The following is a 72,089-nucleotide window of genomic DNA, read 5'->3' as shown; positions in this document are numbered from 1 at the left end:
AATAAGTTATGGAATAAATTGAATAAACAGAATACAAGAGACCGACTTGAAAGACTTTTGAGGTCAATGAAGTTTTTAAAAAGATAGTGCATATACATGGAAAAATATATAGTAAAAATTAATTTTTCTTCTACCCCTGGACTCAGGCTTCCAAAATCCTTCACAAAGGCATCCACTGTTACTTGTTTCTTATGTATCACTCTAGAGATTATGTCTGTCTTTCTGTCTGTCTATCTATCTATCTACCTACCTACCTACCTTCAATTATAAGTACTATCTTGAGAATCATTGTATTTCAGTATATTAAGAATTGTCACATTTTAAAATATAGCTGTATGGTGTCTGTATGGACATATCAGAATACATTTCACCAGGTTTCAGCTGACGGATATGTAAGTAGTAGTGAAGATATTTTGGTGAGCCACTCAACTAGTTAAGAAGTCAGATTGCACTGTGAGTCTGGTGATCAAATTTTTAATGCTTAACTAAGTCAATAGCTTCCCATGGGGAGGAGGCCAGGCTCCCTACCTCTGCATATATATTTAATTTCACCACAACCCTATGAGGTTATTAAAATGCTCACATTACAAAGAAGAAACCTGAGGTTTTCAGAGGTTAGATAATTTGCCCAAGGTCACACATCTTAGAAGCCGGGAGCAGGCCTGCTTGACTCCAAAGGCTATGGAATTTTCGGTACCTCTACTAGGGATGAAGTAAAGAGGATTTATACAGATGGCCTGGTGGACCGTCTTGGATGATCTTTAAGATTTTTTAAGAATATGGAAATGCTCTGTGCCACCCTCCCACCATCCAATTCTCTGCCCTTTTCTGTCTGGCTTTGTGCCCTAGGAGACTGACCCCTGTACCGACTGGGCGGTTTTGCCCTCTTGTTGCTGGTCAGCTTTGCCCAAAGGAAGATATTGACATGACACTGAAGGATGGGGGAGAGAGAGATCAATGTGTTTCTTTCCCACTCCCCCCGTGCTCTGGCACCTTGGTTTTGGGGGTGTCCTGTTATTACGATAGTTATGGCTGGGTGTCCCCTCCTCCTTGTGTCTACCTATCAATGGACTCTGGTGACATAATTTCTGCCTTTTACCCAAATATCTTCCCTCTCTTTTTAGTCTTTGGATGCTTCAACATTATTTGGTTCCTATAACCATGCCTGTGCTTGTAAGTAGTATGTATTAAAAGTCTCTTTGGATGAACCATTGGAATTAGGGTTTCTTTCCTGTTATGACCCTATTATAAATACCATTTTAAGATGTTATTTCTTCTAGGAGATGCTTAAAGACCTGATACTACAAGACTCAATGAAATTTATCTTTAATGGAAAAATTTCAGGTTAGTAGGATGAGCTATTTGGAGCTAATGTATACCTTTTTACTTTCAAATTCTGTCTACTTGGCAGGAGCCTGTTTGGCCAAGTGCTGAGATCTGCTCTGCTGTTGGTATATGAGATTGTACATGGATTTTTTTTTTTGGGGGGGGGTTAATGTTCTGTTTCTCATAATTTTATGTATGTGTCACCAGACATTCAACACTTTCACAGCCTACACACACACAGACACTTTTTTTCCCTTCAGAATTCCTGAAGAGATCTATAAGTTATCTATAACTGCATAACAAATTATCTCAAAATTTAGCAGCTTAAAGTATCATTTATTGATTTTAAATAATCCCACGATTTCTGTGAAAGTGACTTGGGTAGTTCTGGCTCCAGGTCTTTCAGGAAGTTACAGTCAAGCTGTTGGCCAGCACTGAAGGTGTCTGAGGCTCTCCTGGAGGAGATACAGTTCCAGGCTTACTCACATCATTGTTGGCAGGCTTCTGTTCCTTGCTGGCTGCTGGATAGACATCTTTGTTCCTTACCAGATAGGCCTCTCCATAGGCTTCTTGAGTGTCCTCATGACTTGCTACCTGGTTTCTCCCAGAGCAAGAGATCTAAGAGATCCATAGTCTTTTAAAACCTAATATTGAAAGTGACATACCATCGCTTTTGCTGTATTTTATTGGTTGCACAGACTAGCCCTGGAACAAGGTGGTAGGGGATGACATAGGGTGTAAATAGCAGGTGATGGAGAATACTGGGGGTAAATTTCAGAGGCTGGCTACCTCAAGAGAGAAGTAGGTACTGTGGTTTTTATTGTACCTAGCTACCTACCAGAGCTCAAGAGGGTGTTTGTGTAATATCAAAAGAAAGACAAAATGAGGTAAGCTGATCATTGATCACAATATGCATAAAAACATGCATTTTTATTACAAAGGTGAGATGAAACTTAGGATATTGAAAGAAATTTAGAACTCATAGCTCCTTAGTTTTTGTTTGTTTGTTTGTTTTTCTGTAAATTTAACTTCCTAATTTTAAAATCGAAAAATATTACCAATACATTTTTAAGATGTTAAAATATCATTGGTCCCTGGAACATTGCTTTGAAACTACTCTGTATATAGGAAGTTTGCATAATATTGTTCTGTCAATTGCTATCTTATGGTCCATCAGTTCTTAATCTTCTGTGGCAACGAGTCATGGACTGCTTTGACAAGTGTTGCCAGTAATGGCCTCCAGTGGTAGTGGTGGCATGCTGCCTGTACTGCAGATTTATTTAATGGCATGATTTGGGGGCACTGTTTCTTTCCTGTGTAGTCCTGAGTCTAGCCCTCATTCTGTAAACCATCCCACACATTTTTTTTTTTTTGCAGTACTTTGTGTATTTATATTGGCAAATCTTTGGGAATATTTATGTAATGGCTTCTAAAGGTACTATGCCAGGGAAAGTGGAACACAATTTAGATTGAAGCAAATTTATTGATATGGTCACACTTACTGGTTGGTTTAGATTTGGTTTCTTTTTAATTGTGACAAAATATACATAACATAAAAATTTACCATCTTAACCATTTCTAGGTGTGCAGCTCAGTGGTATGAAGTTACATGCACATTGTTATGCAACCGTCACTACCATCCATCTCCCAAACTCTTTTCATCTTGCAAAACTCAAACTCTGTATCCATTAAATAGTAAATCTCTCCTTGCCTCCATAGCCTTTTTTAAATTGTTGTAAAAAAAACATAGAATTTACCATCTTAAACATTTTAAGTGTTTTGTTCAGCTGTGTTAAGTATATTCATACTGTTGTGAAACAGATCTCCAGAACTTGCTTATCTTGCAAATCTGGAACTCTCTACCCATTAAACAATCCACCTCAGTTTCCTCCCAGCCCCTGCTAACTACCATTCTACTTCTGGTTTTTGTGAATTTGACTAGATAACTCATGTAACATTTTCTTTGTGATTTCCATTGCAATTATGTAAAACATTTCAAAGTTAGAGCATTTTATTTTAAAGTGATAACAGTTTAACTTCAATTGCACACAAAAACTCTACTCCTTTACAACTCCACCCCCATTCTTTGTGTTATTGCTTTCGTAAATTATATTTTTATATATGTATACCTGTTAGCATAGATTTATAGTTTTCTTTAATGTTTTTGCCATTTAAATTCTGTGTACCAAAATTACAATACTATATTTACAACAGGTTACTATATTTACAACACGAAATGTATAAAAATATTTCTCCAGTAAAGGTAAATACATGGAAATATTGAAGTTATGTTGTTATCAGTTTAAAATAGAATTCTATAACTTTAATTGCAATGGTAACTTGAAGGATTCTTTAATAAGTCTTGTCTAGTGGTAATAAGTTCCTTCAGCTTTTGTTTATCTGGAAAAGTCTTAATTTCTCCTTAATTGTTGAAAGACAATGTTGCTGAATACAGTATTCTTGGCTGACAGATTTTTTTCCTTTTAGCACTTTCCGTATATCATGCTACTTTGTACTTGTCTGCAAAGTATCTGCTGAGAAATTCACTGATAATCTTATGGAACCTCATTTGTATGTCACAAATTGCTTTTCTGTTGCTGCTTTCAAGATTCTCTCTCTATCTTTGACTTTAGACAGTTTGATTGTTATGTGTCCCAGTGTGGTTCTCTTTGGGTTTGTCCTAGTTGGAGTTTTTTAAGTTTCTTGAATCCATATGTCCATTTCTTTCCTTAGATTTTGTAAGTTTTATCTATTATTTCTTCAAATAAGCTTTGAACTCTTTTATTTCTCTCTGTCTCTTTCTGGGATTCTCTAATATGTATATTAGTCCTCTTGATAGTGTCCCATAAATACCTTATGCTTTCTTTACTTTTCTTCATTCTTTTTACTCCACTGACTCAATGATTTCAAATGACTTGTCTTCAAGTTCACTATTCTTTCTACTGACTTATCAAGTCTGATGTTGAACTCTTGTAATAATTGTTTTTAGTACTGTTATTGTACCTTTAAGCTCCAGAGTTTCTGTTTGGTTCTTTTTAATAGTTTTTATCTTTTTGTTAATATTCCTATTTTGTTCATGCATTGTTTTCCTGATTTCTTTTAGTTGTCTACTTTTGTTCTCTTTTTGGCTCATTGAGCATCTTTGTGGTAGTTATTTTAAATTCTTTGTCAGACAGCTCATAGATCTGTGTTTCTGAAGTTTTATTTTGGTCCCTTGATTGGTCCCTGTTTCTGTGTTTCTTTGTTTGCCTTGTAATCTTTTACTAAAATTTGGGAATTTAAAAAAACAACCACTTCTCTCAGTCCTTGCATATTGGCTTTATGCACTGGAAGATCTTTGCCAATCAACTCAGTTGCAGGTTCTAGGACATTTCAAACCCTCTCTGGTCTATTGCTCCCCCTGGTGTCTACCTACAGTTCTGCAGCTCTAACAAGCTATTTGCCTCTGTTTTCAGTGGCTTCCAAACTCTGGTGCCAGTCCTTCAGTGGTCCAAGTTAGGCAAGATAGAAACTAGTCCCTTGGGTAACCCCACAGACAAGTTAAAATATTGGACACATGGTCTATTCTTTTGTTTCTGTCCTAAGGAAGAGCCCAGGTATGAGGGATTTTCTCTTGGTTGCTCAGCACTATACTGCACTTGGGAAGAGAAGGGATGGGTGTGCCGAATGCTGCAAATTTTCCTACCTCTTTTGTTGGAATCCCTTCTTTGTTTTAAAATGACCTGGGTACTGTAGCTTCTTGATTGGTCTCTAGAGTTCTCACAGAGGTATTTTAGTTTGTATATTTTTAACCTGGTGTCTCTATGGGGAAGGAAGGAGGACCTGTAGCTTCTTAGTTCACCATCTTATATCACTTCTCTCTTTTAATCAATCCTTTTTCTACTCAGATCAGTCAAATTTGAGTACCTGACTGGTACAATATATTTTCCATGGTGTCATGATGTTTGAAATTATCAAGGTTTAATGAAAGAATGTGGCATTTCAGACCCAGTAAGCGAGAGCTATTTTTCTGAACAGGTGGCTGTTCCTGTGCACCTCAGATCATTCCCTTTACTACCACAAATGTTTGGATTGTGTGGGACCACTCTGGTTTTCTTGTGATGACTGCATAGTGTAGGCTCATAATCACGGAGCTGCTGAAGATAGCCAGATTCCGTCCCCTTCTCTTGTACTCAAGATCTCTTCAGATCTGCAGAATAGCATCTAAACTGCAGATTCTGCTGCTGTTACAACAGACTGTCACCAGCCAAGCTTATCATCCATTATTTATTTTCTTCCCTTAAGTTTTAGAGGCTGTCAATAAATTCAGGGCTGAAACGTGGGGCTGGGAGGGAGGTATTTAGACATAGGGAGAAGTACGGCAGAGAAAAAGAATTGGGATGAACAGATAGCTTCATTTATACTTATTTCTCTTACATGTACCAGATAAAATATCTGATCTTGAAATTCAGGGTTCTCTGAACCTTTTTAATGAATCGAAATTCAAGCTCATTGGTAGGATTAAGAAGGCTGCTTAAGGCTCAATTTAAGAGAAAAACACGTGAAAGCAAATATTATACCACATAGATGGAGTTTATTAACAATTTCCCTTTCTTTACCTCTTTCATTTTTCTCTCCTTCCAGTTTTTCTTTACTTTTATTTTCCAGTATATAAGTTTGCATTATAGTTGATAGATCTGTTCTGTGTCCATTGAGTACCTTTCTGTGCTGAGAAGGCAAGGCACTACATTGTTTTGAGTTGGCTATTATTTAATTCACAAAGTAGTAGCGTTATCAGGGCCACCTTATAGTAGATGGGGGAAAATCCAGAGAAGAGTTCAGAATAAAAGCAGATAGACCTGAAAATGGGGCTGGGAAGGCAGTGCAAAGGTATTGTAGGAGTTGAGGGCTATCAGACAGCTAGGGGACAAGTACAAAAGGGCAAGCCAAGTGTTCATTTCCAAATCTTAGTGTATTAGCTTGAAGACTTTAGGTAGCACCATGCTCAGGATTTACTTAAAAAAATTTTTTTTTTAATTATAGTGGCCTGTATTACCAATCCTCTTTCAGTTTTTTTTTTTTTAAAGCCAGAGAAAAAGTAAGTGTTGTTTTACTTTTTTGTTTTTGTTTTTGTTTTGTTGTTGTTTTGTTTATTTGTTTGTTTATCATGGTAACTTTGGGCTCTATAGTTCCTCCTGAGCACTGAGAAAGAAATCCAGCTAGCCTCGCATTTCTGGAGCCAATAGACTATTGCTTGGTGAAGCAGAGCCTCCTGCTGGCAAAAGTGGCTTCTGTTGTACAGGCCCTCCCAATCTGTGAAGCGGGAAGCCAAGGTTCAGTCCTTTCTCTGTACCTTCAGGGTCGAAAAATAAATTTCCCTGCCTCAACTTGGCCCTGGGCCAATCTGTGACTGGCTCGACCTGCTTCTTCTTCCTTGGCTACTTCCAATGCTTAAGCTAGACCAAAACTTGTTAAACTGGTTAAACTCAACACAACCACTCAAAACCATAATTTTAATGATGTAACTTACATGAAATAAAGTGGTTAATGCTCCGAGGCCCAGGAATAAGTCACTGAGTCTTTAAACAGGTGGCAGCAGAGCATTGAGGAGTAGGAGATGGACATCAGAGGTCACTCAACCAAAGTGTAGTGATTACAGTGAGGATTCTGAAATCAGCCTTTTGTGTTCAACGCCTGGCCCTGCCATTTATCACTAAGGCAGTGACAACTTTCTATGCTCCAGAATCACCATCTTAAAAATAGAGTATGCCTTTATTCCATCTGAAGATGATACAAGATAGACATTTAGGAATCTTCTTAACTGCCTGCCTTCAGAACTCAGAAACCAGGATTATAGTAACCTTTGGTTTTCTTTTGTTTCCATAAAGATGCCTCCTATTAAAATGCCTGATTGCTTGCACCATAGGCTTAACTTGGGGAGCCCACCAGCATCACTACCTCCTGAAATGAGACACAACTGTCTAACTGAATTGAACTTTTCTCAAGATGAGACTGGTTTAATGATAGAACAATCTATCGGCCCAGCTTCTGGAATGTGAAATGCATCTATGGAAGTTTCAGAGCGGGGAACTGTGGGAGTTCAGAACTGGCCACCCTAAGGTGTGCCTCAGTGGTATGCAGATTACTTTGAGCTAAAGGCAACTTTAGCCACAGGCTCAAGAGAAACTTATGCCCCTCACTTTAACTACCTAGAAAAATTTGAATTAGGGGACTTGCCAGAAGATTCTTTTGACCTACCTATAGGGCAAGGCAAACTTCTATTGACTAAAGTTCTGTTCTTATCATCCTACCATGAGCCTTTGATGCCCCCAAAGTGCAATACCTCATCCCTAGCTCAGAATGTCTTATATACCTCAATCCCCCTTTCTATCTCTGAGCCTCTCGTGCATGTGGGGGTCTCTGACTCTCATGTTTGTGAGGTTCCCATACATATGAATATATTAAATTTGGTTATTTTCTCTTACTAAAAAATTGGAGACAATAGTACTTACTTCATAAAATTGTTGGGAGGATTAAAAGCCAATATCCATGTCAAGTGTTTTCATTGTTTCTGGGGCATAATAAATGTGCAACACATGTGAGTTATTTTTCTGGTAGTTATTGTCACCATCAAGATTAAGATAATGGAAAACAAGAGTCAGTATAACATTGTTGCTAAATAATGTGAGCTCTGTGACCTTGGGAAAGCTATTTAACCTCTCCAAACCCCAGTATCCTCTCATAGGACTGTTGTGAGATTCACAAGGAAAAATGTTGTCTGTAATTTGCTCAATATCTGATCAATGTTAGTGGTTATTATTTAGTCAAACTGAGATATAGAGAGACTTAGTGCCAAGCTAGGAAAACACTTCAGTACTCTCTAAAAACAAGGGGTGGGGGGCGGGGAGACATAGAGAAGTTTATGGTTGAAAGCACCTGTTAAAGTGTGAATTCAAAGGTCTAATCTCTTTTTTAAACCATAGAGGTCAACCTAACATAGGTTTAGGCAAGGGCCACCATCATTCCCATCTAGGCTGGGCTCTTCCCTGTGACTGTGAGCTTTGGAGTCAAATGTGCCTCTATTGCTCGTAAGCTTTGTGACTTTGGGCATTTTAGCCTCAGTTTTCTTCTCTGTAAAATGGAAATAACAATAACATCCATCTCTCAAGCTTGTTATGAGAGTTAGATGAGATTATTTATATAGTACTTAGCCCAGTGCCTAATATTTGGTTAAGTGCTCAATAAATGGTAGCTATACCTAAAAGACAAATATTTGTTTAGAGGGGGAAGTTCTTTTTTTACAGCTTTATTGAGATATAATTCATATACCATACAATTCATTCTTTTAAAGTGTACAAATTAATGGCTTTTAGTATATTCACAGAGTTGTGTATCACTACCCTGTACCCATTAGTTTTTACCCCCACCCTCATTCCTCAGCCCTAGAAAATCACTGATCTATTTTCTATTTCTATAGATCTATCTTTATGGACATTTCATATAGAAGGCATCATATAATATGGGGTTCCTATGAAGTTTTAATGGGACAAAAATGCTGTATACTTATTTATGTGCTACATGTATATCAGTGCTTTATATATAGAGAGATTTTCTTTACACCCCCTCCCAAGAACCGTTTTTAGTGCCCCCAATGAGAATGCACCATCCAAGGTGACATGACATTTGATTTTTCCACAGAATTTTCCTAACCAGCTGCAGATACCAAAACTGTGAGTCATTTGTTGACAATACACGATTATCCAAATGAAGCGTTTGTATAATTGATTATAATTATTACCACCACCTCCAGAAACTGGGTACAAGCGAATGAACTCTTAATGAGCTTAAATAGAAGTGAATGCAATTTTTCTGACAAGGCTCAAATATGACTTCATAAATGCAAACACCTAATCCTAAAATCTGGACTCTTACCTGCATCTACCTTTAAATGAACCTATTGGGTAGCTTCAGGTTTCCTGCCTGTTCCCTGCTCAGGCCTATATTCTTTTTTTGCTTAGTCTATAGGTAGTACTGTCTCCAGTCACACCCTTCCAACCATTGTTCATATAACTTCCAGATTGGGCTTTCTAAAAACAAATATCTGACCTTTTATTTCCCTAAGTAAAAAATTCTTTGATGGTTTCCTCGTTGCCTACAGAATAAAGCCCAAATGACTCATCATGGCATACAACCCCTCCAGTTACTTCAATTTGCCTCTTGCTGTAGCTTATACTCACTCATCTTACTCATTAACCACCTTATCCCCAATATCCAGACATAGGGAAATGTTTGTAAAACTTTTTGAATATTCCAGGATGCTACATGTCTACATATTTCTGTTCCCTTCCTTTTTCTTCTCTTCTCTTCTCTCTCCTCCCCCTCTCACCCCACCTGGAAAAACTTCATCTTATATGTCAGCTCAAACGTCATCTCCTATATAAATCCTTTGCCGAAAACTTGGCCCCATTGCTCCCTTCATTTCCTAGATAGAATTTCTTAATCCCTACAGTGTAGTAATAGGATAATAATAAATATTCATAATGATTATTTATTGAATGAATGAAAAAATGGGTGTATACGCTTTCCTTAACTAGTAGAAGAGGTCGGTGGTGGTGGTTATTTTTTGAATACTACATCATTGTCTAGGAGAGCTTGTTCATTCCCATGAGCTTCAATTAACAACTCAACACAACTAACTTCTAAAGAAGCTCCAGTTCTGTGTCTCTTATTGCTTACCAGATATTCTAGTGGGAAAAATAAACCAGAGGCAAGGATAGTAATCAGAAGTCTATCACAATAATCTAAGTGAGAAGCAGTGAGAATGGAAATTAGAGAACAAATTTAAGAGAATTCTGAGATCTGAGTTGTATTCAGGCCAGATGGGGAGACTTTCGCCAGTGCTCTGAAATGACACAATATGTGCAGATGCCTACTTCCCCTGTGGTGAAGGCTTACGCCAGTCAGTGCTCACAGGACTGAGGAAGGTCAAATATTTTCAGAGTACCACTCATTTTCCTTTCTTTTCTCTTCTCAAAATCTGGCATACATTTTGGTAGGAAATCAGCAGAGGTGGGAAACAGGAAGGAAAATTCCACTTTCTCTTCTCTCTACCCAACCTCTAAATCTAATCTTTGGTCTTGGGCTTCCCAGATATAATATATAAAATCAAGACTGCCAACTACCCTTAGTGATTTCACGACAGACCAAAAAATTTCCTTTATGCCCTCTACTCACAATTTAAGGCTTTTGGCAGACTAGCGCCCTGGATGTCTGAACCCACCTTAATTTTATCACCAGAACTGGATTCTTCTGGATTCACGTTGAGAAGCATGGCTCCAGAACAAAATCCTATGTGTGATCTGTCAGTTCTGACCACAGGCAATTACAAGACTTTGCCTGGCAGGCCTCATGTGGGAAGCTGCCCTCCCCACACCAGGCTTGGTGCACAACCAGGGCATTGTAGTTATATGAAGGGAGTTGTAGTCAAGGACTCAGGTCCTCTGGGGCCAGCCATGCTCATATGCATACCTGCATTTTTAGCTCAGGCACTTCCACGTGGAGTCTTCTTTATCAGTGGGCGTTGGCTGATACACTTTCTAAGCATCTCCACCAAGATCTTATTATTAGAGACCTTTGGCTGAGGCAGTTTTCTCCACTTTGACTGAGTACCTTTTCATACCTAGACTTTCCCCCTCTTCCTTCCTGTGGCCACACAGGTCCGTAAAAAAAGCAGGAACTTTTTGTTCAGGGTTCCTTGGTAGTCAGATGACAACCCCCATTTGTGCTTCTGTTTGATCCTTGCCTGGATCCCTTCCATGAGGAAAAATGAAACACTAGAGAGCCAGTACCTTTCTTTTTTGCCTCTTGCCTGCACTGTTAAGTAAGTGAATAAAGTGGTTTGATTGTTACTTTCATTTTGGCTTGTTATCCTAATTGGCCACTTCACTACCTGGCAGCTTGGCACACATCTGTTTGGTTTCCCTGTCTTTTAAATAAATGTGCGAATATTCCATCGCAACTCCCTTCTATTAAGGGATCTGGGGTCTTGAAACAACGCTTTTTATTAAACATGCCATTGATTCTACTTTTTCTTTACAGTTCAGCAAGATTCAAATATTTTGAGAAAAGGAGAATGGATAATCCAGATGCACATTAGATTACACTAGACAGGAGACTGAAACCTCTAAAGCAAAACAAATAGTTTTGCTTGGCCTACAGAACGATATGACAAATTTTGGCCAGATGGAACATGATTATGAATTAGCTACAGGTAGATTAAATTTGAGACACTAAACAATGATCCACCGCATAGCTTTAAATTATACAGACGAGGCTTTTTGCCCAGGGTGGTTTAATTATTTTCTTGGAAGACATTATACGTCTTCATTCAGGAAGCCTAATGAATTTTATAATTACCCTTTCCTCTGATGTCCACAAGTGATGATTCCCCATCTGAGCTGGTGAAGAAGAACCTACGGCAGGAAACATTACTGATGTGTGAAAAACTGAGGTCAGCACTCCTTCGTTGACCGTAACCATTTTTGCACATACCTAACAGCTGATTAAGTGCTTGCAGAGGAGGAGGCGGAGGAGAGCAAATTTCTTTTATCCCTCCAAGGTCTATATCGCTGTTACTTGGATGCACTTAGTTTAGTGCATCATCACCTCTTGTCTGGATTGTTAGGAACTATTGCGTAGTATGCATCCAATTCACCCTCCACCCTGACATTTGAGTTCCCATTGTCAAATGCAAGCCTCTGTTGACTGGGCAATGCCTTTAGGATCAAGTCAAACTCCTAAGCAAACAAACTCTGAAACAAATAGGACTCAAGTATCCCTTCCAGTTTCATCCTCCAGGAGCATCACATTGTATGTTAAGGCACAATATACTTGCTCTCCTTTGAACAAGATCCGTTCTATGACTTTTTACCAGCAATTCCCCTTGTCAGAGCAAAATGCCCATCCTCTTTCCTCTTCTAGAAAAAAATCATACTTATCTTTTGTTACTAGTTCTTATTTCAGTTGTAGTGTTCAATATGTTAAAGGCAGAACAGCAAAATGGGAAAGAGTAAGGGTCCTGGAGACTTGGGCTCTATCATCTATCACTGTAACCTTGAGTGACTTGTTTAACTTCCCTAAGTTTCTGTTGCCTTATGTGTAAGTTGGGAACTTTTCCCTCCAAGCTTTATTGAAGTGTGATTGGCAAATAAAAAGTGTTTATTTTAAAATATATTTATGTTGTACAGTGGGATGATTTAATATATGTATGCATTGTAAAATGATTACCACAATCAAGTTAATTAACACATCCATCACCTCATAATTACCTTTTTTTCTTTTGTGGTGAGAACATTTTAGATCTACTCTCAGTAAATTTCAAGTATAAAACACAGTATTATTAACCAGAATCACCATGTTGCACATTAGAGCCCCAGAACTTATACATCTTAGAACTGCAAGTTTATACCCTTTAACCAACATTTCCCGATTTCCCTCAGCTCCTGGCAACCACCATTCTAGTTTGTGATTCCATGAGTTGGAGATTTAATAGTAATTACTGCATGAGGTTGTTGGGGAGATTAAATACAGTCATTTCTTTAAAGTGTTTGGCACTGTGCCTGGCCTATCAGAAGTACTTAATATGTAAATGTTTGTTATTTCTATTTTTGCTAACATTTTTTCCAACTCAGTTGTATTTTAACTTTGTTATGATTCAGCTTAACTAGCTTTTATGCCTAGCATTATATTAGTTTGGGTGAGGAGAATGACCAAGGAAACATTACCAACTCTAGTTCATTTATTCCTTAATATTTACTGCATCTTAAGGAATATAGTTGAATAAGTTATATTTTACTGCCATGTGATAGTAATAATTATAAGTGTAATTCTACCAGCAGCTATTAAGTCAGGATCAAGCTTTGGTATTTTGGAGATTCTATAGAGTCCAGTTAGGTACTTTTAGTGCTTTGCTTTAATAACAAGCAACATTAACATAAAATAATTTAAAGATTCTACCTTTGCAAATCTTTCTACCTATGTTCGCTATGTCTGTATGGAGAAAAATGTTTTTATTATACACACAAGTGTGATTTTAAATACCACTTTAAACTTATTCTAATTTCATAATTGACTTATTTCCATTTTAATTACACATCAAATCAAATTTATTTTCAGTCTATATTAAAATGTCACAGAAATCATTCTGATTTTAATCTAGCTTTTGAGATATGACAAACTCTTATATATAAATACAGGTTTTGGGTAAAAGGAATAATAGGATTTACAGTAAAAATTAATTACAAATTACTTGTTTTATCTTTGAATGTTTACATGTGTATAAGTATGTCTTATTCATCTAAAAATACAAATTTAAGCATGTTCACAATAGAAGCCTTCCCCTATTATTCCACAGTTTGTCAAGTGCTTTACAGTTGACTTGTCTTCTGTAAGTCCATAACATCTATTATATCACTTTTCACTGTAAATTACAGTATTAGTTCACATGGCCATTCTGTACTCACCCATAACTGACAGTTGAATGAATAATTTAAAATGAATAGATGAATGAATTCCAAGAAGACAAATTGTTTCTCTGAGTGATTTGTCCGTGAATCAGACAAATATTTTCAGGTTTATATATGGCATATTAAAAAACAAAGCCCTGAATGCTAGTACATATACAAAATGGTTTTACATTTTACATGGGTACACTGTATATCTAAATAGAATATTCGTGAATAGTCTTCATTTGCATATAACTTGAGAATAACTTGTGGCATGGAATCATGACATGAGAAAAGATGCCTACTGCAAAGTCTATCATTGCAAACCTTTTTTCCGTTTTTAAGTTTTATTTGGCTGTTTCTAAGATTTATTTTTTAGCCGTTTTTAAATCTAGATCTGTGAAATGACTGAATCTTACACTTCAGCATCTACAGGAAAGTAAAGAAGTAGCTCATACTGTATGTCAGATTCACAAAAAACCATACTCACAAGGACAGTGGTCTGTGAAGAGAAGAGGCACTTTATCTAGCAGGAAATGGAACGTGAACCCAGAAATTTTCTTCCTACAATTAAATATTTGGTAAATGTTCTTATAAAAATGTACTCTACATATGGCTCTAAGAAAATAAAATTGTCTTTATGTCCACATATTTTAGATTTAGAAATAAATAAAATGTAAACTGGAGGAAAACTCAGCAGGAGAACACAGTTATTGGAGAACACAAAGAACATAATTACTAGAGAGGCAAGCCTGGTATCAGAGTTACCAGGCAACCAATCCCAAGAGAAAGTAACCTGAAAATAGATTGGGAGATAGAGTCATCCGATCATCCAAACGCCTGGGCAAATAGGTGTCTGAGAAGTGGAAATGAACATGTGATCATTTCATGGAGGCTTAAGAAAATTTAACAAGTCAGCAGAGAGATAATGAAGATATAGGAACTATTTGCTCACTTAGACACTGTTAACCATTCCTGCTTTCTCTCTACCAACCTATCTCCCTCCAACTAAAATCACATTAATCACTAATTGGCAGCATCTACACAGTAATAAACTTAAAAAAAAAAAAGTTTTCTTCCTATTCTAATCTTGCTTACACATGAGAAAATTTTTGCATGTTTGTGTAAAAGTGGTTTTTTTGTGTGTGCATGTGCATGCACACAAATTGGCTTTCCTGTATATTGGGCTGGGAACATGAGTGAAGGAAGATAGAACCACTTTAAAAGGTTCAAAGACATAAATATTCTGTGCAATTCCAGAATCCGTGAGAAGCTCGGTATTGTAGAGGTTCAGTGTGTGGAGTGGTGGTTTGGGGATGGGGGATAAAGCTGAAAAGCAAGTTGGGGCCCACTTACATTTCATCCTGTGGGCAGAAAGTAGAGAGTCAGTACAGATATTAGAAGAAGAAAACTCTTTTTAAAGAAAAGTTCCCCCAGCAACAGTGATCAGGGAAGCCAGAATGGGTGAGGGGATTAAAAAAGCAGCAGTGGAGATGCAAAGGAGCCTGATACAAGCAAGGGGCCTGAGGAGAATGGACAAGATTTGGTGCGACATTGGCTGTGGGCAGTAAGGAAGAAGGAAGGCAAGGTTTCTTAGCTAAGATCAAGAACCTAGGCAGGAGTAAAAATCTTTCAGTCTGGTACACAGAACAGCAAGTTGGAGCTGTTACAAATGTGTTCCTGGAATTCAGGAGAGAGGTCTGGATTAGGCTACTTTGTAAACCATGACAAGAGAGAGAGAAATTGAAGCCACAGTGTGCATTAGATAATCTAGAAAGGAGAGTAAAAAACAGGAAGATAGAAAGATGAGGCACAGAATTAAGGATGTGAGAATTTGTGGACAAAAGTAAGGAAGAGAAGCCAATGTAAACAATAAAAAAGGAATGATCTGAGAGGCAGCAGAAATATTAGAGGAGGGTAAGGCTATGAAGACAGGAAAAGACAGTTTGGAGAAGTTGTCGGTGTTCATATTCAACACTTAAAGAATGTATTTCTTAAGCACACATGATCATATAAAACCTAAAGCCAATCTAAACAAATATCAAAGAATAGGTATTAAATCGAACATGTTTTCTCAGAACAATGCAATTAAATTAGGAGTTAATAATAAAAAGATAGATTTAAACATTCCATATATTTGGATGTTAAAAAACATACTTATAAGTAATTCATATCTCAAAGAAGAAAGTGAATTAAAACTTAATGAATACTCAGAATAAATGATAATGAAAACACTACATCAAATCTTGAAGTATACAATGAAAATGTTTCTTTAAGGAAAATTTATAGCATCCCAGGCTTATTTAAGAAATGAATGGAGGCTGAAAGTTAATGAGCTAAGTGTTCATCTTATTAAATTAGAAAAGCAATAGCAGAATAAAGCCAATGAAAGTGGAAAGAAAGAAAGAAAAAAAATAAGTGAAATAAAGATACAATAGAGCAAATTAATAAAGCTAAAAATTTTTCTTTAAAAATATAATCAAATTAGACAAACCTTTGGTGACATTGTGGAAAAAGAAAGAAGAAACAGAATGACTAAAAATGGGGACATATGTGCAGATATTGCCTGGATTACAAAGACAATATGAAAATACTATGAACAATTTTATTAATAAGGTCTAGGAATTACTATCTTTCCTGTAATCTTGTTTAGGAAACTTCCTAATCCTCTCCTTGCAGTCTCTAAAAGTAAAGCAAGCTCTACCAGCAGATTTCTAAACTATTGCTACAGCCACCCCCTTCCCAAAGTTTACTGGGATTGTCATTTGAGATAAAACAATTTGATGGTGAGCATCGCTTCTGGGGCTCTACTTGCTGTTATCAGTAGTTAGTCAAGGTTCGTCCTTGGGATATTCCTTTTGCTTCACTCCAGAGTTAGCCAAGCATCTCAGGGGCATTCTCAACCCAAAGAATGAACTGTTAGCCAACTTTGAATGCCATACCGGAAGTCTGATCTATTCAGTCTACCTTTGCTGTTGCTCTTTGATGCCTCATCGAATCTTATTTGAGGTTCAGTGCTCTATAATCTTGTGGACACTTGATCACTGTCCATCAATGAGAACAAAATCAATGAGAGATTCTTGGAGGGAAGATGCTGCTGTTTCTTTTAAGCAAATCTTATCTGTGCTCTATGTTTGAGATTCTAGGGTTGAACTCTTAGTGATCAGATTTTTTGGTTTTCAATTATAGCCACTTCCTAAGGTGAACAGCTGTCTCAGAGGTATTGCTTCAGGTCAGGTTTCAGCATTTGCAATCCAGAAGTGGTGTTGATTTTCTCACAACCTTTAAAATACAAAATATTGGTAACATATTGGTAGGCCACTCTCAGAGGTTCCAGAGTAACTTTTCAGAGATTCTTCCTAAGTAATTCTGAGGTGATTTTCTGTCTAGGAATTACTATCCGGCCTGTATTATGAAGTAGTTGGATTTTTCCTCACTATATACGAGAGGAAAAAAACGCACACGGATTTAATATTTGCTAGAACACTTTTCTTCCGGATACCACGTAAAACACAAACATGTGTTTTTCTTTCTACTCTATGGATTTCTGGAACATTAAGATAAACAAAGTTGTTGTTGTTTATTCTGCATTACTCTAAGATCAAGAGAGATTTTGGGAGTTTTCTTGTAACTTCCCATAAATCATTTCCACTTAATGATGTCATTACATTTTGTTTGTTATTGAATTCCAGAAGTTTCTTATCAACCTGAGGGCCATTGTATCATCTGTTCATTTATACATGGTTTATTTATTCAACAATTATTTGTTGAGCCTCTATTATATGGAAGACACCTTACCAAAGATTAGATAAATACCATCCAGTAGATACATACATGACCATGTCCTCATGGAGTTTACAGTCTAGAGAGTTTCTTTTTAAAAAAGAGTCTGAATTCAGGTCCCAAAATTATAGAGATATTTCTATAAGGAAGGCCACATGTTTCTGTAGGTAAAGAAGTGAGATGACATGACATGTATAAATTTAGAATATTAGAGAGAATGTTAGAGAAAGTGAAACATAGTGATGAGAAGCAGTGTGTCAAGTATTTAAAAGGAGCCTGTATGAGGAAAAGCTGTTTATCTGGATGGTGACCACATGGAGGGTGTTGACTATAGTGCATTATCAACCACCAATGAGCATCATTTCCTTTAATCAATCAGAAATTATTCCCACCCTCTTATTGAAGAGCTTCTTATTTTTCTCTTTCACTTGCACTCTCACACTTGTGTATTAAATGATGTAAGTCCCCAAATCACAAAGCCTCAAAAGGGTACATTGAATGTAGGGGAGGCAAGTACAAATTTTTAGCATATCCTATAGAAAAGAGAGTAGATTAACCGGCATTACTGATTTTATAAAAGAGATCATTCACAGCAAAAATTGTGTGTGTGTGGTTTAACACACTAAAACCTTATTTCCTGCCTTTTTCAAGGCCCAATGTGGGTCAGCAGGGTGGCTTAGCACCTGTGGCCAGTCATTCAGAGACACTATCTCTCCCCATTTTCAATCCTTGGCTTTAAAGTTTCTCTGACATCTGGCAGGTGGCTGCAGAGAGAAAAAATGGAAAAGGCACCAATGCTTTTAACCACCTTGGCCTGGAGATGATACTCACCTCTACCCGCATTCCATAGTTGTAAGGGGAGTGGAAGATGTACATTAGCTGTGTGCTCAAGTAGATAAATTTAAGAACAGCTAGCTCATCTGCCACAGTCTCCTCATTTGCAAAATGGGAGTCATAATAGCTTCTGCCTCATAAAATTGTGAGAGAAAAATTAGATAATTCATCATAGTGCTTAGCACAGTACTTGATCCATAGTAAGTGGTTCGATTAACAGCATTTTTGACCATCCATAAGCAAATTTCCGATCAGAACTAATACCTTTGTGGCATTCTACTTCTTAAAATCTTTAATAGCTTCTCATTTTCTTTGAATAAAAAATAAATTATTTACAAGACATTCTATCATCTGGCCCCTGTCTTCATTCCAAGTCTCTTCCTACCATTTCTCCTTTACTTATATGATCCAGTTTATATTGCCTTTTTTTCTGGTTCTCAGACCAAGTCCTTTTCCACTGCCGGGGCTACAGTTCCCTCTGCTCAGAATGCTTGTATCCCAGTTCTTCACGTGGCTGGTTCATTATCAACTCTCCAGGTCTCAGATCATATATATCACTTCCTCAGAGAGGTCTGTCCTGACCATCCTACCCAAAGTTATTTCCTATCTCATGCTTCCCTATTTTTGTTATCACAATCTGTAACGCTCTTGTTTACTTATTGTCTGTCTTTTCTGTTAGACCTGTTGGCTCCTTGAAGCCAGAGGCTTTGTTTGTTTACTGTTTTATTCTCTGCACCTAGAGCTAAGCAAAACATCTAGTAGGCATTAAATAAGCGATAACTAACTTAATGAAAGAATGAATTAACTGAAGATAAATTGAAGATCTTCTCAGCTGGGTGTTTCACCTTAGCCTACCAACATATTTACATTTCCCTATTATTTCTGTGCAACTTTTGACTAGTGCTCTAGCTCTAGCCTTCCCTCTAGCCAGCTTTCTGAAAATACAGTATCCATCCAATGCCATTTCCCTTTAATTCTCAACATACTCTCCTCTGACTTCTGCCCCTATCATTCCACAGACACTATTCTTTTTTGGGGGGGTGGGGGAGGATCCTATTTACCAAATCCAATGCCTTCTTCCTAGCCCTTACCTCGCTTCTCTGCCTGACACTGTTGAGTACTACTCCTGAAACTCCTCTGCTTTGACTTTATACTTTCCTATACAGATACATCTGTACATCAATAGTTGTCAAACTGGAGGCAGTCTTGCCCCCTATGGATATTTTGCAACGCCTGGAGACATTTTTGGTTGTTCTAACTAGGAGAGAGGCTGCTACAGGCATCCAGTGTGTAGGAGCCAGGGATGTTGCTAAACATCCTGCAATGCAAAAGATAGCTCCCCATACTTCCAGTAAAGAATTATCTGGTCCAAAATGTCTATTGAGCAAAGACTGAGAAATCATAGTATATAGCATGTCCTGCAGACACTTCATGCACAACATGGAATATTCAAAACTAAATCATTACTGCTTTTTTTTTACCTACTCACTTTTTCCTTGTTATTCTTAATCTGATTAATGGTGTTTGATTTTATAAATGTTTTGGAAACCATTTTTTATTTCCTCTCTCTCCCTCATTAGGCTCAATAATCTATTGATCACTAATTCTCTTTTGATGCTATCTCCTAAATATCTGTAATCCTTTCTCTTCCCTAAATTACCACTGCCTTTGTATGAGTGTAGACATCATTTAGCTTGCAACAGTCTCCTAAACTGACTGACTCCCTGCTTTGAGTTTTATAAACGTTTCCAACTCATTTTCCTTGAATAATTCTTCTAAAATGGAAGCCCAATCACATTTCTCCCACTGCCTGCAAGATAAAGGCTGAGATCCCAGGTCTGGCTTACCATGCTTACCATGTGTTTTATTCTCTACAGACCTTCGTTCTGTTGCTTTTCTTCCTAATCTCCTCTCCTAATAAAAATACAAGAAAACAAAAGCAACAAAAAACTAAATGCTTGATGTTTCATACTTCCGTTTATCGGACATGATGTGTTCCCCCTTTTAGAAATGCCCTTTCCACCAGCCCCACTCCACCCCTCCTGAAAATTTCCTCCAGGAAAAATCTTTTAAAACTCTGCTCTGTGCATATGCATACTTCTACTGGGACACTTATTATATACATACCATCTCAGGAATAAAATCCCAGTTCAAAAGTTTTAGTGCAACAAAACAAATGTTTTTATTCCAATTAGATTGAAAATTTTTGAATTCCCAGTCTATGAGGCGGGAAATCCCAGTAAATTCATGGTCCTCTCCCCTTGACCCTGGGTTGTGGTTAAACTCTGAGGGAGCCTTCATAGTACCTCAGTTTTGGGGAATTTGTAGGCACGCACCTCTCATCCTTAGACACAGGGTTCCTTTATAGTTTGGGGTTCTATTTTAGGTATCTGTGTCTTGCTTGCAGATATCATTTTGCTTTTATGGGGCAATGCTGGAGCTTGAGAATCTTTCTGAGACTTTCTTGAAAATCTTCCTATGGCTTCCCCATACCATAGAATTATACTCTCTCTGGCATCTTGTTACCTACCCCACATCACCGGGAATGCAGACACTAGGTCTTTACAGAGACCCAGCGTTATTCCCTTTCTTTTAATCTTGTTAATATTTTACCTTAGAAACATTTTCTGTCTTGTGAAATTTTTGCGTCAGAGACATCTAATACATTTATTTAATGGGTTTAGATTTATAATAGATTTAAGTAACATAAAAGTTAATGACTTTCAAATTCTTTCTGCTTAGTCCTACTCATCCCCATCCTTGAGGCAGGGCGAAAAACAGAATGGCTAGGAGCTTCTAAATCTAGCAGCTCAGTGGATACACCTGAGGGAGCTTTTAAACTTAAAGATGCTCCCACCCTCAATCTACATAATCGGAATTTGTTTCAATCGCTGGAGATCGAGGTACAATTTTTGAATCTCTCAATGGTAGACAGAACTCGCTGAACCTTTTTCCTCAGTCTCCAAATTGTTCGCCGTGCCTCTTGCTCTCCTTGCAGCATATCCTTGCTGCTCTCTCTTTTCTCCATCCTCCTCTCCACGCGCGGTCCCACCTTCCAGCAAGGCATTTCACCGCCCTGCCCTGCGCTCCCCCCTGCCTCCCAGCCTGCCCTGCGCCCTGCCCTGTCTCCTGCCTTCCCTGCCTCCCGGCGCTCCCTGCCCAAAAGCCCCTGCCCCTGCCTCCCCCGCTCCGCTCCTGCTCCCTGCTCAGGCTGCACCGCCCCTGCTTTCTGGGCGCTCCCCTGCCTCCTCCCTTTCCCTGCCGTATCTTCCTGGCCTCGCAGTCTCCTCCCTCTCTGCGTTTCTCCTCCAAGTCCCTAGGGTCTGCAACTCGCTGCTTCCGTTGTCGTAGTACTTACGTTTTCTCTGCGCCGGAAGGAGAACCCGTGCGCGCTTTTGGAATTATGGCCGCCGTGGACATTCGAGGTAATCTGTGCTGTTACCCTTTGTTTCCTCATTTCCTAGGGTCTGATTTGGGGCTTTATAGCTCGCGGGAGCAAGGTTCAGGTTCCTTTGTGGTGTCTCCCAGCCTGTTACGGTTTCTGTGGACGACCCAAGGCTTTCATCTGGCGAAGAGTTGCATAGTTTTCCCCAGTTCCTTAGGAATCTCTTAGAAGCGTCGAAACGAAAGGTTTGGAAAAAGCTCAGGGCTTTGAGCCCTTAAACTGCAGTATTGTTTTACACACATATTTCTTCATGGAGGGGGAATGAAGCAAGATGATTTTGTTCATTTCTTGAGACTTGGCGTGGGGGCTGGCTTATTTTTGACATTGCGCCTTGTGCGTTCCTAGGTATGAATCCCTGAGATTTTCTAATGTTAATTTTGTTTTTGAGTCTATAATTTCTTCCATCGAACATGCAACAATTACTGAGGGCAGGGGTCCTTTCTTTTTCACAGCTGAACTGTAAATGTACTCAAATATTTGTTGAGTCAAGCGAATAAATACGTGGGGACGCATTCCCTTTATTTCTACTTGATCTCGGGCAGCATTAGGCCACACATTCTTTTCTCAGCACAAGTACACATATCCGTTTCAGCGAATTTGAAAAAAAAAAAACCCCTAGGAATTGTGCTCTGGGAGTCCAATGAATGAATGGAAGAGCGATTAAAAAGTAGCTGAAGCGTGAGAACCTAAACACACCAGGTTCCTCCAGTTTGGGAGGAGGTAGGAAGTTCCTAGGAAAAATTCATTGGAATGAGAGCGCCCGCGTGTATCTACCTTTTACTGTCGTCTCCACAAAACTTCCTACACTTGTATGAAACTCTCGAGGTAGATTTATTTACACTTGAAACTTTGTGGTACTTTTTCTTAAAGGAAGTGTGAATTTTTGTACCTAGTAGCAAACTGAGATTTACCCCTCTCACCCCCAGCAGTTTAAAGGAAAAGGGCTTGCCTCAAAATTTTTTTAACTATAATATGCTCCTAATCATTTCTACGAGGGGTGGTTTTGTTTGTATATACTTGATTTTTTTTTTTTTACACCTACAGCACCTGGATTTCCTAGGTGGTCTCCCATCCAAGTACTAACCAGGCTCGACCCTGCGTAGCTTACAAGATACATACTTAATTTTTAAAGCAAGGTGTTTTGAGATTCCTTTCTCTATATTAACCAAAGTGGAGTCTAGCACACTTATTACAACTATATCCTCATTTGTAATTAACTCAAAATGTCCAGTGATCTTCAGCATATCTGGATAATGTTTTTACATGTTTATCTTTTTAGAGTTTCAAGTGCCTAATTTCATCACTTGCTTATGGTTAGCTGCATTTGGGTTATGTCAATATGCTCCTTTGCTACTGAATGAAAAAGAAACATTAAGTTCATTGGGCTGGTTTCCAATATTCAGCTTTCATGATGTTTTGCTTTTTATTTAGATTCGTTAGAGTCCTTGCCAAGGCTCTAGGGTGGGAGTGTGTCTGATGTATAGAGGAACAGCGAGGAGGTGGGTACAGCTGAAGCATTAGAGGAGGCAGGAAGGAGATGAGGTCAGAGATAATTGGTGACTTGTTCTTTATCTTCCTATGCATTGTCATTACCTTACACCAAGTCCTCATCACCTCATGCCCATACCTACTGAATATCCATAATTGTTGGCAGGTAGGATCTATACTTAATCATTTATTTGTTTGTGCAAATTACTCCTCTCTCTGGGGAAATGATCTGCAATATAACAGTTTATTGTCAATAGCTTATTATAAAACCACATATACATATACCTTCAACTATGTAAGTGAGAAACAAGCCTAAAATAATCATTCCTAAGAAAGTAAAGAAATGTGTAACAAAGTTGCTTTAAACAAACTACTTTAATAACTGGATTGTAGTGTTTCAAGTTGAGAATAATGACTATCTTTAGTTTCTTTTTATGAGAAAATCTGTCTTTTTCTAAAACTGTTATTTCCTGGCCTGTTACATATTTGTTTATGGCATGATCCATTTATGATGAACCATCTTAATGATCTGTACTGATTATTTGGTCATTAACCTACTTCATTTATTTGTTTCCTCTTTTATAATGCACACAGCACATTTTACCTTTATACAATTATTTTTTCTCATTTGATTCATTCTGCTCGGAATTGCTTGCCACCTTGGATTAGGTCTGACTTTTTCTAAGATGCCAGAAGCAATTACAATATAGGAGAGGTTGAAGTTTTAATTCTTCTTCTTTTAACTAATGTTATATAGTCATTTTGATGTTTATGACTCACACCTAGTGGTATTTAGTACAGTTGGGGGTATGAAACATCATTGCAGCCAGTAACCAATGAAAGCTCAGTAATTAAAGGTATCTAACTCTATTTACCATGTCTATTTTTTTCTTTTTTGCATTTTGAAAAATTTAAGATTTAATCTCTAAAATATGAAATTGTTATTAAGGGCATTCTACTTCACATTTGCCCCTTAACTTTTTCATCATTATTATGTCATCTATAATAATAGCTTCCTAATTTATTTTTCTGTCCCTAATTTGGAGGTCTCAAACTGGTGCCTGTGGATGTGTTTTCTTTGACATGTATGTTTGAAAATATTTGAATTAGTTGCCAACATATAAGGACTCAGGATTTTCGATTTTTTGAAAGACCTCTCTAGAGTTCAAATCCTATCACTTCTCCATCTAATCAAATTATTCTCCGAACATATAATAAATATACTTCTAAATTTTCCTACCTTCATATATGCATTCTCTCTGTTTAGAATTACTTTACGCCTTTATTCTTTAACATGTAGTGCTAAAACCCACTTCCTCCTCACCCCAAGAAAAAAATTATTCCAGTTCCCTCAAGTAAGGTATTCTGCTCCCTCCACTGTGCTCTCATGACACATTTATTTTATACCTTTATTATAGTACTTGTTGAGTTGTCATTGCTTTCTTGTGTACTTGTCTATTCTGTTAGACTGTAAGTATGTAGTTTAGGATCCATGTCATCATTTTTTTCATAGTACCTACAACATTAGATAAATAATAAATGTTTGTTGATTTTTTTTCTCTTTTCTAATCCTTTATCATTTTGTGTTGTTTCCTATAGATAATCTGCTAGGAATCTCTTGGGTTGACAGTTCTTGGATCCCCATTTTGAACAGTGGAAGTGTCCTGGATTACTTTTCAGAAAGGAGTAATCCTTTTTACGACAGGACATGTAATAATGAAGTGGTCAAAATGCAGAGGCTAACATTAGAACACTTAAAGTAAGTTATTGTAAGAAAGTAGCGTCTTTTCCAGCTAGAGATTTTGCAAAAACGATTCTTTCAAGCTGTGGATTGTGAAGTACAGAATAGAAGTTTTGGAAGAACTGGAGTTTTGTTTGGATTTGTAACATATTTGACATGCAAAGGAATAATTATTAGTCACTTGTTACCTAGGAAGCCTTTTCTGTATAACTTCATATATTACTGTCCAATTAAAATATAGCTCTGTGGTTTAGCAATGCAACTGTTATTCTCAACTAGGGAATTATATTTACTGTCACCTCTACATCTAATTTAATATCTTAAACCATAGTCTGGTTTATAGTGGATTTATCTTTGTATGAAAAATAAAGAAAATAAAATTTTAGCCAAACAAATGCAAAGCAAGATTCTTCAGACTTAGGATGCTAAATAGGAATTTATTACTGTTAAAAAGTTTCTGGAACAACTGTGATGTTTATCTGTCAGCTAAACATCACAGGGAATTCACGTAATTAAATTTATGTGGTATTTTAAGTTGCTGTTTTTTAATGAGACAAATATAACTATTAAGACAACTTATTGTTGCTTTTAAACATAATTCGTCAGATCAAAAATGTGTTGGGGCAGGGATAAAGTTTTCGATGTTTTCTAGTTGGATAGAGTATATAATTGACATAATCAAGACATGTATAATCTTCATAAAATATTTTTATATTTTACATATATTTCAAAATCTTCTTGGTCAGGAAGCATCATGGTATTTTGGTTGCCTTTTTTGAAACATGCTCTTTAGTGTACTTTTTGTTATGAATTCATGAATTTTTGTAAAGAAATTTGTTGTTTAAAAACCAAATCTTTACCTGTAGTCCACCTATCTGGGAAAGTAGCCAGTTAAACAGCCAGTTTTTAATATCAAACACAGGCAGTTTTAATCTTACTTACAATGTTGTTATACATTTATGCAACAATTTGAATGTTCTACCGAATTGTTTATAGGGTTCTCATAGATCTCTGGATGTCTGTGTTTGTTTTCAGTCAGATGGTTGGAGTGGAATATATCCTTTTACATGCTCAAGAGCCCATTCTTTTCATCATTCGGAAGCAACAGCGGCAGTCCCCTACCCAAGGTAAAATGTGTAAACTTCAAGCGGTATTTTCTTCTTAGAATACCATGATTTATATACGTTCTTAGCTATATGTTCTTCTTTATTTTTTCTCCTTTGGATTCGGTTCTGTTTTGGGGATCCCCAAGACAACATACATGTTCAGTGCTTTATTAGGAGGTCTCAGCAGACTCCACATATAGTTAATCATGCCTAAGATTTGTTATGGTAACTCTAAGGATACACAGCCAGATCAATAAGGTAAAAGGCCATATCACGTGCGATCTGTAGGAATCTATGTGTAATCTTATACTTTCCCTCCTGCAAGGGGCCATACCAACTACATCCTCCAGCAGTGAAATGCAGCACCATGTATATAAAATGTCTGTCCATATGAGACTGAGTCCAGAATTTTTATTGAGGGCTAACCATGTAGACATCCTCTGCCTGCTAACATTCCAGACTCTTAGAAGGAAATTAGATTTCCATTATAGCCTTTGTTTGTGAAAATTGTCTAGGCAGACTGGTACAGTAGGCATTGCGTTATCACTTAGGAAGCATTTCAAAAGCCAGGTGTTACAAGTCACACACTTGGACATCAGGAGTCTTCCAACACTCCCAAGGACGACTCTGCAAGCACTAACATTGGAATTTGCTATATTGAAACCAATGCTTCCTGTGAGCACAGTTGTTGGGATTCCAGCTGAACCTCAAGCATCTCAAGTAACCTTTCTTCTCATCTTAGTCCACTGAGTCTAATTCTGTTGCAAAATTTATGGTAGATTCCATTGTATCAAACTCAGAGGGTCAGTTAAAAATCCTCGTAGACACATTCAACCAAATGTCTCACCTGGGTTATATTGCCAAACGAAAACTTGGTTTAGAAGTCACACTGAAGAGTATAGAATTTAGTTTGATTTTGAATCAGCGTTAGTCACCTATTTCCAGAGATGACCAACTATATATTATCTAATTAAATACTCTCATTAAGACATTTAGTAACAACTTTCACTGTGGTATTGATTCCAGAGAACCGCTTGTTAAAGAAGCTATAGTTTTAGAATCAAGAATTTCAATTTAGTTTCAAAATCAAAGCTCTAGAGTCTCTGCCCAAAGAAAAAGATAACCTCAGAACAAAGGCAAGACCAGCAGCCATTTTATTCCTTAGGACCCAGGCGGGGCACAGAGGCAAGTTTAGCACATTTGATATCTTCACCCTGAGCCCTAAATCTCTCTTGCTCTAAAGTGTGATTGACTGACAACAGCATTGGATCACTTGGGAACCAATGTTAGAAATGCGCTATCCCTACTAAGTAGGAATCCAATTTTAAGAAGATACTCAGGTGCACATTAAATACTGATTATCATATACATTTCTGTTACGTTAGGATTAGAGACAAGTTCTTTTTAGAAATAACTCTAAGAACAGTTTTTATATTTTATTTTCACATTGAAAACCAGTCAGATTTGCTTCAGCCTCAAAGAGCATGTTTATGTAAAATTAAATTAATGCTGGCAGTGAGCACTTTTTTTTCCCAAATGGGAAAGTGGGTTAAAGTTTGAGAAACAGTGCTCTAGGGCAAAAATTGGCAAACTTTCTGTGATGGTCCGGAGAGTAAATATTTTAGGCTTTATGGGCCTCATAGTCTCTGACAACTACTTAAATAGTGACATAGTAGCCTTAGATAATAATGTGAGTGAATGGGTATGGCTGTTTTTTAATATAACGTTATTTACAAAAACGAATTGCCAGATCCTGTCTTAAGCTTTAAAAAGGGAAAATGTCAATTTTTAGTTGTTCTTTTAATGGAAATCGATTTAGTGGTTTGTGTACATAGCTATATTCATAAATGTTTTTCCCCCCATTGCTTTAGTTATCCCACTGGCTGATTACTATATCATTGCTGGAGTGATCTATCAGGCACCAGACTTGGGATCAGTTATAAACTCTAGAGTGGTAAGTGTCCTCACATTCTTTAAACATTAAAGAAAACTTCCCATTGAGCTATCTGGCTTCCGAGAATCAAACAGGAGCTCCTTTCTCTTGTGTAAGTTGGTATGAAGTGTTGAATATTAGAATGTTTTGAGCATTGGTTACTGTGGGCTAACTCCATATTAAAAGTATATATACCACAGCCCCAGCTATATAGAGATTCAGGTTCTGAAAAGCAGGAAATTACTTTCTTTGGAAATGTAATTTTTTTGTTTTTACTTTGGAAATTTTGGTTGATCTAATGAAAAATTCAGAATTCATTTTCTTTTTACAAGCTTACTGCGGTGCATGGCATTCAGTCAGCTTTTGATGAAGCTATGTCATACTGTCGATATCATCCTTCCAAAGGGTATTGGTGGCACTTTAAAGATCATGAAGAGCAAGGTAGGTTGGACACCTAGACCCGCCTGAAACACTTTTTGGTGCTCCGAGAATGAAGCTCTTTTCTTTAGGAAAATAACTATTGATGATTTCTAGGTGTGTTTTACTTAGGAAGATTCTTCATAGGATGATGATAGTGTCACAGCTACGATTCATATAACTAGATGTGGTAATAATAGCTTTTCCATAGGAACAGTTACAAATTTTAATCTGTTAGGTAAGTGGTAATCTTTAATAATTGGATTCAAGGTTTTTACCTATTTGGAACATACGGAGAAAATCAGTGATGTGGAAGGAGTAATAATGATATTTCTTGCTCAGTTAACTGTCGAGTCATCTTGGAACCTGAATTCTCCCAGTCTTGCAAGTAGGGGAGATGCTCTTAGGGCCTTATCTCCAAATTACCAGTCTGTTTTCTGACTTTTCTGTGTTATCATGTGTTGTGATGCCACGTTCTCTAGTTTCCACAGTTGCTAATCAGCTACGTGTTCTACACCATATTTTACCAATAAGAGTACTTCTAGAAATGTGTATAGCAGTATACCTATAGTCTGTATTTTTTCTTGGAAATAGCAACTCAGGATAAATTATTGATGGAAAAATAGCCTTTAAATAGAAATCAGAGCTGTGGAATGAACAGTCTCTTGGATACAGTTATGTTTACTCTTAATAGTAGGTGCAGGCTGCAACATTTGATGTAGGAAAGTTAAATAAACTTCTGAGAGCTCTTTGCTCCTACCCCAATGAAATGTTCCAGACTTATCTGGAACCCTTCTAAAATTTAGAGATAGTTCCCGAATATCTCCCCTCCCAGGGAAAATTCCACGTCATTAATTTCAGAATTTCTCTTGTAAATTATTTTTTGTCTTGATGATTTTCTATTGTTTGGTTTGTCCTGCTTTTCAGTGAATTATAGTCTTCATAATTGAGAATGATAACTTGAGTTTGTGAAAGTTGCCTTTTCCATTTGGACCTACTAGGTTTTGTGGGAAAAGACCATTTAGTTCACTTAAAATATACACAATATAATTTCAAACAAATAGTGTAGATTGTGATTTTGGAATACTTTAGCTTTAAAATTCTTTTGTCTGTCCATGTTTACGTACTAAAAATAAAGTATCTTTAAAAGACATCGGCTTTTTAAATGTTAGAATATTAACTTTACTTAAGGGGGAGCATTAGAACACTTCTGTGTGTATACTGTGTTTAACTTATTTGGGAGATTATCTTTGAACTAGCAGCCATTAAAAATAAGTTTGAGTATATTCATGGTGTACAAAGATTTATAAAACATAATATACCAAACTAGGCAGTGTTTTGATTTGGACTTTATGTTTTAATAGATAAAGTCAAACCTAAAACTAAAAGGAAAGAAGAACCAAGCTCTATTTTCCAGAGGCAACGTGTGGATGCTTTACTCCTAGACCTCAGACAAAAATTTCCACCCAAATTTGTGCAGGTAATGAGAATGTATGTGTTAATTTTGATTTGACACTTTTTCCTGGCATATTTATTTTTAATTGAGAACTTATTCATAACGTGACCTAAAAATATTGATTTTCCTCATTAGTTAAAAAATAATCAGTGTCTCAAAGGAGAGGTTTACAAAGTTTTAATGGAGGAAGTGGGTAAAGGGAATAGAATTAACACTGTTCTGTACTCTTAAGTTTAATTCCTCATTGACTCTTCACAAACTATGAGAACTGCACATAGACAATATTCTTATTCAAAAGGTTGCTGAAAGTGTCATCGATGATAATGAAACTAGAATCTGAAACTTATGCTGTTTTTACTCTATGTGCTCCCTTCCAGCCTGATGTAGTGGATATCTAAGTTATTAAGTGACAGAATAGTTAAAACTTTTGTAACAAAAAGAACAGAACATTTGCGGTAGAGGGTTTAGCATGATAAATGGAGGAGGCAGGAATAATAATAAACAAGAGTTACATCATATTGGTGTTTAAGTTATAAGAATTCCATTGTTATTTGGAGGGGTTCCAAAAGCAATAGCAAATCCACTTGCCATTGTACTGAAATGAGCTTTCGAAGTGACATAGATAGGAGATGGAATATGTGAACACATTATTCTCATGGTTAGTCTCAGTTCTTATGGACCTTTACAGGGCCATGTAACACAAGGTCATATGTACTGTTTTTCTTGTGGGGGGCCTAATTAAGATATTTTAAGGATAGTTCTACATGAAATGAGATTTTTCACACCGAGATGACTTCAGAACAGCCCCCCACCCTACCTCTTCCCTGACTTCACCACGTGGGAGATGTGTGCTATTGGAATGGTGATGTGAAAGGAACAGAGGACAAAGTTGGAATTCAGGACAGGAAAACTAGAGAAATCTCATGATTGCACCTGAAGATGAACCAGTATCTTATGAATAAATGAATTATAGCTTTGTGTAGGGTGATGAGTAACCAAATTGAGTTGTGACATTAAGTGTAAAAAACACATTGGGTTGAAAGACAGTACAGAAAAAATGTAAAATAGCTTATTAATAGTTTTAAAATATTGATTACATGTTGAAATGGTAATATTTCAGATATATTTGGTTAAAAATATAGTAAAATTCATATATTTCTTTGTGACTATGACTACTCAAAAATTTTAAATTACCTATATAATTTGCATTTGTGGCTTACATTATATTTCTTTTGGACAGTGCTAACCTAGAAAATGGGAATAGAACATGCAAAACCAGGAACATCAAAGAGTGCTAATGAACACATACTCAGAAACCAGAAAGTTCGTAGTTTGTTCTTTTTTTTTTTTTTACCTATTTCCTTGAAGTGTAAAGTTGGATCATTTATTTGAGAACTTTCTTCCTTTTAAACATAGGCATTTACTGCTATAAACTTCCCTCTTAATACTGCTTTTGCTACATCCTGTAAGTTTTGGTATGTTGGATTTTCATTTCTCTCTAGATAATTTCTGATTTCCCTTTTGATTTCTTCTTTGACCCATTGGTAGCTCAGGAATGTTTTATTTAATTTCTATATATGAGTCAGCAGAAGGAAAGATATAATAAAGATTAGGGCAAAAATAAATGAAACTGACTAGAAAAACAATAGAAAAAATCAGTGAAACTAAGAGTTGGTGATTTTTAAAAGATAAAATTGACAGACCTTTAGCTAGACTAGTGAAGAAAAAAAGATTCAAATAGATAAATTAGAAATGAAAGAGAAGGCATTACAACTGATGCCACAGAAACAAAATGATCATAAGAGACGAGATATAAATAATAATATGCCAACAAATTGAATAAGCTATGAGAAATTCTTAGAAACATACAACCTACCAAGACTAAGTCATGAAGAAATAGAAAATCAGAACAGACTGGAAACAAATGAGATTGAATCAGTAATCACAAACCTCCCAACAAACACAAGTCTAGGACCAGATAATTTCACAGGTGAATTCTACCAAATGTTTAAAGAGAATTAACACCAATCCTTCTCAGACTCTTCCAAAAAACTGAAGAGGAGGGAACACTTCCAAATTCATTTTATGAGGCTAGCATTACTCTGGTACCAAAGACAAAGACACTACAAGAAAAGAAAACTATAGTCCAGTATTCCTGTTGAATGTAGATGTAAAAATTTTTAGTGAAATACTAGCAAACCAAATCCAACAGCACATTAAGAGGATCACACACAATGATCAAGTGGGATTTATCCCTAGGATGCAAGGATGGTTCAGTATACTAAAATAAATCAATATGATACTCTATGTTATCAACAAAGGATGACAATAATGTAATCATTTCAGATACAGAAAAAGCATTTGACAAAATTCAATACCTTTTTATGATAAAAATGCTCAACAAACTAGGTATAAAAGGAATGTACCTCTACGTAATAAAGTCCATATGTGACAAGCCCACAGCTAATGTACTCAGTGGTGAAAACAAAGCTTTTCCTCTAAGATCAGAAAAAGACGGGCACTTACTCCCCACACTTCTTTCCAACATCATACTGGAAGTCTTAGCCAGAGAAATTAGGCAAGAAAAGAAGTAAAAGGCATCTAAATAGGAAAAGAAGTAAAATTTTCTCTGTTTCCAGATGACATGATCTTATACATAGCAAACCTTAAAGACTCCACTAAGACTGCTAGAACTAATCAATGAATTCAGTAAAGTTGCAGGATACAAAATCACTCAAAAATCAGTTGCATTTCTATACGTTAACGCTGAACTGTTTGAATAGGGTATTAAGAAAACAATCTCATTTACAAAAGCATCAAAAAACCCCTTAGGGATAAACTTTTTGTTTCTGGCTTTATTGAGATATAATTGGCATGTATTAGGTAAGTTTAAGGTGTACAGTGTGTTGATGTGATACACTTAATCTATTGCAAAATGATTATTACCGTAGTGTTGGCTAACACTTCCATCATGTCATGTAATTACTATTTTTTTTTTTTGTGGTGAGATCACAAGATTTATTTGCTTAGCATCTTTCAAGTATATAAGACAGTATTATTAATTATAATCACCATGTACATTAGATCTTCAGAACTTACTCATAACTGGAAATTTGTACCCTTTGACTAACATCTCCGCATTTCTCCACCACCCCCTCCATCCAGCCACTGATAACTACCACTTTACTCTCTATATAAGTGGGCCTTTTTAGATTTCACATATTAGTGATATATTATTTGTCTTTCTCTGTCTATTTCATTTAGCATTATGCCTTCAAAGTTCATTTCAATTTTTTTTTTTTTTGCGAATTGTAGGATTTCTTCTTTCTCATGTCTGAATACTATTTCATTATGTGTATATATAGATATAGATATATATTATATTACATCTTTATTAATCTTTAAAAAAATTTTAATTATTAGTTTCAGGTTTACAGTACATCGGTTAGACATTTATATAGTTTATAAAAAAAAGGTTCCCTTAATTGCTTGCTCTCTCCTCTGGCTCTCCACCTAGCTATTACATTAATGCTAACTGCATTCCCTACACTGTGCTCCCCATCCCCATGACCATCTATCAACTACTAATTTGTACTTTTTTAACCCTTCACCCTTTTCTCCCAGTCTCCTCTGGCCATCACCATATTGTCCTCTATAATTGTGAGTCTGTTTTTTATTAGTTCCTTTTATTCCTTAGATTCCGCATATAAGTGAAATCATATGGTATTTATCTTTCTCTGACTTACTTCACTCAGCATAATAACCTCTAGATCTATCCATGTCATTGTGAATGGTAGGATTACATAAAGTATCTAAACAGTCAAACTTAAGGATGCAGAAAATATGGTGGTTGACAGAGGATGAAAGAAGAGGGGAAATAGGAAGTTGTTAAATGGATATAAAGTTACAGTCGCACAATATAAATAAGTTCTAGAGATGATGCCTATAGTAACAAAATGGTATTGTACTTAAAAGCTTGGTAAGAGGGTAGATCTCATGTTGAATGTTCTTAGCGCACACAGAAAAAAAACTAAAGGAACATAAGGAATCTTTCGGTGGCGATTTATGTTTATTACTTTGATTGTGGTGATGATACCACAGGTTTAAGTATATGTCCAAACTCCTCAAATTGAATACATTAAATATACATTAAATATGTGCAGTTTTTGTATTTTATACCTCAATATACCTGTTAAAAAAAAAAGCAAGCAAATACTCTGAAGGTTTACTCTTATGTGTTTTTTGAGGGGGAAGAGTAATGGACTATGAAGCTTAAATGATGGATTAAGGTCAGATTGAGAAGTATCGTATATGCTCTATAAAAGAATTTGTAGTTAATTCTATAGTCCAATGTTTATTTACTATTTTAAACCTACAACTCCCATAAACATAGGTTTCTAGCTGCATTAAAAGTTATTTGAAGTATCAAAACAGTAGCTATCATCACTAAAGAAAAACCAAAGCAGTGATAATTTTTGCATAAACATACAGAGTATTTATACAAAATACTGAAATATTCTTTACTTCATCTTTTAGATCCTCATCACTGACTAGCTGAGAATTTTTGATAATGGCAGTAGGGACCCAGTAAATGTTTAAAAACAGTTGCAAGGAAGAAATGCAGTTAGTTTGTGTTTTTGGAAGTTAACCAGTAACAGTGTAGAGGATGGTTAGGAAAATATGGTGTTTGGAGTTAGAGGAGTTAGTTTATGGAAAGAGAGAGCATGTCCGACTCTGTAACAGAACTAGGAGAAAGATAGCTTTCTCTAGAACTATTAATAATCCCTTTGTTCCTCCTACCCAAAACATTTTTCTTGAGATCTAGAGAAGAAAATAGATTCTTGGTCTACTTAAAGTCTCCTGTGAACTCCTGTTTACCCACTGTATCTCTCAGAACCATTTGTAGTTCAGGACTTGCTCCAACTTTTCCATTGTATTTAACAGTAGAGCTTCTAGATCCTAGGAATATTGCCCCTGAGGGGGACGTGCAAGAGAATATTGGAGCAGTCCTGCCAACTTTGAGGAGGCTCCTTTTTGCCATAGTTTAATTCTTGTTACCGCTGAGAGTTATACTAATACTGATGATATATGGTGGGAGTGCAGACCCTCAGAGCCTTTTATGATGAAAGTCTTTTCAGTGCTGTTTTCAGAAACTGCTAGAAAACCATAGGATATTACTTTAGCTAGGTTTATCCCATGGTTACTTGATTAAATTTTGTTAGAAAGGCAGCCCTCTTCTCTTTCCTCATCTCAAGCCACACAGTTTGTCTGATAGTAGTAACTAGAAAAGATAAGACAGTGTACATTGGGTAAATGATGACATTATTCCAATGTCCAGACATAGTCCAGTGTCCAGTGTAGTTCAAATGGGTCGGTGCTAGCAGTATAAGAATTCCCCCTCTTAGTTTCTCACTTCCTCAATGTCCAGCATATATTTCCTTTTTTAAATTAAGAAAAGAATATTTATTCCCTCAGATTACTTTACATGTTTAAATCCTAATATGTTCATAAGATATTATATGGCTGTGTTGGGTGTTTCTCTGACCTTCCCCCATGTTTGGTGATTTGTTTGAAGGACTCCCAGGATTTGTTACAGTGACAAAGTAAGGACGTACGGCCGGTTATATGGGGAGAAGGCATAAGTGGAGTCTGGAGGAATCCATGTGCAGGCTTCATTATACTCTCTTTCCCATGAGGGGGTCACACAGAGTACATACTCTTCTCTCAACAATGGAAATGCAGCAACATGTGTGTGAAGTTCATTAGAGACTTGGTGCTTTTGTTTTTTTGGGGAGGGTTATGTAGATACTCTAGCATGTACCAAAATTCTATATTCATTCCCTGAAGGAAAGCGGGTATTCAGCATAGACAACATTGTTTGCACAAATAATCTAGGCGTAGCGAGTAACCATTATCAGTTAGGAATAGTGGGAATCCTTCCGAAATCCAAGTTCCTAGTCACTAGCCAAGGGCCAGCCCTGCAAACTGGCCTTTCTGAAGATAGCAGCCTTAGGTCTTCTATGTTAACCTTTTCTGCACAATGGATAATAATATGGAGCTCAATTTGGTCTTATTAAGTGTAACAGTTCCCAGAACTTGCAGTTGGAGTGAGCTAGTAGGCAGCTGGCAACATGACTCTGGCAGCAGATATTTGATATCAGAAAATTTTGTAGTCTTTAGTTGTAGGGTTAGATAAGAAAGCTTGGGAGGGCATGTAAATTCAGAAAGAAATTCATAAAACAAATGAAGGCATTAACTTTGAGTTAAGAGAACACTGCTGAGATGACAGGGAAGTATATAAAGGTATTTTATATATATGTATATGTGTGTAAATGTATGTATGTAAAGTTATAATAAGTTTGAAAGTAGATAGTTGGGAGGGAACTTGGGGTATTGACATCCTTTTATTAAACATAGGTGATAGTGTCTTTGGCTGAGGGTGAGGGTTAGGTTGTGAGCTTTGAGTAGGGAAGAGGAGGGGAAAAGTGTTTTAAAGCATTTAACTTAAACAATAGGAAAGGGGAGAAGACAGCCCAGTCAAATCAAAGAACTGCTATACAGAATGAAGGATCTGAGCTTGTTTCTGACTCCTGGTGCCCCCATCATTTTTCCCTGCAGCTTTATTTGTATTATTTTTTCTTTTTTTTTAATTTAAAAATTCCAATTACAGTTGACATTCAATATTTTATTAATTTCACATAGTGGTTAGACATTTATATAATTTACTAAGTGATCCTCCCTCAATAAATCTAGTATCCACCTGGCAATAAACATAGTTATGACAATATTATTGACTGTATTCCCTATGCTATACTTTATCTCCCCATGACTATTTTGTACCTGGAGTTTGATTTTTAATAGTACACTCATCAGAAGCCTTATGTTCATAGAAAAATACCTCTTTCCTCTTTGTTTCCCATACCTAACTTTAAAAGTTGGAGGGTTCATCCAAACTTCATTTCTACTTTTTTTGTGGCTCATACCTGCTAAGCAAATAAGCGTCTGAAGTCTTAAAAGGTTCCATTTCTCCTTTCCTTTGGGTTCTACTTAGGTGCTTTTTAGTAAATCTTTGTAGCCTGGGCACAGAGGCACAAGACTTTGTAAGTGTCCAAGGGTTATTTACAAATAGTTTGACTCTTTTGTTCTAGTTTTAGATTTGTCTTTTCTGAAGCAGGTGAATAAGAACTAGAAAATGATAAATTTGCTTTTTATGTTTCATTGTTCTTCATGAAGTCATTTATAATATAATTTGAATGAAAGTATAATTTTAATAAGAATTATGAAGTCAAGAAGAAAACTTTGCTAACCTGCCCTGTTTTCTTCTACTTCTCCCCCTTCCCTTTTCTTTTTTTAATTGCAGCAAAAGTCTGGAGAAAAGCCTGTCCCAGGTATGGTTCATCTGATATTCTTATTGATCTTGAAAGAAGGCCAAGACAGCCTGTTTAAATTAATAACAATTGTAGTATGTGAGATGAGCTATAGTCAAATGGTCATTTTGTCCTTCCAGAATTCTCTCATTGTAGTGTTACTCCCAACCTTTGAGATCTGCTGAATTGCCAAAAGACGATGCTTTTGTGGTTGTGGTATTAGTATTTAAAAGATGAATTTGAGTGAGAAGAGTAGGTATTGAGGAAGTATGGGAAAGCCAAGATGATTTGAGGTTGTTTTTAGTTCAATGAAAAAGGCCTGTTTCATCATGGGATGGAATAATTATACATCTTATTTATGTATAATGTCTTATTTAAATGTCATGTGTTTTTGTCTAATATCAAAAATTTGCTTGGGTTATGAGGTTTTTACGTTTATAAATGGGTTCTTATACATCTGCCTGGTGAAACAGCTACATTTAGAACTTGAGATAAGGAGTTCTAAATGAATTCAAAAGCATCTGAACCATTCATATTCACTGTTGTGTAAATTGATCTCATCCCTCCATCTTCCTTCCCCTTCAAAAAAAAAATAATACCTACTTTTGATGTGTAGTGGATCAGACAAAGAAAGAGGCAGAACCTATACCAGAAACTGTAAAATCTGAGGAGAAGGAGACCACAAAGAACATCCAACAGACAGTGAGCACTAAAGGCCCTCCTGAGAAACGAATGAGACTTCAGTGAGTATTGGACACGAGAGAAGCTTGCAAGACCTCTTGTCCATTATTATACCTCATTACTGTGACAGGCTCTTGAACTGTAAAATTCTTTGTCACAGCCCTCTCATTTGTATAGAATGTGCTTGTTCTTTAAGAAAGGATATAAGGACGCTCATTCTTTCGATGTGAATATTTTTATGTATCTTTTGTAACTTTTCCTTATTGGACTTGTGCAGCCGCCTCACTCACATGTGTACTGCTATATATGTTTAAAACCAAATAAAGGTATTTGTATAAATTACTTTATTGTGAGTTTACCCCCTTTATTTCTCTCTGAAATATTTCCATATGCACTTTGTAAAAATGAAAGATTAATGTTAAAGTAGTAATTAACTAAACTTTTCTTTTATTAGTTGCATATTCCTCAGTATTAAAATGATGAAGTTACTGACAACTTGAAGGATAAAGAAATGGGAAAAAAAACCTCACCTATACCTTCACCCTACAAATATTATAATGCGTTAAGAATTTTCTTTGTCTTCTTTTTCTGTGAATAGATATTTTAGAAACCAAATTTTGTAATTATTCTGTTCATTTAATTTTACTTTGTCATATTATTATGTCTGTTGTAAGCATTTCTCCATGTTCACTTAGTTTTTACAGATTGTTTATATTTGTGACCGAGTAATTCCTGTGGTTGTATGTTTTTTTAAACCCTTCCTGTGTTCTACTTAGGTTTTTCCCAGTTTGCATTATTTTAAATAAGGCTGTTGTGATTACATTTGTATACAGTGACTTTTCAGTGTGTAGTATTTATTTACTTAAGATAGTTTCGGTGGTAGAATCACTAGAATCTAGAATCTTTTTTTTTTTTTTTTGACTCCTAGTTTCTATTGCCAAGTTGTTTTTCTCAAAAGGTTTGGGCCACTTGTCACTCAAATAGCTAAGTATGAAAATACCAAGTCCTCTAGAGTCTGGCTACCACTGAGTATTGTCATTTATATTTTTAGTGGTAATTAAGTAGGAAAAAATGGTCTTTTATTATTTTAAGTGGTTGAATAATTTCTCATCCTTGACTTTTGCTTCTATGAAATTTCTGATTTTGTTTTGTGTAAGATTTTTCTTTTAGCTTTTTGACATAAGTTCAAGCTTACAGAAAAGTAATAGTATAAAGAATATATATATACTTTTTGCCTAAATTCCTCACATGGTGACATTTTTCCATATTTGTTTATTCTTTACTCTTTTTCTATCCTCTCTCATCTCTAACTCTTGCTGTCAATTGCTGTTTTTCTCCATGTATATGTATACCTATAAAATACACACATATATATACATACGCTTTTTATTTTTGGATTGAGAGTTAGACGCAGTCATGAAGCCCAGAATACTTTCCCTGAAGTACTTTAGTGTGCATTTCCTAAAATCAAAGACAGTCTCTTACTTAGCTATCATATACTTATCAAAATTAAACTGGTCTGATACAATTACCTGATCTGTAGATTTTATTCATATCTTGCCAGTGGTGCCAAGAATGTATTTACAGCAAAAGAATATCCTGAATTATGCTTTGGGTTTTGTTATCTCTTTAGTCTGCTTTAATCTGGAAGAGTTCTTTAATCTTCCTTGTTTTTCATGACTCAATATTTAGAGTTTAGGCCAGATATTTTGTTGAATGTCTCAGTTTGGGATTGTTCGATAAATTTTATGATTAAATTCACCCCATGCACTTTTGTCCATGGAAAAGGTGCTTACGAAGCACATGCTATGAGTTTGCCCCATTTCTGGTGATGTTAACTTTACTTGGTTAAGGTATTGTCTGTCAGGTTACTCCACTATCAAGTTACTATTTTACCTTTTGTAATTTATAGGTATCTTGTGGGGGAAATAGTTTGCGGCTCTAAATATCTTGTTATTCCTCAAACTTTTACCCACTGGTTAATATCCTTTGGTAATTCTTGCCTGAATATCATGATTGCCAATTGGTGATTTTCTAATTCTAGCATTCTTTCTATACCTATTACTTGGCCTTTTGCTATAAAGAAGAGCTTTCCTTTTTCCCTTGCTTATTTATGTCATTGTGGACTCCTGGATTCTTTTATTCAATGATGATATTTCTTTACTATTACCTAAACCAAAGGATGAATGAGTACAGTGCTCATGCTGCCTTGCCCCAGTGTAAAAAACCGACACAGGAGTTGGGCTAGATAGAATAAGTGTTTATTATCAGAGAAGTTGCAAGTCCTGGAGACACAGGCAAACTAGCTCTCAAAGGCATCCCCCACCCCCTCCCGCCACCGCCCCAAGTATCTTGGGAGTACAGGTTAAATAGGGAAGAATCAGTATTCCTGAAACTAAGGGAGTTGGGGTCATGGGTGCTACTGATTGGACAACTAAAGGGGGATGAGGCAATTTGATTAGTGTGTCCGGGTTCTGGAATCAGCTGTGGCACCATCCTACCTGTTCCCATGACCTGGTTCCTTGGCTGGTGGGGGTTGTAGTTTTGCCTTGATAGTCTTGGGCCTGAAACACATCTAAAGCCAAGATATTATCCTTAGTCTGAAATCCAATGGAAACCTATTGGCCTCATGATTCTAGACCTGAGGCTTGGTTAATCTTAATGTCCTAAGGCTTAATGATTAAAGGAGCAGGCATACAGAGGGTAAGGGTGGAGAGGCAAGTGAGTCACAATGCCATTATCTGGGCAAAACAAGCTTGAATCAGGGAAAAAAAAAAACTATTAAGTTTGTGGTTACAAGCTATAGGGTAAAAAGAGGTGAGGCCATAATATGGAGGTCCTTATATCAGGTCCTTCATTACTGTTTATATTAATGCTCAAATTGTCCCAGATTGGGCCAATGGAAGTCCCTTCAAGCTGATTCCCGTGTCATTCATTGAGCATTTACTATACGTTTTGGCACAGTAAGCTATTCCAGGTTCTTCCCAACCCTGGAATTAGCCATTTCTCTAAGGTCTCTAGTTCCTTTTGGCGGAGAATGCATTTGGAGATCAAGGTCTTTGTGCCACATATGCTCATTTGCTACTGAGATGTCGTTACTTGTAGGCCCTCAGCTGACAGTTAAGAACTAGATAGATACATACTTATGAGTAAATGCACATATGTCCACACACATCTATATCTTTATTAAAAGCCATCAATTCACACTAATACCACCAGTTCCAATCAATCACCACATGGTTCACTCAGTTCCCTTCCATATTTTTAACTTTCTTCCACACTGATGAGAATTCTGGTTCCTGTTTTCCACAGTATTTTTACTTATTTGCTTAATCCTGGAATAACAGAATGTAGTTTTAGAATTGCTAACCTATAACTCTGCCGAAAAGAGAACTCCTGATTAAAGTTCAGTATTTGCTTAGTTCTTTTTGTCTTTAGATTGAGGGTATATAGTTCAAATACTATGTTTAAAATCCCATGGGTTAATTTTTTTTTCTCTTCAGTGTGGTTACATTGCTCATTTATTGGTTCAGTTAATTTTGTTTTGTTTTGAATTCCATTTTAATTTTCCCCCTCGTTCTTATTGGTTTATTTCTGCCTTGTTGTTGGGGTATGTCATATGTTAACTTGATTCTAAATGTCAGAACTGTCCAAAAGAGATTCCAGGTATCACACTCCTTTCTCCTCTGCCCGACTCACTCATTTTCATTTCCACCTCATTCTTACCCACTCCCTCAAAGTAACCGACCTAATTAGTTTCTGGTTTATCTTTACTATATTTCTTTTGCACAAATGAATAGATATTTTCTTATTTCCCCTTCTTACACAAAAGGCAACATTATATAAACTTTTGCACTTTTCTTATTTTCCGTTTATTTAAGCATAAACTTTTGACATAAAAAAATTAACTTGTCATATTTGCTTTAAGTATTTTTCCTACTATTTTTCCAGCTCAGAGCCTTTTCTTTCAACAACATGATTGCAAAATATCACTTATAGAAAAATACACAAAATAGTGAAGTACAACTCATTGTACCTAGGTAACTCACCATGCAGGTAAAGAAATTGAACATTGCCAGTACCGGAGAAGCTGCTTTATGTTCCCTCCTATTCACAACTCTTGTCCTTCTGATCAGAGGTCATCCTTATCCTCAGTTTTATGGTAATCATTTGTTTTCTTTACATTTTTACCTTGTAACCATACATCCATAAATAAATATCTTAATTGTCTATTTTTTATTTTTAATGTAAATGGATTCAGTGTGTGTGTTTCACATATGGCTTTTTTTTGTTCAATATTAACATTTGTGAGGTTCATCAAAGTTGTTTCATGTTATCGCAGTTTTATTTTTATTGCTGTGTGGTATGCCATTACATAAATATATTACAACTTAAAAAAATGCATTCTAATGGTGATGGACATTTGAGTTGTTTATAGTTTTTGTCTATAATGAAAACTTGCTTTTATGAATATTCTTATTTTTGCTTTTTTGTGTATAATATAGGCTGAATTATGCCCCCTCCCCAACAAGATATCTTGAAGTCCTAACTCCCAGTACCTCAGAATGTGACCTAATTTGGAAATAGGGTCATTGCAGATGTAATTAGTTAAGATGAGGTCGCTATAAGGTGGGGTAGTCAGTCCTAATCTGATGTGACAGGTTTTGTCATAAAGAGAAATCCATGTGAAGAGGCAAATAGAGAATGTCATGTGAAGATGGATGATCAGAGTGATGCATCTACAATCTAGAAATGCCAAAGGTCGCCAGCAAATCACCAGAAGCCAGGAAGACGCAAGGAAGGAGTCCCCGTAGGTTTTGGGAGGAGCATGTCCCTGCTGACACCTTGATTTTGGACTTGTAGCCTTCAGAACTTTGAGACAATAAATGTCTGCTGTTCTAAGCCACCAGTTTGTGGTACTTTGTTATGGCAGGAAACTAATAATAGTGTACTCATACTCGTGTTGCTATTTTACTCAGATAACTGAGTCATAAGTATGCCTTTATTCAGCTTTGGTTGACAATGCTAAAATGTTTTCTGAAGTGATCGTACCAGGTTATAACTCCCACCAGCAGTTCATGAGAGTTCACGTTGTTCCATACTTGATCCTTGATATTGTCAGTTAAAGAAAAACTTAGTGATTTTGATAGGTGTAAGGTGCTATCCTGAAGCTGAAATTTGTATTTCCCGGTGATGGATGATGTCAAGGCATCCTTTTGCACATTAAAAAAATTTTTTCTTCTGCCTTCATCTTACAGAATTGTAAAAATTCTTATATGTTTTGGATAGGGGTCCTTTGTCAATTATATGCATTGTGTTTAAATGTATCTTTTTCACACTGGCTTGATTTTTTGCTCTATTAATGGTGGCCTAAAAATGAACACAGATTCTTAATTTTAATATTGCTCACTATCAGTTTTTATTGTTAATGCTTTTTTGTGTCTTATTTGAGGTGTTTATCTGTATTGAGTTTATGAAGATGTTCTGTGTCATTATCTAAGCTTCATTATTTTACATTTCACATTCAGGAATATAGTCCAATTTATTGGGATCGACCAATTTGGGGAGAACTGACATTTTAGCAGTATCAAATCTTCAGAACCACAAACATGCTGCATTTCTCCATTTATTCAGGTTTTCTTTAATTTCTCTCAGCAAAATTTTAAGTTTTCAGAGTACATGTCTTATACATGTTTTGTTAAATTTATCCCGAAATATTACGTTTTTTCGATGCTATTATAAATGATTTAAAAAATTTTTAATTTCCATTTGTTTTTTTCTTAGTATACAGATATAGTTGCTTTTCATATATTTGACCTTGCGTCCTATTACTTTACTAAATTCAGCTATTCTAGTAGTTTTTTTGTACATTGCTTAGGATTTTCTACATCCATGATCATGTCATCTGGGACTAGTTTTCTTTTCAATCCGCATACTTAAAATTGTGGTAAGTATAAATAACGTAAAATTTACCATTTTAACAATTTTTAAGTATACAGTTCAGTGGTATTGCAGTGCAGCAATCAGCACCATCCATCTCCATAACATTTTCATCTTCCCAAATTGAAACTCTGTACCCATTAAAGAGGAACTCCCCTTGTCCTCTCCGCCCAGCCCCAGCCCCTAACAACCACCATTCTACTTTATGTCACTATGAATTTGCCTACTCTAGGTACCTCATATAAGTGGAATCATACAACATTTGTCCTTTTGTGTCTCGTGCGTATATATATAATTTTTTTTTTTTAGATTTTATTTTATTTATTTAATTGTACCAATGAAGACTACAGTTTAGTTTTTAAACCTGCAGTTAATGGTGACCCTACTGTCCAGCCAGTGTAACTAAAGACAGTTATGAAATCTGCAAAGAAAACTAGGAGAGACTGGGACAAGGAGACAGCACGAGCCCGGCAAGCTGGTGTGCATTCCTACATTTCAGCCAGGGGCAAGCCAGAATTACTGATTGCTTTCCTTATCAACTTGAACCAACAGTGTTTCTTCCAATGATCTTGTCAACAGTTGCATTCCATTGTATCTAGTTAAATACAAAACAGTCGGCCTTCATAAAATCACGTTTTCCAGAAGTGTTGTGCATACAATACGTTCAGAATCACTGATTGCTTTCTCTTTGGTCTTTTTTCCCTTGAATATATTGGTGTTTGAGTCACTTGTGTTTCTTTTATGCCAGATAAGTGCTATTTGAAACTGTTGCATTATCTTTATCACTCGTTTCAGCCACTTCAGATTTTTGTTTCTCCAAAAATGTTGCTGTACAAACTGGTATGGGGCCCTGGCTGTCCAGTCTTTTCAGGAGTGTTAGGACTGACTGAAACCTTTTTTCTTCTTAGGTAAAGCCTGGCTATTTGTAGATTTTTGAGGATCAGTGTTCAAAGTATTTTTTCCCCTTTTTATATAAAATCAGTGAAGGAAAGTTATAATCAATTCCTTTCTTAGCTAATCTCTTCCCGAGTAATTTTTCTTTCTTTTTAAATCACTCCTCCATCTGTAGCTTTTGAATTGTCCAGGTCTGATTATATCATTTCACTCCTAGATATGATGGCTTCTTAAATGGAATATGCCACTCTAAAAAGTTCCTCTTGTACTTTCTCAGATGGCATAACATGACACTTCAAGAGTCTTTCACCGAAAAGGTAGTTGTTCATTGTTTCAGCAACTATCTTGGCAACATCTTCAGATTCAAACTCCACTAAAGCATAGCCTTTGCTACTTCCAGTTTTTTGTTTCTTGTTTGTTTGTTTTTTTTAAAAAAAAACTTCTGGACAGTCTGAATCTCATATAACAATGCCAAACTGGGAGATATGTGCTCAGATCTGGGTTTTGTAAAGTGCTGGAGGTAGGTGGCCCACATAGATTACTCCAGGAGTAAGTTTTTTTCCCTTTTCTATTGCTTGGTTGCATAGCACAGAAACAGAATCACCTCCTTGTGAAACTTGGCCACCTGCGGGTTCAGGAACAGAAGTGGCTTGGGAGGGCTTGCAAAGACTGCCATGCCAAAAGCATCCAAACCTAGAAGCTCTTGGCGTATCTCACTTAGTATAATGTTTTCAAGGTTCATCTATATTCTAGCATGTGACAGAATTTTTTTTTTACGACTAAATATTCCACTATGTGTGTGTATATTATAAAAAATAATGTAAACAATGCCACTTTAAAATAGAGTCGGAGCTGCCATCCCAGAGGAACTATTTTGTATGTCTTATTACCTTGAACCTTTGGAATGTTAAAACAGGGCAAAGTAATTTGGACTGGGCCTAAACCAACATTGTGTCCCAAACAACTTTTCAGAGATAACAAGAAACAGATATGACTACTGGACTAAAAATTAAAAACATTGTTTAGAATTAGTGTAATTATTCCCTGCTTTTCTCATAAATATGCCTTGCCTTCACCTCCTAATCGGAGCACTATTTGGGTTTCTCCTTAAATCAGTACTACCCAAATAGCTACTCTTTTGATCTCAAATAAATGCTTGTTGCCTCTCACTTTGGCCTTTTATTTTTATGTTACTAATACATACACACATAATTCTGTTTATGCACTCGTCAGTCAGTGGACATTTGAGTTGTTTCCACCTTTTGGCTTTTGTGAATGCTGCTGCTATGAACACTGATGTACAAATATCTGTTCTAGTCCCTGCTTTCAGTTCTTTTGTGTAAGTAACCACAAATGATAATTCTATTTTTAATTGTTTTGAGGACCCACCATATTGGTTTCAGTGGCAGCTGCATTATTGGCAGCAGTGCACAGGGTTCCAGTTTGTCCACATCTTCACCGTTTGTAATTTTCTGGGTTTGTTTTCTTTCTTTTTTTCTTTTCATTTTTTTGTTTTTTGATAATAGCCATCCTAATGGGTGAGAAATGGTATCTCATGATTTTGATTTGCATTTACCTAATACAGTTCTGACACCAATTCCAATGTATGGTGTTTTTTTTCACACCAGCAAACAGTTCTCTGAGGCACCAGCTGGATGTCCTACAACTCAATTCAATTCTGACACTGTCTACCTGGAAATAGAATCAGGTCCCACAGGTTAAGGACTTAATAATATACAAGACTGCCACCATTTCAGATGCAAATCACAAGTCTAGGTGTGTCAACCCAGGCTTCTGACTGACTATAAATCAGAGGTTCCCATGACCACCTCCAGTTCGATTCATTTGCTAGATTGGCTTACAGAACTCTGAGAAAGATTTTACTTACTAGATTACCGGTTTATTTTAAAAGGTTATAATTCAGTATCAGCTAGATAGAAGAGGTGTGTAGGGCAAGGTATGTGGGAAGGGGTGCAGAGCTCCCATTACCTGTCTGGATGTGCCATTCCCCCTGAATCTCATGTGTTTAACAACCTGGAAGCTCTCTGAACCCTTGCCTATGTTATGGAGGCTTCATTACATAAACATGATTGATTAGATCATTGACCACTAGTATTAAGCTCAGTCTCCAGCTCCTTTCCTCTCCTAGGAGGTGGACTGAAAGTTCCAACCCTCTAATCACATGGTTGGTTGCTCTATAACCAGCTCCATTTATAGATGACCTAGGGACATTCCAAAAAGCACCTTATGAACATCACAAAAGATGTCTTTCTGACTCTCCTTAGGTAATTCCAAGGGTTTTAAGAGCTCTATGCCAGGAAGAGGATGAAGACCAAATATATATTTCGTAATTATAAATCACAGTATCACACCTAATGATTAGTGAGGTTGAGCATCTTTTCATGTGCTTACTGGCCATTTGTATATCTTTTAACACAATATTTTATTAAAAATAATCAAAATAATAGAGAAGATTTGTTTATCTTCCTTGAAGGAATGTTTGTTCAGGCTTTGGTACAGTTTTTAATAGGATTTTTTTGTCGTGTTGGAGTTTTTTTTTTTAATCTAGATATTAACCCTTTGTCAGATATATGATTCATAAATATTTTCTGTGGGTTGCTTTTCATTCTGTTAATAGTGTCCTTTGATGTACAAAAGTTTATAAAATTTTGATCAGGTCCACTTTATTTTTTGTTACTGATAATTTTGGTGTCATATCCAAGAAACCATTGCCAAACCCATTGTCATTAAGTGTTTTCCCTATGCTTTATTCTAAGTATTTTATAGTTTAGGCTTTTATTTTAGGTCTTTAGTCCATTATGAGTTAATTTTTGTATATGACATTAGGTAAGTGTTCAACTTCATTCTTTTGCATGTGGAAATACAGTTTTCTCAGCACTATTTGTTGAAAAGACTGTCATTTCTGCATTGAATAGTCATGGCACTCTTGTTGAAAACCATTTAACCATATATGTGAAGATTTATTCTGGGCTCTCTATTCCATCGATCTATATGTCTTTATGCCAGGACCGTATTCTTGATTACTGTGGCTTTGTAGTAAATTTTGAAGTCAGGAAGTATGAGGCCTCCAACTTCGTTCTTCCTATTGAAGATTGTTTTGGCTATTAGATCTCTGGAGATTTTATGTGAACTTTAGGGATTATAGTTTTGTACTGCCCATTTTGTCAAAGTTTGAAAATAGTTGTTTTATATATTTGTTCTATTCTAGTTCTTATAGTGTAAGGGCATGTTGGTGCTGGTGACTCCACTGTAGCAGAAAGTGGAAGTTTAGTAATTTTAAGTTTTATCAAACACATTTTATACTTTTTAAAAATCTGTTGAGAGAATCATATTATTTTTCTCTTTTCTTCTGATAATATGATCAGTTACACTGGATTTTTCACCCAAATAATAACCAATCTTGCATTTCAGGAATAAGCCATACTTTGTCATGATGTCTTTTTTACTGGAGTCAATTTGCTAAGATTCGTTTTAAGATTTTTATATTTAATTTTATGTGTAAGATTGGTCTGTAATCTCTTTCCTATAAGTTCTTTTTTGTTTTGGTAACTAGGTTATGCCAGCATCATAATGAATTGGAAAATATTCTCTCATGTTCTGTGGAAAAGTTCGTGTAAAGAGTTTTGTTATTTTTTCCTCAAACACTTGGTAGAAATGATCCATGAAACATTTTCTTGATTTATCGAGCATAAGGAATTGTAAATTGACTTTACAAAATGAATTCCATGGGAGCCATGACAGTAATGTCAACTGGCACATAATGGGAATGCCCTTAGGGTGTGTCCAGAATGCCCCAAACCACAGAAATGTCAGCCACGACTGCACTGGATAAGCACCCATCTGCAGGAGCCAATAAGTATAAGGATCCCACCTGGGTCTATATAAGCTGAACACCTTAGATGATGCTCAGGCCTAACCCACGAGCATCATGATGGATGTGCTGAGAGCTGCAGACTCTGACCTTCTCATTGTAGCTGCTGGCTTGGGACTGATGCGCAGCTGTCCTGGCCACCAGTCAACAGAGTTTGTTTTGGAGACACTAAAGACTTTCATCCCTTTGCTCTGTCACAGAAGACTCTACGCTTCCCCTCTCTGTGTGTTGTGTGTCAACTGGCGTGGGTACCTGATTGATTTATCTGAGAAGGTTCCACTCAATAAACCTGGCATTGTGGATAGACAAACATGTTCAAAGGTGCTACCTAAGTAGCTGCTTTCCTTGCTCATTTGGAGAGAAGATGTCTACTTATAGATTCACTTTCTTACCTATTCAAATTAAAAGGTTTTTTTAAATCAGATTTTGTAAATTATATATTCTACGAATTTGTATTTTTTAGGCTGAAGGTTGTTCAGCTTATTCTGTGATCTTTTAATGTCTGCAGGAGCTCTAGTTATGTTCTCATTTTTTGTTCCTGATAGCTATCATTTATATCTTCTTTTTCTTGACCAGTATTGCTGATGTTCTGTTTTATTAATCTTTACAAAGAACCATGGTTTTGTTGATCTCTCTGTTATATGTTTGTTTTACTCAGTGAATCTTAGTTGTTCATATTTGCAATTGAAGATCTATATTGAACAATATATTCACTCAGATTACATTTCTATTTACATATAAATAATTATATTTATATATTTGTCAGTAAATGGAGGTTATGCCTCTGGTGATTTGGCTGTGGGGCAGGATGTGTAGGTAGTGGCTCTTCTGGGTGTGGTAGTTTCCCATCCCTCCTGGTAGCCATAAGTTTCCGGAGGTTCTGATTGCCTTGCCTTCAACACTAGACACTCTCCAGAAACATCCGTCCTTGTCTTCTGCAGCATTATAATTTCTTTGTTTCATTTCCCTCCTCACCTTGCTCGCTCTCTTGCTTGCTTCATTTCTGTTGCCTTTGTGAGCTATTCTTTCAGTGTCCCACAGTCTTAGGCCTATTTCTCTGCTCCTTCTACTCTCCACAGGAAATTTTCAACCCTGTTTATGACTTTAGTTACCTTCTATATGCTGGAGATTAAATGTGTATATTTAGGTCAGATTTCTTTGCTGAATTTGAGACTGATTGTTTATTCTTTACTTTCTTCCTCCCTCCCCCACCTTCATTTCTGCATTTCTCCCTTCCTTCATCAGCGCAGGTCAAGGGAGTAACAACAATAAAGGTCCTGAGGTGGGAGTATGCTTTGGTGTGTTAGTAGATCAGCAAGAACAGCTGAGTGAACACAGGACAGAATAAGCAGATGAATCAGAGAGGTAAGGAGGGTTGAGTAGTGGCGATAGGAAGTGTATTGGGTAGGACCTGTGGGACATTTTATAGACTTTTACTGTGAATAACCGAGCCAAGTAATGATATAAGCCTTACACTGTAACAGTGTAACGGGTATTTTACATATGCTGTCTCCAATGTCTGCAAGAATTTTGTAAGCTAGTGATACCAGTGTTGCAATCAAGGAAGTAAAAATTTGTGGAGATTAAAGTGTGCTCAAGGTATTATTGCTACTAAGTGACAGAACTTGGATTCTCAGACTTTAAAGTCTGTGCACTGTCTTCTGTGCCATGTCGTGTAGATCTTTAATTCTTAGTTTAGTGATTAAGAGCAAAGTCTAGGTTCAGCTACTACTTCACTTTTTTTCCAGCTATGTCTGTGAATAAGTTATCCCCTCCTTCTGTGCCCAGTTTCTCCCAACTATAAAATGGGAGTAATAGCAATACCCACCTGTTACAATTTTGAAAGTTCAATGAGTTAATATTATTTTGGATTAGAACCTGGTACTTGGTAAGCACTCAGTAAGGTTGGCTATTTTCATTATCGCGTTTCCTTCTGAGGTAACAGCTTAGTTCTCACCTCTTTTGGGAAGCATTTCTGATTGCCCTCCCTCCCCTCTAATCACTTGTGCTTCCAAGAACCCTGTGCACACCATCTTATAACGCTTATTCTACTCCACTGTAATTCTGTATTCTCATGTCTGTTTATCCCAGCTAGACGCTAAACAACTTCTGAGGGCAAAGAGTCTCCATAACTCTGTACGGTGTACTTGGCACCACACATACACATATACATTAGGGTGTCCAGGGTTCCTTTCTAGTAGCCAGGGTAATAACTGTAAGGTTTGGCCTATTATTTTTATTTTAGACTACACTTTTCATTACCAGATTCCTTTGTGAAACTAATTCACCAGAGATCTTTTTAGATCCTCACTTGCTTTTATGAAAACCGTAAAGACCCAAAGCACATTTTCCTGTGCTTTCCTTTAACTCCATGACTTTTGCCTTTTTATATCTCTTTATAATTTGGGGTCCTTTTTCTGGCTATTTCATTTATTAGCCTTATTCTTTCCTCTGATTTCCTCTACCAGTTCCCCTTAAGATATTACAAAGGGAGGCTGTACCTTTTAATGCTTTGTCTTAGTGATTATGCCACACTCATGTTCCTTTGTACCTGTTTAAAGGGTGTAGCCACAGAGCTACTGTGATAAAAGCATTGGAACACGTTTCCAGGGTTTCCTGCTGAATGCAACCCTATCTTAAATGGGAAGAACTGAGTACTTACTAAGGAAAAGCGAGAGTTGAGTGCCAGTTTATCTTTCAAGTAAACACAAAGAACAAAGAAAATCTGCCTTTGATTAGACTTTTTTTTTATGATAGTTTTTATTTAATATGACTAAAAGTAATGAAGTTTTCATAGAATTAAAGGTTTGGGAAAGACCTTGAGAATACAATTAGTCTATCTACTTTCCTCAACATTTTAGGATACTTTTATTCTACTTCATTCACAGAACTCCAGGGAAGACAATTTCATAATTTCGTTTAGTGATAATACATTTCAGGTCTTTGTAAGCAATATGACAATCTTTCTTCACAGTTCTGCTGTTTCAAAGGACTTTTTTTTCTTTTAAAGTTAAAATTGCTTTAAAATAAAGTTTATACCTTAAATTGGCATTTTCTCCTTGTCCCTAGGTATTTACCCTTTACTTTCTTTGTTTGTGGTCAAATACTCAGAATATACTTTTTTTTATCTTGAATGTCTTTCTCTTTGTATTATTCATTCATTCATTCACTCATTCATTTATTGGTGGCACTGGTTAACAAAATCCAGTAAGTTTCACAGGTACACTTTAACAGTAAGGCATATATATTTACACTATGTGTTCACCATCCATAACTAGATTTCTTTCTGTCACCACATATTTGACCCCCCTTTACCCCATCTACCTTCCCCCTCCCTTCTCCCTCCACCCTCTACCCTCTAGCAACCACTAGTCTATTGTCCATGACCATGAGTCTGTTTCTTTGTCTTGTTTGTTGCTTTTAGGTTTATATCCCACATATAAGTGATATCATGTGGTTTTCAACTTTTTCTGTCTGGCTTATTTTGCTTAGCATGATTATCTTGACATTCATCCATGTTGTCGCAAATGGCAGTATTTCATCTCTTCTTATGGCTGAGTAATATTCCATTGTATATATGTCCCACAGCTTCTTTAGCCAATCATCTATCATAGGACACTTCAGTTGCTTCCATGTCCTGGCCACTGTGAATAATGGTGCTATGAACATTGATGTGCAAATATCTTTATGGATATGGGTTTTCAAGACTTTGGGATAAATACCCAGTAGAGGGATTGCTGGATCATATGGTAGGTCAATTCTTAGGTTTTGGAGGAACTTCCATAGTTTTCCATAGTGGCTGTACCAATTTGCAGTCCCACCAGTAGTGTATGAGGGTTCCTTTTTCTCCACATCCTCTCCAAATTTGGTATTACTTGTCCTGTTAATAATAGGTATGAGATGGTATCTCACTGCGGTTTTGATTTGCATTTCCTTAATAGCTACTAATGATGTTTGTTGGCCATTTGTCTGTCTTCTTGGGAACAGTGTCTGTTTAGTTCCTCTGCCCATATTTTGATTGGACTGTTTGTTATTTTTTTGTTATTGAGTTGTATGAGTTCATTGTATATTTTGGATATTAGACCCTTATCAGAGGTGTTGCTTGCAAATATAGTTTCCCATTTGGATGGTTGTCTCTACCTTGTGGACGGTTTCTTTTGCTGTGCAGAAGCTTTTTAGTTTGATGTAATCTCATTCACTTGTTTTTGCTTTTGCTCCTCTTGCCTTTGAGGTCAAATTCTTAAAATCCTCTTCAAGTCCAAGGTCCATGAGTTTAGTTCCTATGTTTTCTTCTATGCATTTTATTGTTTCAAGTCTTATATTCTTCCTTAATCCATTTTGAGTTCATTTTGGTTGTGGTGATAGACAACAGTCTAGTATCATTCTGTTGCAGGTGGCTTTCCAGTTTTCCCAGCACTATTTATTGAAGAGGCTTTCTTTTCTCCACTGTATGTTTTTGGCTTTTTTTCTCAAAAAACATTTGCCCATATAAATCTGAGTTTATTTTTGGACTCTCGATTCTGTGCCATTGGTTTGTTTGTTTTTCTGCCAGTACCATGCCATTTTGATTATTGTCGCTTCGTAGTATAATTTGAAGTCGGGCAGAGTGATGCCTCCAGCCTCATCCTTTTTTCTCAGGATGTCTTTGGCAATTTGGACTCTTATGCTTCCATACAAATCTGATGACTTTTTGTTCTATTTCTTTAAAAAATGCCGATGGGATTTTGATGGGGATTGCATTAAATCTGTGTAATGTTTTAGGTAATAAGGTCATTTTAACTATGTTGATTCTTCCAATCCAGGAACACGGAATATTTTTCCATTTCTTTGTGTCTTCTTCGATTTCTTTTAATAGGGTCTTGTAGTTTTCACTATATAGGTCTTTCACATGTTTCATTGATTTATTCCTATGTATTTTATTCTTTTTGTTTCAATTGCAAAAGGTATTATTTTTTCCACTTCTTTTTCTGACACTTCATTATTAGAGTATAGGAACGCTATGGATTTTTGAACGTTGATTTTGTATCCAGAAACTTTACTATATTTGCTTATTGTTTCTGGTAGTGTTCTTGTGAAGTCTATAGGGTTTTCTATATAGAAAATCATGTCATCTGCAAATAGTGACAGTTTGACTTTTTTTCCTATTTGGATGCCTTTTATATCCTTCTCTTGTTTGATTGCACTGCTAGGACCTCCAATGTCATATTGAATAACAGTGACGATAGTGGACAGCCTTGTCTTGTTCCTGATCTTAGAGGGAAGGTTTTTAGTTTTTCACCATTAAGTATAATGTTGGCTGAGGGTTTGTCATCTATGGCCTTTATTGTGTTAAGGTACTTTCCTTCTATACCTATTTTGTGAAGTGTTTTGATCATAAATGGATGCTTTATCTTGTCAAAGGCTTTTTCTGCATCTATTGATATGATCATATGATTTTTATTTTTTAATTTGTTTATGCGGTATATAAAATTAATCGACTTGCATATGTTGAACCATCCCCGTGCCCCTGGAATGAAGCCCACTTGATCGTGGTGTATATATAATCTTTTTAATATGTTGCTGTATTTGGTTTGCTAGTATCTTATTTAGGATTTTTGCATCTGTGTTCATGAGAGATATTGGTCTGTAGTTTTATTTTTTGTGTTATCTTTACCAGGTTTTGATATTGGCCTCATAAAATGAATTGGGAAGTACTGCCTCCTCTTTGATTTTTTTGGAAGAGTTTGAGGAGAATAGGTATTAAAACTTCTTCAAATGTTTAGTAGAATTCACTGGTGAAGCTATCTGGTCCTGGACTTTTACTTTTTGATAGGTTTTTGATGATTGTTTCAATTTCCATACTGCTGATCGGTCTATTTAATTTTCCAGTTCTTGAGTCAGTCTAGGAAGATTGTATCATTCTAAGTACTGGTCCATTTCTTCTAGGTTATTAAATTTGGTGTCATATAATTTTTCATAGTATTCTTGTATGATCCATTGTATTTCTGCGGTGTCTCATAATTTCTCCTCTTTCACCCCTGATTTTGTTTATTTGTGTCCTTTCTCTTTTTTCTTTAGTGAGTCTAGCCAGGAGTTTGTCAATTTTATTAACCTTCTCAAAGAACCAGCTCTTTGTTGCATTTATTTTTTCTGTTGTTTATGTTTTTAATTTCATTTAATTCTGCTCTAATTTTGATTATTTCTTTCCTTCTGCTGACTTTAGGCTTCATTTGTTTTCCTTTTCTAGTTTTTTAAGATGAACAGTTAGGTTGTTTATTTGGGCTTATTCTTTTTTTTGGAGGTAGGCCTGTAATGATATGAACTTTCCTATTATACTGCTTTGCCATGTCTCAAAAGTTTTGATATGTTGTACTATTATTATCATTCATTTCTATGTATCTCTTGATCTCTCTTTTTATTTCTTCTCTGACCTAGTCATTCTTCAGTAGCACGTTGTTTAATCTTCATGAAATTATGGTTCCTCCTGCTTTCTTTTTACAATTGATCTCCAGCTTCAAAGCATTTTGATCAGAGAATATGGTTGGTATGATTTCAACCCTCTTATATTTGTTGAGGCTATCTCTGTGTCCCAGTATGTAGTCAATCCTTGAGAATGTTCCATGTGCACTAGAGAAGAATGTATAAGCAGCTGTTTTGGGATGAAAGTCTCTGTAAATGTCAATTATGTGCAGTTAGTCTAATGTGTCATTTAAGGATGTTATTTCCTTAATGATTTTCTGTTTGGATGATCTGTCTATATCCGACAACGAGGTATTTAGTTCCCCTACTACAATAGTGTTTTGGTCTGTTTCTACCTTAAGTTCTGTTAGTAAATGCTTTACATATTTTGGAGATCCCTGATTGGAAACATAGATATTAATAAGTGTTATGTCTTCTTTGTGTATGATTTCCTTTATCATTATGAAGCATCCCTCAGTATCTCTTTACCTTTTTTATTTTTAAGTCTATTTCATCCGATATTAGTACTGCTACTTTCGCTTTTCTCTGAATGCTATTTGCTTAAAATATCATTTTCCACCCTTTAACTTTGAGTTCATATTTGTCTTTGGAACTGAGATGTTTCTCCTGGAGGCAGCATATAATTGGGTTTTGTTTTTTATCCAATTTGCAACTCTGTGCCTTTCTATTGTTGAGTTCAATCCATTTACATTTAGGGTGATTATTGAAATATGAGGTTTTCTTATAATCATTTTATGTTTTGCTTTCTGGTAGCTCGATGTTTCCATTGCTTTCTTGTCCTTGTGTGTCTGTTGGTTTTTTAATATATATTTTGGTTGAGTTTTGTGGATTTTCTCTCTGGTCCTTCTTGTTTTAGGTTATTTACTTCAGTTCTGAATCTTTGGCATTTGGTTACCATTACGAATATGTAGAGGATAGTTATATACATATAGTAGTCTATTTTCTTCTACATGTGCCTTATCTCCGTTCCCCTTTGCAAATCTGGATCTTGGAATCCTCCCCTTTTCAGTTATTGTCATCTCATTTTGTCCCTATTTATGCTGAACATTCATTATTATCTTGCTATAGCAAATCTCTTTTAATTATTTAAGCTTATAATGCCCTGTTCTTAGTAAGGGTTGCACTCTTCTGCTTCTATTTGCCTGCTAGTTGCCTTAATCCTAGTTATGTTTTTTGTTTTTGTTTTTTCATTTTGTTTTAGGTGAGCTGACTCAGTATTTCCTGTAGTGCAGGCCTTGTAGTGGAGAATTCCCTCAATTTTTGTGTCTGGAAAGGTCTTTATTTCTCCTTCATATCTAAAGGAGAGCTTTGCTGGATACATTATTCTTGGCTAGTAGTTCCTTTCATGTAATAGTTTGAATATTTGATTCCACTCCTTTCTGGCTTGTAAGGTTTATGCTAAGAAGTCTGATGATAATCTAATGGGTTTTCCTTTATAAGTTACCGTCTTCTTTTCCCTGGCTGCCCTGAGAATTCTTTCTTTGTTATTGATTTTTGATCATTTTAATACATTGTGTCTTGGAGAAGGCCTTTTTGGGTTGAGATAATTGGATGTTCTGTTGACTTCTTGAATTCTAAGATCTAGCTCATTCCTTAGATTTGGGAAATTCTTGTCAACTATTTGTCTGAATTCCTGCTCCTTTCCCTCCCCTTCAAGAATGCCTGTTATCCTTATGTTTCCTCTCCTAATGGCATCAGCTAGTTCTTGTATTTCTCTTTTATTATTTTTTATTCTTCAGTTTCTCTCTTCTTCCTTCTATTTCCAGATTTCTGTCTTTGATATCACTGATCCTTTCCTTCATTTGTCAACTCTATTTCTCAAGCTTGCTATTTCATTTTTCATCTCTTTCAGTGTGCTTTTCATCTCTAGAAGTTCTATTTGATTCTTTTTGAGGGTTTCAGTCTCTTTACTAAAGAACTCATTCTGCTCATCTAGTTGTTTTCAATTCCTGAAATCGTTGATATGAACTGTTTTAGATCTCATTGGGTTTTTTCAGAAGTACCATCCTGAATTCTGTCATTTAAGTTGCATATTTCTATGTCTGTAAGCTTATTTTCTGGAGATTTTTCTCTTTCTTTCTGAGATGCCTTGTCACCTTGGTTGTTCATGGTATTTAATGGACTATTTCTGTGCCTGGGCATTAATGTAATTTTATTTTTGCTTTTTTTTCCCAGAAAGATTTATAAAGGTCTCTCTTTAGTCTGTTGCAAAGAAGGCTTTTGTTTTGTTTTGTTTTGTTTTTTTTGGTTTCCAGTAGGTGGTGTCTAAGCCTCTTGGATCCCTGCTTTATATAAAGTCTTAATAATGCCTTTTTTTCCCTTTTAGATATTCCATCACCCTTGCTACCCTTAGTCTCAGTCACTGTCAGTGTTAGCCATAGTTTTGGTAGCATTTGCTGAGATTCCCCTGGGGCTCCACAGTGTTTGGTCTTGGAGGATGTGGGGGGCAAGGCCCTCTGGGTTGGGGGATGAGGGCTGCGTGCGGTTCAGCCTTGCTAATAATCAGCTCTTTTTTCTTTGTTGTCCCCCTTTCTCTGCCGACCCAGCTTCTCTGCTTTCTGCCCTGATCTCTGGGCACTGCCGCTGGCTGTGTGGAGGTCACAGCTCTCCCAGGTAGGGTTGTATAGGAAACCTGCTACACCTTTTCCCCCTCCCCCTGCAGGGAGCTCCAGCTGCGAGAGGCACCTTCTTTGTTTCTCCCAGTCTACTGCCTGACTCCCGGGGCTCTGACCTGTGGTAGCTCTTTTACACAGATCCCACGCTCAGAGGTGCTGGTGTGAAGTTTGGGTGTTTTTTGTTGAGTTTTAGATGTTCAGCTTATTGTTGTTTCAAGGGGAGAGATCAGAGGAAGTCTCTTACTCCATTATGTTTCTGATGTCACTCTGATTAGACTTTCTGAATTAATGAATCGTGGGTCATTGGACAATGATCATGTAATATCTTCTCTTGCCAAAGGTATTTTGTTTGAACTGGTGAATATTTTGTAATCCGTCTATTTCCTGTTTGAAGTTTTAAGGCTATTTTCTTGATGAGGGACTCTGTTAAAAACATAAGATATTGAGGCAAAGAAAGTGCGAATAAATTACTGTGTGAAGAATTGTTAATAGTGGAGGAAGGAGACTGCCCCTTGGAGCTGGGCCACTGTCTGAGCTTCTTCCATAGCCTGTAAACTCACAGTAGGAAGGAGCCCATCCATACCAACAGTGGCAGCATTTTTCATTTTTGCATTCTCTTCTCATGACATTTCTCTAGTTCACAGTCATAGTTGAGGGTCGAAGAACTGACACAGCTTCTTCTCATGCATATCTTGCCTAGGCCTCACAAGATGCCATCTTTTCCTTGTCCAGTATCAACTATATCCCTCCCAAAGTGGTAGTCTGTTCCCCAATACTTGATGCCATTAATTGATAACTGAATTATGGCACTGTGTTATTTTAGACTGGGAATTGTTTCTATATTCTCACACTGCTCTCTTCTACACAAAATACTTGGAGGGCATTTTATATGTTAAACCTTCTACACCACAGTGGCCAAAATGATCTCATTGCATAGTATTTGTTTTATAGCAACTCATGGAGTCACTCCTTGCTGTTTGGCCAAAAATACATTAACATTGTTTATTTTAACTGTTCACATTTTGTGACAACAGTAGGCACTGTCGCTACAAGGCATCTTATCCTGCACATAGAAATCCTCAGGGCACCACCTTGATCTTTCATTGTACCAGTTGGGAAAGTCACATTCACTGATGTTTGCTCTACAGGGCTTTCCAGAAGAAAACTTACATTTTATACAGGCAAGGTCCAAAAGCACAGGCTGTCCAAGGTTTCAATTTACAATTAGAGCCACAGCAAGGATCCTTTCTGCACCGATGTTCCAACCCACAGTCACACTCTTCTTCATTTTCTACCACCTTGTTACCACATTGTTCCAATGGGATACATTTTGAAAAGCCAATATATTTGTCTGACAGATTTCCTCCCCTGTGATTAGTGAGGTTAAAATAACTTCCATGACTGCAGTTGCTAAAAGTACTGGTGTTTGTATTATAGGCATTCACGATGGAATGTTTTTTCCTACATAAACAGAATTCCTCCAGGTGAGACATGCCCAGATTATGGCCCAGTTGGTGAACAATGACCGCTGAAAAATGAAAGAAATTCTCTATGAGGAATTTATAAACTGTTGGCCCAAATCCAAGGGTAGCATATTCCTGAGATCCAAGCCAATCCAAATATATTAGAAATATTCTTGCCCACAAACAGATGCCCAGAATAATGTGTCAAACAGGGATAAAAATGAACACTTTTCCATTCATCGAAACTGTTGAGTAGTTGACTTATGTCTTATTCAATATTGAAAAGATGTCCCTAGTTCCAAATCTCGGTCCCAATTAAAGAAATACGAAGGCCTATCTGTAGATAGATGGATTCTACTAAATTGATCACATTTAATATTTATTCTGTTGCCTTTGAGACATTTCTATTTGAGTAAACAAAACTATAGTTGTTCACTACTAGGACCAGCTCCACTGTGAGAACTTTGTGGTGGTTTTGAATTCTCTGCCTCCAACTCTAGCTTCTAATGTTGTATTTCCTCTTCCATTAAACCACATTTTATGGGTGGGAATTGAGTCTCGCTACTGTCTATCTCATATAATTAGTGTTCAAATGTGGTAGAGTACCTCATGGGCTTGATTTCATAAGTGAAGTCATTTATCTGTAACATCCCTTGAAAGGCCCCCAAACAGGTACAGACAACCATGAACTCAGGACCCCTTCACATAATCATGATAGTAGTTATTCTGGACAAAAGGCTGATTCTCCTGGAGGGCGCACTGCTCTGCGTAGGTGAACACTGGCAGTTGTCTGGACACCAGGAGGTTCTTGGGCTATATAGACAGATGCTGTGGGTGCAGCCCTCCAAACAGGCTTTAGGCTAGCTGGCACTGGGGGCGTTCCCCGTAATCACCACTTGGCTGGGGCTTGAGTGCTTTTGAACCTAATAAGTATTATGCAATTGTTGGATATGTTTTATATGTGGGTTATGTATAAGGTAAATTTAAGTAACCTTAAATCTTTTATTTCCTTTATTTCTTTTACTTTTTGAGGTGGTTGTCTGATTGTTCTATTAGTTGCTGAGAGAAGTGTTACTACTACGAGTAGATTTTGGATTTTTTAAAATTCTTTTTGATCTCTCAACATTTGCTTTATATATTTTGAAGCTATTAAGTAGATAAACATTCCTGTTTAATTTTATCACGTTAAATATATCTTTCTCTGTAACTACTTCATCTTTTCTATTAATATGGTTTGTTTAATTTTACCAATATAAATTAGTAAAATATTGTCATCATTTTGGAGTAGAAGTTCTTTCTTCTCAATTCAGATGTTGAACTTGTACCTCTGGAACATGTTGAATTAGATTCTGATTTCCATTTAGAGCCAATAAAGGGAGACAGGAGTGTGCTTTGAGGAAACTAGGCATCCTCTTGCAGGATAACTTCCCCAGCTGAGAGAATTTCAGGGTCTCAAGCCAGAGGAACCAGACTTCTTAGACAGGAGAGGTCTGGGTTCTCTCCCAGGTAAAGGAGAATCGGAGATACTTGGGTGGCTCTAGATATTCAGAATCAATCAAGTCCAGCTGGCATTCCCCTTTGATAGTGTCAAGGTTTTTTCCCTTCTCAATCAATGTCCTAACTTTCCCACTCAAGTCTTGGCAAATCTATGTATTCAATTTACATTGTGATTCTGTAACTTCACAATTAAAATTTGATTTTCTCTGAGGTTGGCCTCGTGTTTAAAACAATGAGAGATTTTATTAGGTCCACCATTATCAGTTCTCTGAGCTGAGAATTTAGAACTCTCGAGCCTCATTGTGCAAATGCTCCAGTAGAATTCAGTATGGCCATGCTGTCCCTCAGTCCTCGAGGTACTTATAGTCATCAGCTCTCACTTGGTCCCCCATATACTTGCTTCAGTAGAGCATTTCATCAGTCAATATTGTGTGGTAATTTAATTAATTGTGATGCTGCCATATGCCCATTCCCCATTGGACAGGAGTTCAGCAATGTGTTAAAAGCCATGGACATGCCCAGACCAATCCCAGAGTCCCATTTTATTCGTCTCTTCACAGCACTCTTGGTACCAAGTCCTATATCTGTCAAGATCTAGTTCAAAAAGAGAAAAACCCACCAAGAATAATTAATATAGGGAATTTTTTAAAAGATGCTAGAGACCTGAAAGATAAGAAGGGAACACCGAGATACACAGATATATGAGTTGCCAGAAGGAGTTCCACCCTTAAGAAAGGGAGAACAAGGGGAAGAGGTTGGGATTATCATAACCTAGAAACTCTCATAATGGACCTCACAGATCTAAACTTGGACTGTAGAAAATACGGCACTGCTCAGGTGTTGCTGGTAAGTAGGAACTCAGAAAAAGGGCGTTATGGAGCTGATAGCTGTACCTCTTATAAGGTAATGCTGAACTGGTGGTTGCTTCTAGGGACTTGGAAGAAGTTCCTCCAAAACTATGACTCAGTTCCTGAAGAGAGATGCTATATATAGGGCTTGTATCAAGGCACTTTGTGGTGTGGCCTGGAACATCTGAGAAAGGGCTGGTGTGAGTTGCCCAGGGTATTGGAGCATGGCTCTCTCTATATATCTGGTTATCAGACTTCTGAGGAGTGTGCACTGTCCACCAGGTACTCATACTTTTGATAGAGCTTGGTAGAGCTGGTTCTGGAATTGTGGTAACTAGCTCTCACCACCAGAGCAAGGCACCATTCCTGGAGATTCACAGTAACAGGCAAATAGGTAATAACAAGTTCCTTTTCCTCTTTTAGTCTTCTATTCTCCCTCTAGTGCCTTTTTTAAAAAAAATTAAGTTTATTGGGCTGACATTGGTTAGTAAAATTATATAGGTTTCAAGTGTACATTTCAATAATATGTCATATGTATATTGCATTGTGTGTTCACCACCCACAGTTAAATTTCCTTCTATCAGCATACATTTGACCCCCTTTACCTTTATCTACCTCCACTTCCACCCCCCCTTCCCTCTTGTCCATGTCCATAAGTCTGTTTTTGTCATGTTTGTTTATTGCTTTCAGTTTTCTATCCCACATATCAGTGCAGTCATAGTACCCTCCTTGTTAAAACTTCAAGCCAAATAGCAATGGAGAAGTAACACCATGCAGAGTCTCAGTTCCAGCTTCATAGACAAAGTATAAATTTTATTTTAGAAAATATTTGATAATCAGCATAAAAAGTGTCAGCAACATACTGTTAATAGCTTCTGTGCTGACAAGTAATAGCAGGTCGTGACATTATCTCTGTTAAGCTGTCTGATATCATATATTTTTGTGATTCATTTAGCTGTGGCTCACTAAATCAATTTCATGCTCCCCTATGGTTTAAGACCCAAGTTTGAGAAACACTGAATTAGGCCATGACTGAGAGTTAGAGACATGATAAGGTAAGGGCTTTAAGGAGTTTGAAATAGCTGCTGGAAATATCAGAAAGAGTTAGTGATTGATGCAGAGGAAGATTCATACACTGCTTGAAGTGCCATTAATGTTAGAAGGAAGGGCTTTGGAGTAATACCAGTTCACACAATTAATGGATATGTGATGTTTCTTCAGAGCTTGTCTTGGGAGTAAGGCAGTGGTGAAAAAACTGGTGTTTATTGCCAAGAATCAAGATTGGCAATGAACTTTTCTATTATTACCACGTCATCTGTCTGACAAAGCATAGTATAGGTTATTTTACTCCTTATAACTTTATTTTTAATAATTCTCTTCCAGCAAATGCTTTCCCATCTTAATATCCCCAGATTTGTAGGAAATACCCAGAATATCATGCAAAGAGACATGGAGAGGAGATCTGGTAATTAGGATTTCACCTCTGTCAGACGTGCTTTCTCTAAGAGGTTTCACCTATTTTTCTTGGTTTTTGGTAACCATCCATTAGTTCTGGAAAAGTATCCAAATGTACACAGTGTTCTTTTATCTTAAACATTGGGATATACTTTATATTGAATATAATTCTGTTTAAAATGTAGAGTTCAATAGTTTTTAGCATATTTACAGAGTTGTGTAATCATTACTATAATCTAATTTTAGAAAATTTTCATCATGCCAACAAGAAGTCTCTTTAGCATTCACTTCCCATCCCCTGACCCTAGGCAACCACTAATATGTCTTTTCTACTGATTTGCTTATCCTGGATATCTCATATAAATATAATTGTACAATATGTGCTCTTTGGAGATTGATATCTTTTACTAATAACATTTTGTGATTATATTAAGGTAATAGTTTTAGAATTTTTTAACATGTAATTTTTATTTTATTTTATTTTATCTTTAGGCAAGGCAACCCTTGGTTGACCTCACAGATTGCAAGGACCTTGTCAGCTTACAATCCCTTATATTTTATGCCTACAGGACCTGGTCTTCCTAGGTGGTCTCCCATCCAAGTACTAACCAGGCCCAACCCTGCTTAGCTTCCAAGATCAGACAGAATTGGGCTTATTCAGGGTGGCATGGCCATAGACTAACATATAATTTTCAAAAGAAAATTAAAACCACTTCTATCAAATCACTCCTAAGAGCACAACTTTAAATAATTTTTTAAGTTTTCTTTAGTCTTTTTCTATTTGTTTGTTATTTTATTCATTAATCTGTTTAGCAAACATTTATTGGATATGTAGTATGGATCAATCATAGTGCTGAGCACTGGCCATAGGGAGGTACATATCCAACAAGCAACCGTTGGTGGAATAAGTATAACCATTGTAGATAGTGCTACAAATGAGAAGTATAGACTCCTTGTATTATACAATGTGAACCTAATTTAATTTTTCTAAAGTTATTTAATACATGCCTATGTATATGTAATATATGCCTATGTATATATGTGTATTTTATTTTTTAATTTTTTTCAATTACAGTATTATATTAGTTTCAGGTGTACAACATAGTGAATAGACATTTATATAACTTATGAAATGATCACCCCAATAAATCTAGTACCCATCTGATACTATAATGATTGTTACAATATTACTGACTATATTCCTTCTGCTGTACTGTACTGCCAGAAAATGTGGTTCAATATTGTTTTCCCTAGCTCCATGTTCAGGCTACGTGACCAGAGACCATAAACCTGGACCAAAGGAACTTAATATATGATTTAAGCTTTAGGACGTTCTAGAATAGTCCAAAATAAGTTATGGGAATGGAATTTAAGGCAGTAGTGACCTGATTAGGGAATGGAGGAACGGAGGGAACTTTCTGGAGTGATGGAAAACATCTGTATCTTCATCAGGGTATGCTAGAGATCAAACGTTGGTGTCCCTCCAAAATTCATATGTTGAAACTTTAACCATCAAGGGGATGGTATTAGAAGGTGAGGCCTTGGAAGGTGATTAGGTCAAGACGGAAGAGCCCTCATGAACGGGAATATTGCCTTTATAAAAGAGGCTTCAGAAGGCTCTCTCACCCCTTCTGCCATGGTGGGTTACAGGAAAAAGGTGCCATCTGTGAACCAGGAAGCAATTTTCACCAGATACAGAAGAGGCTGGTCTTTGATCCTGGACTTTTAGTCTCCAGTGCTGTGAGAAATAAAGTTGTCTTGTTCATAAGCTACCCAGTTTACAGTATTTCCTTAGTAGTCATAGATCTGTTCATATTTTGTTTCTTATTGATTCAGTATTAGAAGATTGTATGTACATGGGAGAGGCCACACTTTGAACTGAGACAGGCTGCCACCAGTACCAAGCCTGGGTCTGCCTAGCCAAAGGCACAAGGGACCCTGAGGCCTACCACTACCTGCCAGCTGTCTGTAAGTCTCAGCTGCTGGAAAAGCCTGTTGAAATACATAAGTTGAGTGACAGGGTCTCAGGGAGTCACCAGGGTTGGGTAAGTATTGTTCACCTGGTTAGTGCAGATTCAATGTTGAACCTGGGATCCACTCAGAGGAACATGGCACACTGAGGTCAGCCGCCCACCAATCAAGAGTCTCCAGTGATGCACGGGCTAAGGATGGCTGCTTGTCACTGAAAGTGCCTCTAGCAGTATGAATTGGGGGGGAGTCTCAGAGAGTCATCAGGGTGGGTCAGGTGGTGTTTATCAGGCCAATCCAGATTCAGATTTGGCTGTGTGGGGGTGGGGCTCCACATAGCAAAGATGGCACCAACATGCCGGCTGTGTGGAAGGAAGGTTCAACATGTGGACAATGGTGGCTGTCCCTCCAGCCCTCTCCTTTAAGCCACACAACTGGGTTTCTCCCTGTATGTCCCTGGTGCCCCTTGAGCCACTGTCCCTCCTCGAGCCCAGGGTGAGTGCCTCTGAGTGAGTGAATCTGTGCACGGACTGTTGAAGAGGATGCCTGTGTTTCCAGCAGCCTTACATCTCATCTGGACAAACGGATTTTCACAGATAGATGTGGGGGATCCTGTTCTTGGCACTGGTGCTCTGGGATGGGGAGCCCATTGTGGGGCGAGGACCCCTTACTGCTCATGGAGGACCTCTGCAACTGAGATATCCCTCCAAATTTTCAACATGGGGCCAGCCCATTCATGTCTCCACCCTTCATACCAGTCTCGATTGGGCTTCTTCTTTCTATCCTTAGTTTTAAGACTTTTGTTCAGTTGGTCTTCAGTAATTCTTCAGGTTGACTGTTTTATAATTTAGTTGTAATTTTGATGTAGCCATGGGTGAAGGTGAGCACAGTGTTTACCTACTCCACCATCTTGACCGGTCTGCCTCTATCCAAGCACTTTAAATTAATCAAGTGAGTTATCTTTTGGTAAAATGATTTAGAACACTGCCTGGTACAAAGTCAACACAATAAAAGTATTTGTATAACAAAACAAAACAAAAATATTTAACTTTTCAACTCTATGAGTAGGTTCTATTAAGACTCTCATTTTATAGCTTAAAAAATTGAGGCATAGAGAAACAAAGTAGTTTGCCCAAGGTCACAGAGCTAATAACTCAGGAATTCTGGCTCTTAATCACTATACTCTGCTGCTCACTGCAATTATATTAAAATTCAATTCTCTTTTGCATCCACAGTGCCTAGCACAGAAACTGGCCCTACATTCGTTGGTCAATAAATATATACGGATTGACAGAATGAATGATTCAAATGAGTGATGCCAGAGTTTAAATGACTAGGCAACTTTTCACCTAAAATTATTATGTTCTCTGGAGAAACTCTCTGGTCCAAAGATGAGATATGTCACTTGTCATTTCTCACCAAAAGACAAGAACAAATATGCAATGACAAAAAAAGACAGAAAGAGGGAAAATCTTTCCCCTCAAAGGAACAAAAAGACGGTATAACAATAAAAAATAATGTACTGTACCCATGCCCAGTGCTTCCTCAGATGAAGGCAACAATGAATATGGCCTACCAAAGAAAGATGTTTCAGGCAGTACCTGCCAGGATGTACATCACGGCTTTTTTATTTATTTTATTTATTTTTGCACCTAAACTTCTCTTTCAAATATCTAGGCAGGCATTCTTCTTCTCTTATTCCAGAATAAGCCCTTGTTCAAGTACTGAATATAAATGCCTGGTCTCTACTACATCATATTTCCTTTTGCTCCCTTGCTTTTGAAATATTTCAGTCTCTTCGTTGTTGCCTCATATTACAATATATACTCTCTCCATTGCCCTCTTTTCAACATACTCTACTGCTTCTTACCCAACGTAAGGTAAACTGCACCTTGTAGGAGGCATGAATATACCTGTTTTGCACAAGGGGATAATGACATTATCCAATTTGTTTCCAAAGCACTTCCTAAAGGAATTTAATATTTTTCTGGGTGGTTTGCCTATAACGGTCCATTGAGCCCGATTGTACAAAGAACAAAACATATCTTATGAGGCCCATAGCTCTTTCATTATTCTACCTCTTGGAGGTACTCAACATACGCTTGTAATAATTACCCTTCTATTGAATTGCAACATTCTTAAAAATAGGGATCATTTCTTATTTTTATTCTAGTATTCATGATTCCTAATCACAGTGTAGGCACATAATAAACACTAAATGAATATTTTAAAACACAGCTTCCCTTCATTTTGGAGTCTCCTGAAACCAACAGTTTGTTCTGATTTTATAGTCTAAGTATATAAATTTTTCCTCAATAAAAAATTTTGCATTTATTCAAATATAGTCACTGGCTACTTTGCTGCCTAGTTACATGGCTTTACAAAATATTTCTACCAATGAGTACTGCCTTGCCTTTCTTCTTCTTCAGAGTAATTCCTAGTTATTTTATACTTTATGGTTATTCTTAAGGATTGTCTTGAAAAAATCTTCATAAGACTGATCCTCGAAGTAATATTTAAGACTTGTACCACATACTCTTCTTACTCTATGAGGTTTTCCATATATTCCATCTCCTTGTTTCTGGTATCTTAGTTTCATATCCATTATAACGCATTATGTCAAAACGCATTCTTTCACTCTTAAACTGTATTTAGTGGAGAGCCTTGTTTGACTTTTTAAAAGCTGAAACAGACCATGTTACTGGTTTTCTTTACTTAACAACATACCTAGTCATTTCATAAACATTTGCTGACCATTTTGTGTCATGTACCAGGCAAGGTGTTAGGAAAGTAAGAGATGAAATATATATCCTTTGAATGGGAAGAGTTCAGAGTAAAGTAGGGGGAGGACACATAAATAAGGAAGCAAATATAAAAATAAACGCTAAGATAGGGATATGCACAGAGTTCTTTGGGAGCAAAAGGAGAAAATCAAACTTTCAATGATGGTCAGAGCCTCGATTTTCAAGTCACAGAAATCTGGATCTGTTCTTAACTCTGCCACCTAAACAGTTGTGTGACATGAGAGTCAAGGTTTTCTCATCTGTAAAATAGGATAATAACAGTTTCATCTGTTCCTTGTTGGGAGGAGATGAGACAAAAGTGCACAATATGGCAATACATTACAGACACTCAATAACAGGTGTATGACAGTCATAACAAGAGGGTATCTAGCCTGGGTCAGGAAGGCTTCCTGGAGGTGACTCTTGATCTGCATCTTGAATAGAAAGGCGAAGGAATCGAGATGGAACCTTAGAGAAAGGTTAATTTCCCATAGTATTGAGAACTTTTCACAATCCAGTCTCTACCTCTCTCAGCAACCTCATTCCTCTTAACTCTCCTTCTATCAAGGCTGGTTTACTCACTGACCTCAGACTATGCTTAACTTATTTTTTCTCTATTATTGCTTAGGCCATACCCATTCCTGAACAGCCTAAAGCTTCTCTATAAAACCAACATAAGTTCCACCTTCTTGTAATTGATTAGTTTAGACCTTATGAATGGCTCCATTCTTTGAACTTTTCCATCACAGGGTCAGATTAACACACTCCCCTCCATACTTCTTTTGTCCTCCCACTATGTACATGTTTGTCATAGTCTGTAACCATCTGCACCTTTGCACAGAGATTTAACTTTTTACACGTGAATGCCTTGTTTCCATTGAAATGTAATTTCCGTGAAGGCTAGACTTCATATAATCAAGAGAAAATAGGGCAAAGATATAGCACTTTAGTCTCAGATCTATTCGATACATGAAAGAACAGATCAGAAAACAGCAACAGTCTTGGGGTTAAGCATAAAGCATGTGACAGGTCTGTAGAAGCTCAAATGCCTGGACTTAATGGGGTTCCTTGTTTTTAGGTTCTCACCTTGACATGCCCTCAGCTCTATCAACAGCAAACTATAAAATCTTTCCACGGTGGATTATGTTAAGTCATTTAAGATGCCTCATTCTGAGAATGAGACATGATATAACAAAATAAAGGTCAGGAGAAAGGTTAGCAGTCAACTCCTTAGATACAGCCACTATACTGAGAGGTAGTATATGGAACAGTAGAATCAACAGATCTGGGTTAAATTCTGGACTCTTAAAACTTACTGGCTTTATAACTTGGGCAAATCTTTTACCTCTCTGAGACGATTTTTCGGTTAATAATGTGGATTAATCACTTACCACTCAGGGTCGCTATGAAAATTAAATGAGTTAATACATATGTAAAGTAACTAGCACAGTGCCAGAAAGATAATACTTGCTTAATTATTTATTATTAAAACATTATACCAATCCATTTATCCTCTGCAACACTTTTAAAAAGTAAAAAAATAGAGATTTTCTTCCTTCTTTAAAGACAGTATAACAGGAGCAACTTGCTGAAACCCACTGATGCCTCAGTCCTGAACAAGGAATCTGAATCCTAATACCCAGTGGGCAGTAGGGTTTATGGCAAATCTCTACCTGTTACAATGAAAAAAATCTAGATTAGATTCTTGTCATATTTCTTAAGAGTAACTTAGTCTTTCCAGAACTCTTAATTTAACAAAAGAAAAAGTAAGAGGCTTAGAGACTATTATCAAGCTGGACTTCCATAGAAAGAAAAGAGATAGTGTTCCCTAACATGAAAGGTGAATGCTTCAAACCTTTGAAGTCATTTGAGATTGTGAACATTGCCTTTGATGATTCTTCAAGCACCTACTGTTAGTCCAAAATGGCAAGAATCATAAAATAACATGTGAAATGGGCTAAAGGATCCTGAACTCTTGGAAGTGGAAGAAACCTCCAAAGTCATCTGGCCTAAGCCTCTCCTTACACAGTTGAGGAAGGTGGTATAGAAGAAGAGCCAAGCTACATGCCAAGCTTCTTTTGCCTCCCCAGATACTCACTTCATTATCCTAATTTTCCTAAGATGTCATTATTTCCCTCGCAGTAAGCAATATCAAACAGAACAGTTCGTTTGCCTTGCAAAATTGGCCCAAACACTGGAATATCCAACACTTGCCCATGAGAGTACACTGGTACAAAAAAGCAAAGGGATATACATTCCTTTAGTTACTCAATTAAACTACCAGGTCCCTGCATAGGAAGCTGTACACAGACAAAGAGTGACGATACTGCCTACAAACAGAAATGCATACTGAGAACTAGAGGCTTTTCATAGCTCTTCTACAGAAAGATCTCTATGAGACTATCAAAATTACTGGAAGTTTCTAGTGGTGATAACTGACTTCTTCCCTTTGTATCTTCATGATGACACAGTGAGGAAAAACTGAATTTGACTGTGAGACTTCTTAGGAGTACCAAATACCAGATATCTAGCTCTGTGAAGTGATAAACAGAAACTTGATACCTTTTCTTGTTAACGGAACCAACCAAACTTCAAATGACTGACTTAATCAAAGTTCGTTTCAAAATATGTGGCTCTACTCTCCTAAAATTTTAAGTTTATCGACTTCTTTGAGTAAGACATGAACATGCTTTGGAGAATTAAAGTCACCCAGTGAATAAATCAAATAGGTTTTGAATTAATGCACATACAATGCAGAAATTAAACCACTTTTAGGTGAAATATATTAGCTAATTATTTTTCTTCATTAGTCCCTTGAAGTTTGTCCTAATTCCAATGATTCAGAAAAATGTTAACACTAGGAACTTTAGGTCTGCAAGAGCAAAAGGATCAGAAATTTTAGTGAATGGTGAGCTGAACGTTAAGCAACACTGTTAGGCAAATACTACAAAAGGTGAAGTGATACCACGCTGCACTTTAAAAATATTTAGTGACTAGAACATGCAGGATAATCTCAGAGTTCTGCTTTCTTCTAGTTAGGAGATCCTAGAAATACTGCTGGGTGCCACAGCAAAAAGGCTATGTCAGAGTACCTTAAATTCCTAAGTAAGGGACAAGAATCGAACCCCAAACCACATCACAAGAGAGCTAATGCAATTACTAGAGATATTTAGGCTTCAGAAGGAAAAGACAGAACAGGAGTAGAACAACTAGATGCCTTTAAATATTTTTAGGGCAATTAGAAAAGAAGTACCATTGTTTTAATAGGCCCTAGAAGAAGAACAAGTACCAATGGATGAAAAGTAGAGAACAACAAATTTTGGTTTAATAAGAAATTTCCATGTTAGCCTGAAAAATCAAAATTAAAGGGAAGATAAGAAATTTACACAAAATAGGAAAAGTGAATCTAAGAGACTTGGGCATAAGAGCTTTTGACGAAAGTTTAGAAGCTCATATGGAGCATGACACTAACCATGCAGATTAGCAATGAATTATATTCTCATAAATCGACTTCCAATTTTTATAAGAAAGAAGGCAAAGTATGATGATTCTGAAAACCGTATTTTATGGAGAACAATCTCTGAATGGTAGTCAAGCTATTGCAAAATGCTAGATGAAAAAAGATGATGGACTGTTCTAGGTAGTGGTGATGGGAACAGAAAAGAATGGAAGGCTTACAGAAACACTTCAGAGGTAGAGCTTACAGTACCTTATGATTCTTGGAATAACAGTATTTAGTGGGATTTACTGTGGTAATCTAGCCATTCATCTATTAACAATAACAAAAGCAATAGTAGCAATTACTTAGTGTTTACCACGCATCAGGTAATGTTCTAAATGTTTTACATAGATTAACTCATTTTTTTCTCATAACCCCATGAATTATCATGCACATTTTACTGAGGCTTACATCAGTAAAGTTGGTCAGAGAATAAATATCAAAGAACTAGTAGATTAGATACCAGATTTGGATTTACGTAATTCCAAAGTTAAAGCTCTGAATCGATACACTAGACAGCAAGAAAGGCAACAAAATTCAAGGCAGGCAGCACAGAGTAATAAGAGCCTGGTAGGTGCAGAGCATCAGGGGGAAGAGGGCTGTAGGGATGTGAGGAGTTGGCAGTATCAGTATCAGGTAACCACTATCTATGTCAAGAAACAGAAAATTGTTAGCACTCCAGAAGCATGATGCGCTTCTTTAAAAATGAAAGAAAGA

The 72,089-nt window shown here is 36.7% G+C and overlaps 1 protein-coding gene and 2 pseudogenes across 5 annotated transcripts; 1 reads left to right on the top strand and 2 right to left on the bottom strand.

The window, feature by feature from the left end:
- Positions 1-21,683: 21,683 nt before the first annotated feature.
- Positions 21,684-38,401, top strand: MED6 (mediator complex subunit 6). 5 transcript variants are annotated; one of them, XM_039883666.1, is made up of 8 exons: positions 21,684-21,850; positions 24,958-25,117; positions 26,135-26,226; positions 28,077-28,159; positions 28,471-28,579; positions 29,920-30,035; positions 37,372-37,399; positions 37,995-38,401. In XM_039883666.1, the coding sequence occupies exons 1-8, from the start codon at positions 21,829-21,831 to the stop codon at positions 38,123-38,125; spliced, it is 741 nt and encodes a 246-aa protein (XP_039739600.1). In that variant the 5' UTR covers positions 21,684-21,828; the 3' UTR covers positions 38,126-38,401. The 5 variants fall into 5 exon arrangements, with proteins under 5 accessions (XP_039739600.1, XP_039739599.1, XP_039739601.1 ...); XM_039883665.1 differs by having other exon boundaries at positions 28,450-28,579; XM_039883667.1 differs by having other exon boundaries at positions 28,450-28,579; positions 29,920-30,046.
- A 5,868-nt stretch (positions 38,402-44,269) lies between these two features.
- LOC120619456 (MKI67 FHA domain-interacting nucleolar phosphoprotein-like) lies at positions 44,270-46,081 on the bottom strand (annotated as a pseudogene).
- Positions 46,082-63,682: 17,601 nt separating this feature from the next.
- On the bottom strand, positions 63,683-63,801 carry LOC120619802 (uncharacterized; annotated as a pseudogene).
- Between the last annotated feature and the right edge of the window lie 8,288 nt (positions 63,802-72,089).

This window comes from Pteropus medius, unplaced genomic scaffold (assembly GCF_902729225.1).
Source record: "Pteropus medius unplaced genomic scaffold, Ma_sr-lr_union100, whole genome shotgun sequence".
NCBI lineage: Eukaryota > Metazoa > Chordata > Mammalia > Chiroptera > Pteropodidae > Pteropus > Pteropus medius.
Note: the sequence above shows the minus strand (reverse complement) of the source record. Positions and strands in the feature narration are given on the sequence as shown.

Coding starts and splice junctions, on each gene's coding strand:
- MED6 (XM_039883665.1), top strand. CDS start 21,829: ATGGCCGCCGTGGACATTCGAG. Junction 28,580..29,919: donor TAAAGATCATGAAGAGCAAG/GTAGGTTGGACA, acceptor ATGTTTTAATAG/ATAAAGTCAAACCTAAAACT. Junction 30,036..37,371: donor TTCCACCCAAATTTGTGCAG/GTAATGAGAATG, acceptor TTTTAATTGCAG/CAAAAGTCTGGAGAAAAGCC.